Source organism: Lissotriton helveticus, chromosome 6 (genome assembly GCF_964261635.1).
Source record: "Lissotriton helveticus chromosome 6, aLisHel1.1, whole genome shotgun sequence".
Taxonomy (NCBI): Eukaryota; Metazoa; Chordata; class Amphibia; order Caudata; family Salamandridae; genus Lissotriton; species Lissotriton helveticus.
The window spans coordinates 348,913,034-348,985,122 of NC_136067.1; positions in this window are offsets into that span (position 1 = coordinate 348,913,034).

Sequence of the window (72,089 nt, forward strand, 5' to 3'; positions counted from 1 at the left end):
CCGCCGGGATATGCCTCCAGGATGTTAGCTAGTTCAGGCATACCGGGTGCTGCAGCTGACTGGCCAGAATCTCGCCTCCGCCTTCCGCCACTCCCACCACCCCGACCCACACGAACACGGCCTGCACTTGTGGGCACATCCAATTGACGGGCCCCCCGAGTGCTGCCAGGGTGGAGGTCGTCAGCAACCTCAGGGGCGCCCGACAAAGGGTGTCCCTCATTTTCAGACTGGCTCTCTTGTGGATCATGGGCAGGGCTGTGACCTGTCTGCTGGGATGAGTGGGAATGGGTCCGGTGGTTGGCTGAGATGTAGCTGGTACAGTTGGTGCAGGGGTTTGGGATCCAGAGGAGCCAGGTTGGTTGGGGTCATCCACAGTGCGTTGAGTGGCGTCGCTGTCGGTGGGGTCTGGGTCCTGCTGAGCCTGGGACTGGGATCCTTCTCCCCCCTGGTTGGGGGGGGCGCCACACGTTCCCCTGTGTGTGCGAGAGACAGACACTGTTAAGGCACTATCCAGTGAAATCATTTTTAGTTATCCATTATGAGCATCACAGTTCCACAAGCTTTACATTGTTGACATTGTTCTGTTGTGTATGTAGTGGTAGTAAATTGACATGTACTCTGGGGTATTTTCATTCTTCCATTCTCTTGACAATGACTGACACAGCCATTGCTGTGTCTTGTATTGCCGGCACAACACATGTAAAGCATTGGTCATGTTCACGCAACATCCAGGATACGGTGTAAATCCTTATGTCTGCGTCAAGCATGCACAGAGTTTAGATACAGCATGTTGATGTAAGAGACAGAGCATCATTATTTGCATGACACATGTCCATGTTGGTACTTCAGTGCATCCACAACGTTCATGAGATGGGGCACGTGCATTGTTTGAGCGGCACAATGGACTTGAGCATCTGCAATGTGCATGTATGAGTAGTATGCGTATTCATATGAGTGAGTGTTTTGTTGTGGTACAGGACAATTGGGACAGTGTTGCACTCCAAAGCCTGTCCCCAGGGGATGAGTTTCTGTAAGGCGGGTGTATGATAGGCCATGCTAGTAGTTTGTGTGTGATTTGCAAGTGTCCATCGTTCATGATTTGGCTGCCCCCTGATGTAGCATGCTGGCATAATTGTGGTTTTGTGTTCATGCACAGGATGTGTGACCTTGTCCTGGTGTTTGTGTTTGCAGTGATCACAGGAGGGACTTGTGCTGCCTACACCTGTGCCCATTGTGTACTACAGAGCTTTCCGATATGTGTGTCCTGACACAGTACAGTGTTGCCTGGAAATGGTGTGTGTGTTGCAGGCACTTAGTAGATGACTGCTGGTAATTAGGAGACATCCCTAAACATTCTGCTCTATGGTGTTTGTAAGGCCTGTGCAGTGCTTGGGTGCAACTGTGTGTGTGCCCAGGGAGATGCGGTGAGGTGACAGAGGGAGGGAGGGCGACAGAGAGAGGGAGGGCGACAGAGGGAGAGGGCGACAGAGGGAAGGAGGGCGACAGAGGGAGAGGGCGACAGAGGGAGAGGGCGACAGAGGGAAGGAGGGCAACAGAGGGAGAGGGCGACAGAGGGAGAGGGCGACAGAGGGAGAGGGCGACAGAGGGAGAGGGCGACAGAGGGAAGGAGGGCAACAGAGGGAGAGGGAGACAGTGGGAGAGGGCGACAGAGGGAGAGGGCGACAGAGGAAAGGAGGGCGACAGAGGGAGAGGGCGACAGTGGGAGAGGGCGACAGAGGGAGAGGGCGACAGAGGGAAGGACGGCGACAGAGGGAGAGGGCGACAGTGGGAGAGGGCGACAGAGGGAGAGGGTGACAGAGGGAGAGGGCGACAGAGGGAGAGGGCGACAGTGGGAGAGGGCGACAGAGGGAGAGGGCGACAGAGGGAAGGAGGGCGACAGAGGGAGAGGGCGACAGTGGGAGAGGGAGACAGAGGGAGAGAGCGACAGAGGGAAGGAGGGCGACAGAGGGAGAGGGCGACAGAGGGAAGGAGGGCGACAGAGGGAAAGGTCGACAGTGGGAGAGGGCGACAGAGGGAGAGGGCGACAGTGGGAGAGGGCGACAGAGGGAGAGGGCGACAGAGGGAAGGAGGGCGACAGAGGGAGAGGGCGACAGTGGGAGAGGGCGACAGATGGAGAGGGCGACAGAGGGAAGGAGGGTGACAGAGGGAGAGGGCGACAGTGGGAGAGGGCGACAGAGGGAGAGGGCGACAGAAGGAGAGGGCGACAGAGGGAGAGTGCGACAGTGGGAGAGGGCGACAGTGGGAGAGGACGACAGAGGGAGGGAGGGCGACAGAGGGAGAGGGCGACAGAGGGAGAGGGCGACAGTGGGAGAGGGTGACAGAGGGAGAGGGCGACAGAGGGAGAGGGCGACAGAGGTAGAGGGCGACAGTGGGAGAGGGCGACAGTGGGAGAGGGCAACAGAGGGAGAGGGCGACAGAGGGAAGGAGGGCGACAGAGGGAGAGGGCGACAGTAAGAGAGGGCGACAGAGGGAGAGGGCGACAGAGGGAGAGGGCGACAGAGGGAGAGGGTGACAGTGGGAGAGGGCAACAGAGGGAGGGAGGGCGACAGAGGGAGAGTGCGACAGTGGGAGAGGGCGACAGTGGGAGATGGCGACATAGGGAGGGGGAGACAGGGATGGAGACAGGTTGTTTGTGCTTGCTCACTTGCTACACTGCCTTACTGTGTCACAAAATATTGTATCTCTGGAAGGTGTGTCCGCAACATGAAATTGTTTACGAGCTGTGGTCTACTGTCTTGTGTGATATTTCCCTATCCCTGTACATTGGGCATGGTGCCTGGATGAGGCCCTGCGGCATATGGGATGAGAGCAGCCTCCTACCCTCCACCTTCCACCCTTTGTGGCTCCCACTTGCAACAAACCACTTTTAGTTGGCCACCCACCCCATGCTGCTGGGCACTGTTGTAAGTCCACCCATGTAACATGTATTTTTTGTACACTCACCAGACTCAACGGCTCCTTCTATTCCATGTACTCCCACCGGTGGCAGCAGGGCCATGGCTCTCTCCTCCCAGGGATGGTATACAGGAGGTCTGCGGGACCACCACCTCCAGTGTAGTGTGCAGAGGCGTAGTCCTGGTCCATTTTCTTCTTGACCATCCTCCGCAGATCATACCACCTTGACTGGCATTCCCCCCTGGTGCGCCTGATGGGTGCAACAGCATTGACCCGGTCTAGGATCCTCTCCCACAGACGTGTTTTTCTGCCATGCTGGCCTGTCTGACCAATGCGCCAAACAGCTGTGGCTCGACTCTGATGACTTCATCTGAGAGGATCTCCATCTCCGGGTTAGTGAACTTTGGATTCTTGGGTGTGGTCATGGTGTGGGGTGTATGTGATTGAGGGGGTGCTGGTGTGTATGGATGAGGGTGTGTGGTTGTGATTGTGAAGGGGTGGTGTGGGTGTAGATGTGATAGGGTGTATGTGTGAAGGTTTGTGGCTGCAATTGTTGGTGTGCTCTCTGTTTCTTTGCAAGAATGGGTATGTTGCAAAGGATGATGGGTTGTATGTGTGACCCTTTTATTGGTCAAATAGTGGGTGTGGCTTAATTTGAATTGGTTGTGTGTGTGTTATATGGGGTGGGTGTTAGTGTTGACCTCTGTTTGGCTGTGACCAGGACATTGATTCTGTATGGTGTGTACACAGGAGACATGTTCAGTGTTGTTGTGCGACTTGTTTGCAAAGTCCTTGTGCTGGTTTAAGTGTTGGCGTTATGTGTGCGTGTCGTACTTGTGCGTGCGATTGACTGGTACGGGCCGTTGGCGCGTGGGGGTGTTCGTGTAGGGGGATGTGCGTGTCGTACTTGTGCGTGCGATTGACTGGTACGGGCCGTTGGCGGGTGGGGGTGTTTGCGTGGGCTTGTTGGTGGGGTGTGCGTGTCGTACTTGTGCGTGCGATTGACTGGTACGGGCTGTTGGCGGGTGGGGGTGTTCGCGTAGGGGGGTGTGCATGTCATACTTGAGCGTGCGATTGACTGGTACGAGCTGTTGGCGGGTGGGGGTGTTAGCGTGGGCTTGTTGGTGGGGTGTGCGTGTCGTACTTGTGCGTGCGATTGACTGGTACGGGCCGTTGGCGGGTGGGGGTGTTCGCGTAGGGGGGTGTGCGTGTCGTACTTGTGCGTGAGCGAGGGGTACGCGTGTGGTATGTGTTGACGCTGCTTGATGCGAGCCGAATATTGCCGTACGAATCATTATTCAAGTGCGATAACTTTGTTCCGTACGAATCGCTGTCAGGCTTCTCGTACAGGATCGTACTTGTGTGTTTGTACGGGCTGGTTACGAATCGTACGGTAGGATTCCCGATGCATGTTTGTAAGGATCATCGACTGTGATTCGGACGGTTCGATGATATTCGTACGGAAATCGACGGGAACGGATCGGAATTTGCAGGTCGGACGTAAAGTTCCCATTCGTACGGATTCAGATACGAATGCGATTCGTACGGCGGAATATTTTACCGGATCAGAATCGATGCCTATATGTAAGAGCCTTAAATGTAATGGCATTATATATGAAAGAACTCCTTCCAGGAAAGAAACAAGTATAATATGTAATATATATACATGAGTTCCAAGGTAAAATATAATCGAGTTGTTTATTACATAGAAATATAAGATATGTACTTCTTAGCATTGATTCAGATCTATGTCAAAACAGTAATATGAGGGATATTGGTGTCTCTAGATGAATGCAGACTTAGGGGTCGATTACAATGTCGTTCGGAAAGCTTTCCGACCGAATTGGTCTCGGAATGGTTTCCGATCGGATATGGGGGGTCCGACCGACTGATTACAGCGGTTCCAGATACCATTCGGTCAAACTCCCATTGACTCCAATGAGAGCCTGTGTTCTGATGGAATACACAGGCTCCCATTGAAGAAAGGGGAGGCTGGGGAAAGTCGTGCACCGTGCGACGGGCACCCTTTGGTGCCTGCGCACTTTGCATGGTCAGTAAGGGGGGTCCCTTGGGTACCGCCACGGCCCCATTCAGAAGGCTCTGGGTAAAGGGGGGCCTGCTACGGGCTGCCAAGTCAGATTTTGACAGCTGATCCATGTCGTAACCACCAAATCGGAAAGGCTATCCTAATCCGACATCGTAATCGCTTGGTTGGAAGCGTGGTCCGCAGACCTGTAGGAGTCAGCTCCGAATGCTCCGAATGCCATCCGGAACTGACTCGGACAGTCAAAACGATTTCCAAACTTCGTAATCAGTTGTTCCCAAACCTTTCCGAATTGGTCAGAAAGGCGGGTTCCAAATCGGATTTGGCAGACCCAAATCCAATTCAGAGCCTTTCTAAACCACAACGTAATCAGCCCCTAAGTTGCCCAGTTCATCAGAATGTTAATATTGTCTGTAATCATATGTTTTTATTTGAGCCCTAAATAACTGACATCACCGTGATACACAGCAAGTACACGTGGTCATTTTACGTAGATTAAATTGTACACTCTACTTGTAAGATGAGAAACAGTAAATACAGATCGCTTCATTCAATGTAGAATTTCCATGTTATAGGACGAATGTACACAAGTATTTTGCTCAAAATTTGTGATATATGATAAACATTATTCACCACAAGATAATTCCATATATATTATTTCAACTAAAACAATGTATGTTGGTTGCTAATATTTTTTCCCATGAAAAACCTGGCAATACTGCCGATATTGCTCCCATACCTGCATACTGTTTGACTGAAAACCAGTAATGTTTGCTTCCCGAAGTAAACCACTTTTTTACCAAATACATGTCCTGAGCAGGAGATTACATACTACGGCAAAAAAACTGCCAATACCATAAAAATAGAGTATTGAATATCACATACATTACAGTTTGCAATTTAAACCACAGTTCATTACGCATTGTGTGTATAGAAGGATAATTCATAGATAATTCAAAGAGGTGGCAGACTATGCCTATTACCATAGACCATAGAATAAGATAGACACATTAAAACAACATATAAAAGTGGGACAAAAATGATATGTTTATACGACAGATAGGAAAAGTTGACTTTATAGTAGAAGAAAGGCAAAATTAAACAGGGACTATCTTAGGTCATAATGCTGTTTAAAAGTTTCATGGAAGAAAATGTCCTGATGGGTACACTATCAAAACAGTGAGTGTTAGAACTGGGAATTCTGATTGGCTAAGGCTTGCGCCAAAGCCAGGCAGAAACCACCACTCTAGTCAGGGCAAGGGAGTTACACGCCAAAGATAACCCCTGCTCACGCCCTTGGTAGCTTGGCACGAGCAGACAGGCTTATCCCGGTGGCAATGTGTAAAGCATTAGCGCACGCACACAGCAAATACATCTCAGGCACACTACAAAAGGAACTTCACACAAGGTTATATAAAAATAGTTTTTGTATTCTTAAAACACATCAGATTGTAATCACACAATATACATTGTGCCAACTGGCACGGGCAATATTCACAAGGGATTATTTACACAGGACAGGGCCACGTGGGCCACTGTCAGGATCAACACTTAGTAGAAATAGCACTTAGAGTAACTGTAACACCAAATAACAATTATAGACCACAACCAGTAACCACTGGTAAAAGGTAGGTACACACTACGCAATACTAATCACCATAGGCATAAATCACGCAGGGACACATCAACTCACTAGTATAAACTATACTAGGCAAAACAACCTCCTAAGCATGAAAACACATTTAGGGATATCACAGGCATAACGGCATTGCACTTTACGCATAAATCACATTAGGCCTAACCAGTATAAATACAGTAGGCAATCTCCTCTCTAGTCTAAACACATTAGACCCTAAGTATAACTCACATTTAGGGGCGTAAATCACAGTGAAGTACAATCTCACTAAAACAAACCTCCATAGGTAAAACCATCTCTAGAGGTATCAACACAGGGTGCGTAAAACATACTAGATGCATTTAATTTCCTAGCAACACATTTAAAGCACATATCACATTTAGCACATAAATCACATTAGGGCCTTGCGCCCTATACATCTCCCAGCCCCCTGGCCAACTGGCCATCTCAAGAAGGGGCTCAAATGCCCTGTGTCCAGAATGTCAGGGCGCACTGCCAACACAGCGCCAATCAGGGGTGCGCCACCGGTGCAAACCTAAACGTTGCAGTTGCCCACTACTTGCTGGGCAGCTGAGGACAAGCACAGGGCCTAGACGCTGCAGCTGGCACTAAGTGCTGCACAGCTGTGAAAGGCCAAGGTAGGGGCGAAGGAGTGCATCCCACTCCTCAGTCCAAAAGCGCATGTCCCCTGAAATAAATGCCTAAACGGTGCAGCTGCCCACTACTTGCTGGGCAGCTGGGAAATAGACTGCGGCATGGGCCCTCACTGGCCCTAGGAACAAAACTGCCACACATGGGAGCATTCTAGGCTCTGAGATCAACTGTCCCCGGGGGGCACACTGGCTCCTAAAACAACGAGCATGGGCCCCTCTGGGCACAAGAATCATTAGGCCAGTGGTGGAGCTATCTATCTCTTAAAATAAACATGCCCATCCTTGGAGCCCGCAGGCTCTACAAATAACTATGGCCCCCAGGCAGCACACTGGCTCTCAAAACAACGAGCGTGGACCCCTCTTGGCACAGGAAAACTGGTATGGCCCGACGTTGGAGCCCGCAGGCTCAAACAAAACATGCCCCATGCGCGGGAGCCCTCTGGCTCTTAAAATTTTTGCCAGCACTGTTGGAGTGGCCCGCTGCCAAGTGAGGCCGCTCTAGGAACCAACACCCCCGAGCCCTCTCCTTACCGGGCCCCGGCACGGGGGACTCTCCTCCCGATGCGTAGAGTGGCACAGGCGGTGGTCATTGCGGGGCTCTCTCACCTCATGAGAGCCCCGTCCTCTCTGCCCGCCAATCTTCACCCGGTCCCCCATCTCGGGACTGACGCTTCATGTGGGGGGAGCCAGCGAGGCTCCAGACTGCTACCTCCTTGCTCCTCTTCATTCATGGCGGGGGCCTCGGGCCCCCTTCCGTCACAGTCACCACACTTGCGGGGCTCTCCCAGCTCACGGGAGGCCCGCACCTCCACCCCTTCATTCCCGGGCAACTTCCCCAGGCGGTGGTGGCGTGTGTGGGACTTCCCTCACAAAACCGGAAGTCCTGCCCGCCGCCAGGCACAGTATTGCCTGACTTCTGCCCTATTCCTGACTCGGGCCGCCATGGTGATTTTAATTGCGGCGAAACCCGGGGTGGGCACCCGTATTTTAAATTAAATAAACACAGTGGCCATGCGGGGTGGGCTCCATAATTTACATGAAAATAAGCGGGGTGGGCACCCGTGCAGGAAATAAATAAGCAGGCACAATGCAGGGTAGGCACCTGCTTTTAAACGCAAAAATAAGCGGGGTGGGCACCCGCTAGGATCTCAAAAATGACCAAGATAGGAGGCCATGACAGGGGAAATCCCCCAACAGCAGCCCAGGGCTGCAAAGGCACAAAACAGAAGAGCTCTCCAAGCGCTAGGGAAAAGTTATCAGCCTTCTCCCCAAAAAGCGCTCCCAAGCCTGGGCAAAGGCAAAGAAAAGGTCCCAGAAGTCTGTAAGCAGGGAAGCACAGGCAAAGGTTTTCAGGGAAAGTGCATCAGGCATCCAGGGGCTGGGCAGGGCCCAGGGAGGCAAGCCTTCCCCTGGGCCCCAGCAGCAGCACGCCCCTGGCAGATGCAAGTCAGGAAACAAGAACACTTTCATGGGTTCACAGCCCCTATTTTATACACAAAAATACTTTGTTTACCTAAGTGCAGGCCATGGGAGAACCAGCTACAGCTGGTTCAGGGGCACTCCCTTTCACTGGCCGGGCTAGGGACATCAGACGCACCACAGGGGATGGAGCCAGCATTGAGTAGGGAAAGCAAAGCCCTATTCAGGTCACAGGTATACTCCTCCCTGCCATCAACATGCAGATCTCTCCATTCACCACCGGGGAAGACTCATCCTGACTCCTGGAGCCAGGCACACCAGCCAGCTCCAGCCAATCACAAGTCAGACAGTCAATTCACATTCACTGCACAGACATGCCAACTTCTAGAAGTGGCACTTCCACCCTAGACACAATAAATCCGAGCACATCATCGCGCAACATTTAATCTCACAAGTTCGCACATACCAAACTCGACCCTGCACTCCCCACACATCAGGAACTACCATGGTCACACATATTCCCCATGCATTCCTATGCAAGGGCAGGCACTCTCACCACACATACACAGAGAGCACTCGCACTTTACACCTGGACCACAGGGAAAAGTGCACAGAGGCCTAAAATCACCAACACTAGGTTACTGAAACAGGCTAGGCAAATGCAAAAAGTTTCGGGGTGAATCTGCCAAAAGGGCCAAGTCCAACAGTGAGTTTTGAATATTGTCCAGCAGAAACACTGTAGCCAGAATAGAGTACTAAAATTTATAAAATGTTAGTATATGGAGATAGGAATACATTTTCTATACTTACTTCATATATGTACATTGATGGTAGTACGAATAGTGAATATGTATTTACTTGCTAACATACTCCTTCACCTTATCTTGGTAGATGATATTCTGGATACAATATTGTAGAACATAAGGACATTTCCGGAAGTGTGTCTCTAATTTTTGAATGATGGGGTTTTCAAAAACAGAGAGTATAATCTCCGAAGTTAGAATTAGCTTCCTGAAAAAGTTAGTCTCTGGCCTTTATTACTGAGGAAGTGTAGTGCCTTATGAATGAAACAGGCTAACATGTAGACATGTATGCTTCATTGGCTGGCCAGTTCAGAATGATTAGCCATGGAGAGATAGGGTCAAATTTCCTTCAGCAAGAGGTACACCTAGCTCTGCAGGTAATATGTTTTTGAGGGGGGGCTTGATGAAGCTTAGGAATGTCTATTAGAAAAGTTTCCATAGTTCAGCTTGGCCAAATGAAAGGCTCAAATATTTTGTTTAATTTAATTTTCCTACATGAGAGGTGTCATACCTTCGATGATTCTCCAGCTAGCATTAGAAAACAGAAATGTCTTCAGAATTTAGGATTGCCAAAAATGTTATATTCAACACCAAGTCACAATTTATGGATTGTTAATTTTGTAGTCTAAAGTTACCTATCAGAAAACTCTGTCAGTATTTTGCAATCCTGACCTTTACATTCACTATATTCAAGTATAATTTTACAACATGATTACTTAGGATGTACTCTATAGCAACTTGTTCAGGCACTTAATTCAATGTGTCTACTTTATTTTTTAATTTACCCCCTTTAATTATTAGAGACAATATGACCAATGCATCCATTGTAAGTAGGGGAGCTTCAGTCATATCTTTAGTGCACCTCAGGTAATGTTATGGCATATTGGCAACCATTTTAAGACAGTTAATTTATATTGTATGTGCTATACTATCTGCAGGCTCTATTACCAAAATTCTGGTGGCATTCTATGTTGATACAGCATTGTATTTTATTTTCCACACTGTACTCCCCAGAACGAAATCAAAATTCAATTCTATGTGTAATGACACTTATAACTACAAAACTACCCATGAAAGCTTTGAAAATGGAATAGAAAATATGCTATTTTGTGGTGTCTGCTGACCTTTTTTCATTGTATCTTGTACGTTAAGGCCTACAGGTAACACTCTTTTCAGGTTTTTTTTCTGTCAATGCCATTTTAAAAACCAAATGGTCTTGGACACTACGACTATGTCCCTTGTTAGAAAATGCCCCATTGTGCATGGTAAATTCCATTTTTGATGACTGGAATTACTGGTTTGTGAACTGTGCACACTGAGGCTCTGCTAATTTGGTTTGGAATATACAAAATATTCCATTCAACCACGGCTTTAATATTTATTACTAACCAATTGATTGGGGAAGTTGGTTTCGTGATAAATATGCAGAAAAAGTAATTTTAAGAAAGTTATGGGCATAATATCAGGCAGGGTGTTAAAATTATCGCAGTTTTCACACCAGAACATGGGTTTCTATTGGAATTCACAGGGCCATATTATCAAGCCCATTATCGCCGCTTTAGCGGATGTTTTCTGCCGCTAAAACAGCGATAATATTTAACGCCCTGCTTGATAATATGCCCCTTAGACTTTTCCTGCCTGAACCTCCAGTGGGCTAATTCTTGTTACCCTGCTATCAACTGCCCCATCAGTTCTTTCCCATTGATAATGTGTGAAAATTACGCCCAGAGAAGAGACAATGACTTGGCCTTTTGGTAGGAAGACCTGGGTGTGAAGTATATGACTTACTTCAGTCATATACTGAGGAAGGGCAGTTGTGGATGGTTCAGGAACTTCATAATCTTGAAAGAGACCAGGGTGATGCCTGCATTTCCATTCTTTTTTTAAACTTATTTTTATTGGGCAGAGGAAATAAATACATTGATTAGTTACTTGAAATAAAACAAAAAATTATATAGATGGTATATATAAAACAGATAATACCAATATGATCTTGATCATTAGTGTAATATGTATAAAAAATAGACATTATCAATTTTAAACTATTCAAAGTGCAACAGATATTTCTGATGCTATAAATAGGTTCTTAAATGCCTGACACTTCCCACATCATTTGATTAGAAAAGTAAGCTAGTGAATTTGCAGTGAAAGGTAACGTGTAGTATATTCAATTAACACTGATTTAGAGCATCTGTTCAGAAGCAAAGCGCTATCCAATCTTTGCAAAAGTCATGATTCATTATCGAAAACATGAGCAAAAAGCAATTAAAGTGCGACAGTGATACTTAGAAATATTATAAATTACTAAACACATTCTCAAAACAATGCACTATCCTAAAGAATGAAAGTGCTTAAGTGCATGAAAAGTACTACAAATATTGAGACGCGGCAATATTACTCAAACGTATTTTGTATTCCCAAATACCTTCTCCATAGAGTACATTATCCTAAACGGAATGTGTCTTAGTGCATATGTGTATTAAAGGTGCACCTCGGACTGCAGAGCAAAGAAAGAAATCTGAATCGGGACATTTTCTAGCAAAGTCTACCCTCAATTTCCATAAGCTCTTACTGAGTGGATGTTCATTTATAGTCTACACCAGGAACCAAATTTGCTGTATTTGAGAAGGGTACTGCTGGACTGTTCCTTCATGGTACGGTAGAGAGCTTTAAAATAACCTTCCACCTTATTTCAAGTATTGCCTAATGGCATTAAACCTTTTGAGACACCCTACATGCTTTGCATATGCCTCTATAAACTTCACAGTACGAAACATTTTATTCTTCCAACCCTGGACTGTCAGAATCTTAGCAGTCCTCCAATTCTGGAGGATGAATGAGCGTGCAACCGTCAAAGATATGGATATAGAGTATTGATGGCCTTTCACTAGTTGCAGGCTTATTTGTGAGACACCAAATAGTACGAGGGTGGCATCTAGAACTACTGTTAACTCCATAGCCCAACCAATTGCCTCAAACAGCTTCTGCCAAAAATTAGAAAGATGCAGGCATGAATAAAATGTGTGGTGCCATCCTACTTCGCCTTGTTGTTGACAGCAAAAATAACTATTTAATAGCACTAGATGCTTTTTGTGTAGAGTTTCTGGGATATAGTATGCCTTCCATCTGGACAAGTACAACATTCATATAACATTTGTAGGCCGAAGAGATTTATTTCCTATCTCTGCAATACATTGCCAATGTCTCTCTGGTATATAAAATTGTGTTTATTCTTCTAACCTGGAAAGAAAACAAGTGAGATCAAACTGGAAAGAGAGATCCTTCAGCGACCTGTACCAGTTTCCTATTTGTAACAATCTGCTCTTAACCAAAGCACTACTAATTGAATTGTGCTCATGAGTTGCGCTTTTTATTGTAGCCTGCAGAAAATGCTTGATCTGGCTGAAGCTTAAAAATGTTGCTTACATTGTGTACCACTCCTAGCTTTTAGTTCTGCCCAGGAGATAGATTTACCTCGTATAATAAAGTTGCCATGGACTTCCAGAATTTCACTTTAGCATCCGCTAAACGGAGCCCCAGGTACCAAACATCCTGCAGCAGCAAAACTTAACCATCAAAAGGTGTCTTAAAAAGTTTGCTTAGAGCACTCATCCACTCAAAAGCATCTCATAGAAACATATATCTAATTTTTTGATAGTTTAGCTGTTTTAATAAACACCGGTAGACTGGTTTCTGATTCCTGAATCATCTTATTGATGAAAAAAGTATACAAAGCTCAGCACCCATTTAAATACCTAGAGAGAATATCCAACAAGGCAGCGTGATAATAGCTTTGCATAAGGAGCAACACCAGTCCTCCTGTCGATTTATGGAGTTGAAGAACCCCAATCTTCCCCATGTCTAGTTCCTGAAAAAAAAGTTTGAGGTTTTTATTGGGATCCCGGAAAAAAGAAATATCATCAGTGGTAGCACCAACATTTTAGTCGTGGAAATGCACCCTATGCTTGTCACGGGGAGCAGTGACTACCTATCAAGCATTCCCATTATCTTTCTTAGTATTCTTTCTTAGTTCAGATGGAACAGACTAGAGAAATTATTTGTTACTTATACTCCCAGGTATTTTATTGCAGACTGTGTCCTTGCTTGAGTCTGTAATGAGATCCAAGGTCTGCAACTGTTACATTAAAAGTAATAGTTCTGTTTTGCTGTGGTTTATCTTATGTCCTCCTATTTTGGTAAAAATCTGTGATCATCTGCATAACTCAGCTGTTGTTAACCTGATCAGGCTGAAGTTATGAGATAATATCATCTACAAATAAATTAAGCCTAGTCATCTCTTCTATGGGTATCCTTATAATGCCTCTGCGTAGTTGTTTGCAAGGGGTTAAATAAAAAATGGAAGTGAGATGGGGGAAAGGGGACATCCCTGCCGCATACCGCTTTTGATCGCTACTGAGCCAGTCATCTTAGAATTGGCCATCACCTTATCCTGCACCCCATTATATAGATTTGAAAGCATTCCAAAGAACTGGGACGGAAAACCACATTTTTGAAGACCATAAAACAAGGCAACCCAATTTCACCTGATGGAATGCCCTTTCGGCATTGATCATCAAAATTACGGCTTATGTATTATTCGCAGAGAAGTAATCTATTGCCTGAATTAAAAACTGGGTGTTAGCCGACATTAACCAACCTGCCACAAAGTTACTTTAAGCTTTATGTATTAACTGGTGTGCTGCTGGCGTTATAAGGATCGCCCACATTTTCAGCAATAGTTTATAGTCTGAATTAAGTAGACTGATTTGTCTATATGAATGGAATGATTTTTGGTTCTTATCCTTCTTTAAAAATGAGACTATTGTTGATTCTTGGAAGGTTGTAGGGGTCACTCCCCCTTCTTTAATATAGTTAAAAAGAGCCACTAGAAATGGCACAAGTTCCTTGGAGAAAATCTAAAAGATTTCTGTGGGTAACCCATCATTTGCACATGTTTTGGCATTTGGCATTGTATTAAGCACTTCCTGAATTTCAGTGTATGTTGTACGCTTCGATAATGACTTGGAAAGAGAGTTAGATAGACTAGGAAGTTGAATGTTTTCATAGTACTGTTCAATACTAGTCATTAACACAATATATTGTGCCTGATAAATGTCACAATAATGTTGCAAAATCGCTTTAGCGACCTCATCCTTGTCTGTTACCAATTGCCCTATAGTAGGATTCTCGAAAACATTTATCGTCGCCTTTTCACTTGTAGCTCTAGTGCACCATGGCAAAATGTTGCCAATCTGATTTCTTCATGTATTTTTTGTTCATGGGTGTGATATTTTAATCTCTTCCAACATAAAAGAATCTCTAAAATTTTGTTTTGCTGTTGCAAATAAGCCTGCCACTGGCTCTTTTCCAGAATTCTGCGCCCCTATTCGTTACCTGCTGGGAGTGTTCCTTATTCTGGTTTGCTTTAAACGCAATAATCCTTCCTCCTAATGTTTCCTTAAAAGCCTCCCAGATGGTGAACAGAGAGGCTGTTGCACTATTGATGGCAAAGAACTCTGGCATCAACTGCCTCCTTGCCGTGACCCATTGAAAATTTGAAAACAAGCTGCCATCTGGGTCTGTCCCTTTTATTTAAACCTACAGTGACCAATGCATGGTCTGAAAAAGCAGTGGACCAAATATCAGAGTGCCCTCTGCTCAATGATTTTGAAGCTAAAAAGAAATACATTTGTGAGGCCATTTTAAATCTCTGTGAGAAGCGTGTATTGTTTGACATTTGGGTGGTCTTCTCTCTAAGGATCTAGCAATTGATAACTGGACTTCAAATCTTCTAGTATTCTTTTCGTCTTTGGTTTTAACTATTTTGCTTTCCTATTTAATGTATCTTGGACCAAATCTTGAATAAAATTTAAATCCCCTCCAAAAACCTAAGGACTACTGCCCCCAGAGCCATTTCATAAAGTTGGGTAAGAGAGTTGATATCATCATTTATAGGGCCATAATAATTGATTAAATATAGACTCCATTCCTGATTGCTCCTATTACCCAAATCAACCTGCCATGAGGATTCCTGGCCACTTTCCGGATCTCCCAATCAATACATTTACAGAGTACTATTGTGACACCCCTTACCTGAGGCCTCTGCTGATGAAAAGAATGTATAGGAGTACCTGCGAGGAACTGACAGCTTTGGGGTACTACTCGTTAGATGGGTTTCTTGTAAAAAGATGACCTCTGGTGAAAAGGAAGTTATCCACCTTAGCAAACTGCTGTATTTTCCTTTGTTAGTTAGCCCATTAACAGTACCCAAAAGTATCTGAACCTTGTGTTTCACAGGACATGACATCATGAGGTACTTTCTAGAATACCTCTTTGCACCTGACACCAACCATTTACTGTCCAATTATAACATTGTAATACTAATTTCTATTTTTCATAACTCTGCTCTTTTTTCTTTTTTCAAAAGTGTTTCCTTACCCTTGATTCGAAAGCCTCCAAAGTTTGCGAGACATGCACGTGGATATTTTGCGTTAGTCTATTGATGAAATGGGACTCAATGAGCACTCATGATCTAATGCTAGTCTTTAAGGGGCCCCTCCCCTGGGAAGACATATTTCTGAATAAGGTCAGAGATAAATTGAATGGGGTCTTGACCCGCTTACTGCCCTTCCATGATGCCCACATTTCGTAAAGTTAACCACCTGGATCGATTCTCAAACTCATCAAGCTTGATCCAGGTGTCTTCCAGCTCCTGGCTATACTTTGTTTGAAATTACTCTTGATTTTTCTGAGCATCTTCGAGATCGGACATGCGCTGCTCTGCAAGAGTTAGTCTTTGATTTAATTGTAAGATGCAGTCATTGATAATGTTGAGCTGGCATTTTACTTTCTGTGGGCCTTTTCTTAGGAGTTTTTTAGCTCCCTAATTTCCCTCAAAATCACTTGCAATATATCTCCCCAGATGTCTGATCCTGGCTCAGGTCGAATGACAACATCGCTACTGTGGAAGAGGTGTGGTGCAGCGGCCAGGGCAACTGACTCCGGAATCTGGGGGCTCACAGTTCGATCCCCGGTGCCAGCAGCAGATCAGCCCAGCACTATGTGACTCTGGGCAATAGCTCGCTTAATCTTCCCGAGGGCCCCCAGCGCCTTGACACCTTTGGGTAATTGTTGGCGCTTTACAAATACTGGACATTTACATTTACTGGTTTAGAGACGGGATTAATATCTTCCAAGGAAGCAGGAATCTCTGGTGTCAATTGCCCCTCATATCTCAAATCTGATCTCTTCTCTGAAGGACACTAGGGAGTCTATTACGATGCCCGCCATCGTTTCGGCAAATAGGACCGCCCGATATGTGTGCGGCGGTCCCGCAAATCCAATTAGGATGCTCCTGCCACAATGGCGGGCACATCCTGCATTTTTAACATTACGGCGTGCAGTGCTTTCAGCAGCACCCGCCACAATGTTAAAAAGGCATTTGTGCATTTGCATGCACAACGTGGCAGGCACCGCGCAGTGCCTGCCACGTTGTGCATGCAAATGCAGGGGGTTACCATAGGGGGTGCACCCCCAACACCCTGGGGGCCCGCAACGGGCCCCCACATGCAGACTTTGCATGCCTTTTTATGGCGACAATGCCGCATGGAAAGGCACATGACCGCCTGTATCTTGATATGGATGGCAGTGTCTTGCAGACACCGCCACCATATCAATCCCCTTTACCGCTCGGTCTCCTGTTTGACCGGCGGAAAACTGGCAGACGGTCTTTCAGTCCGGCGGGGTCCCCCCCACCATCCCTAAATGGGGGGGAATGGGAAGCAGGAGGTGAATAATGGCGGTCGGATTGCCACCGCATTCGGGCGGTGGCGATCCACCCGCCGTTATAATAGACCCCTAGGTATCTTCCACTGTTGTCATTTGATTTGATTTGGTTTGATTTGTAGTTTTATAAAGCGCACATATGCCCATGGGCGTCTTAGCGCTAATCAGAGGACACGTGAGCAGTGCTAATAGAGCAGGAATTATTATAGATTAAAAAGCCAGGTTTTTGTTAATTTCCGGAAAGATAGCAAGGAGTTGCAGCTCTTAATCATCTGGGGGAGTTGATTCCAATTCTTAGCAGCATGCAGTAAGTAGCTTCTGCCACCCCATCTCACTTGTTTGGAGCGGGGGACCTGAATTAGCTTGGCTTGGGATGAACGCAATTCTCTTATTGGAATACACGGTTTCAGGTGTGTTCTGAGAAAGGGAGATCCAGAGCCTTGTAGCGCCTTATATGTTAGGCACAATGCTCCTTTGGGCCCAAACAGTGGGTGTGGGGTTTTTAGCCCAGGGCAATTACCTTTTAGTGCTCCTGGCATGTCATCTTGTAGTTTGTTTAGATTGCAATATTGTCTCAATTCTGGCTTTATAGAGGGGAGGTCACCATGATCAGCTGGATTTTTTTTCTTCTTCTGTGGGAGTGGCAATTTAGTTCATTTGGGAGTTTCAGTTGCCTCTCCTGAAAAAGAGCTTCTCTCCAAATCTCGTGAACCATCTTGGGTCGCACTTAAATTTATGTCTCTTGAATTCCTAGGCCACTCTGCCCAGCCTGATTTTTATGAGCTCTAGGCACTTTAGCAGCTTTAAAGACCTTCGCCGGATTGCAGGACTTTACTGCCCCAGCTCTTGCAGTGAGACGCTTCATCTTTTTCAACCTTTTTTAAGGTAGCGTACTTTCTCCTAAATGCTATCAGTTTGAGGACATTCTCCGTTTTTAATGTGCTTTGCCGTGTGGAGGGGAACAGGACAGAACAGGCCAGGCAGCGCAAGCCAAACCCTACACCTGGCAGTGCGGCTTCAGCTTGAACACGGCACCTCTCGCAAGGGCTGCCTAATGCTTTTCTTACGATTCACTCCCTTTTTCCCCTTGATCCCCTATGCCTCTCCTACCATCTACTCTGGCGTAGGCTCAGTAGCTTGATTAATCATTCAGCTGTTTTTAATGTTCCTCCAATAGCTTCAGGCATCTCTCGGGGTGTCTCTCTCACCCGCAGCTGTCTCTGCCCACAAGTTCATCACAGCTTGAACCTAGAAGCTGAAAAGCCACAATAGGTAGATGGCAGCAACTGTACCCTCCCTTGCTGAAAAAATATCAGCGTACGCTGTGGACAGAGTCCCCGTTCCTGTGCTACAACCAGGAGTGGGACTATAAGGAACTTCTGTCCATTGCACAGCACAGCAAACTGAAACCGAAACCGGACGTGACCTCTTAGTCGAGGAGCTTGGCAGGACCTACCTCCACTGCACTTAGGGGTCGATTACGATTGCGGACGGAAGGACGACCGCCGGCCTGGAGTAGGCGGAAAATGCCTTTTACAGTCCGCAAGCCGCGGATAGTCCGCCTGCCATATCAGGATGGGAAGCACTGTAAAATTTACGTACGCCGCGGAAGAATGTGAACCGCCAAGTAAATACACCCGACCCCGCGGCGGACGTAACCAATCCAGAGACACCGCTATACGGAATGACGTCTCAACCATCTCGACCGTCCTCAATATCACGATGGTGGAAACCACACAGCAAATCGCTGTGAAAAAAACACCAGCCTGAACATGGCGGAACTACCTCAGCTGAGAGGCAAAATATTGCAGAGAAACCCACCACAGTCAGACCACCGTCATGGACCCAGCTCTACACGCATTCCTGCTACTTTTAGTGCTCCACCACCAGCAAGTCATGAACCATCGCCGATGACGATGCAGGTATGCAAACACACCAGCCGCGGTCGGTAGGGGAGTACCTGCTTGGGCGGTGACGAGGGGAGGGGGAGGGGCAGGGTGGGGGTTAGTAATGTATGAATAATGGATGTTTACAGGTAAGTAAACAGTGCTGGGCAATGGTAATGTGAAAGTGGCAGACACAACATGTAGGACAGCAGCAATATATCATCAAATCAAGGAGACAACCAGGAATGACACAGATACACCAGAACACAGGAGTAACTTGCTTTATTGCACATCATAGAGGTTGACATTGTGAGTAGCCAGGAGCATGCCCACTGGATAGAACAGAGCAGGTACATCTGAGGCAGCACATGAGAGGGGCAAAGTGCATCAACAGTCCATGGTACAAAGCAGGTACATCTGAGGCAGCACATGAGAGGGGCAAAGAGCATCACCAGTACATGGTACAGAGCAGGTACATCTGAGGCAGCACATGAGAGGGCACAATGCAGCAACATAACAGCAACAGGGCAGTGTGCACAACAGAGCAGGTACATCTGAGGCAGCACATGAGAGGGGCAAAGTGCATCAACAGTCCATAGTACAGAGCAGGTACATCTGCGGCAGCACATGAGAGGGGCAAAGAGCATCACCGGTCCATGGTACGAAGCAGGTACATCTGAGGCAGCACATGAGAGGGGCAAAGAACATCACCAGTCCATGGTACAGAGCAGGTACATCTGAGGCAGCACATGAGAGGGGCAAAGTGCATCAACAGTCCATGGTACAGAGCAGGTACATCTGAGGCAGCACACGAGAGGGGCAAAGAGCATCACCAGTCCATGGTACAGAGCAGGTACATCTAAGGCAGCACATGAGAGGGCACAATGCAGCAACATAACAGCAACAGGGCAGTGTGCACAACAGAGCAGGTACATCTGAGGCAGCACATGAGAGGGGCAAAGTGCATCAACAGTCCATGGTACAGAGCAGGTACATCTGAGGCAGCGCATGAGCGGGCACAATGCAGCAACATAACAGCAACAGGGCAGTGTGCACGACAGAGCAGGTACATCTGAGGCAGCACATGAGAGGGCACAATGCAGCAACATAACAGCAACAGGGCAGTGTGCACAACAGAGGAGGTACATCTGAGGCAGCACATGAGAGGGGCAAAGTGCATCAACAGTCCATGGTACAGAGCAGGTACATCTGAGTTAGCGCATGAGAGCGCACAATGCATCAACATAACAGCAACAGGGCAGTGTGCACAACAGAGCAGGTACATCTGAGGCAGCACATGAAAGGGGCAAAGTGCATCAACAGTCCATGGTACTGAGCAGGTACATCTGAGGCAGTGCATGCTAGGGCACAATGCAGCAACATAACAGCAACAGGGCAGTGTGCACAACAGAGCAGGTACATCTGAGGCAGCACATGAGAGGGCACAATGCAGCAACATAACAGCAACAGGGCAGTGTGCACAACAGAGCTGGTACATCAGAGGCAGCACATGAGAGGGGCAAAGTGCATCAACAGTCCATGGTACAGAGCAGGTACATCTGAGGCAGCACATGAGAGGGGAAAAGAGCATCACCAGTCCATGGTACAGAGCAGGTACATCTGAGGCAGCACATGAGAGGGGCAAAGTGCATCACCAGTTCATGGTACAGAGCAGGTACATCTGAGGCAGCACATGAGAGGGCACAATGCAGCAACATAACAGCAACAGGGCAGTGTGCACAAAAGAGCAGGTACATCTGAGGCAGCACATGAGAGGGGCAAAGTGCATCAACAGTCCATAGTACAGAGCAGGTACATCTGCGGCAGCACATGAGAGGGGCAAAGAGCATCACCGGTCCATGGTACGAAGCAGGTACTTCTGAGGCAGCACATGAGAGGGGCAAAGAACATCACCAGTCCATGGTACAGAGCAGGTACATCTGAAGCAGCACATGAGAGGGGCAAAGTGCATCAACAGTCCATGGTACAGAGCAGGTACATCTGCGGCAGCACATGAGAGGGGCAAAGAGCATCACCAGCCCATGGTACGAAGCAGGTACATCTGAGGCAGCACATGAGAGGGGCAAAGTGCATCAACAGTCCATGGTACAAAGCAGGGACATCTGAGGCAGCACATGAGAGGGCAGAATGCAGCAACATAACAGCAACAGGGCAGTGTGCACAACAGAGCAGGTACATCTGAGGCAGCACATGAGAGGGGCAAAGAGCATCACCTTTCCATGGTACAGATCACGTACATCTGAGGCAGCACATGAGAGGGGCTAAGAGCATCACCAGTCCATGGTACAGAGCAGGTACATCTGAGGCAGCACATGAGAGGGCACAATGCAGCAACAAACAGCAACAGGGCAGTGTGCACAACAGAGCAGGTAAATCTGAGGCAGCACATGAGAGGGGCAAAGAGCATCACCAGTCCATGGTACTGAGCAGGTACATCTGAGGCAGCACCTGAGAGGGCACAATGCAGCAACATAACAGCAACAGGGCAGTGTGCACAACAGAGCAGGTACATCTGAGGCAGCACATTAAAGGGGCAAAGAGCATCACCAGTCCATGGTACAAAGCAGGTACATCTGAGGAGGCACATGAGAGGGGCAAAGTGCATCACCAGTCCATGGTACAAAGCAGGTACATATGAGGCAGAACATGAGAGGGGCAAAGAGCATCACCAGTCCATGGTACAGAGCAGGTACATCTGAGGCAGCACATTAGAGGGCACAATGCAGCAACATAACAGCAACAGGGCAGTGTGCACAACAGAGCAGGTACATCTGAGGCAGCATATGAGAGGGGCTAAGTGCATCAACAGTCCATGGTACAGAGCAGGTACATATGAGGCAGCACATGAGAGGGGAAAAGAGCATCACCAGTCCATGGTACAGAGCAGGTACATCTGAGGCAGCACATGAGAGGGGCAAAGTGCATCACCAGTTCATGGTACAGAGCAGGTACATCTGAGGCAGCACATGAGATGGCAATCAGAGGGCACAATGCAGCAATATAACAGCAACAGGGTTGTGCGCACAACAGAGCAGGTACATCTGAGGCAGCACATGAGAGGGGCAAAGTGCATTAACAGTCCATGGTACAGAGCAGGTAGATCTGAGGCAGCACATGAGAGGGGCAAAGAGCATCACCAGTCCATGGTACAGAGCAGGTACATCTGAAGCAGCACATGAGAGGGGCAAAGTGCATCAACAGTCCATGGTACAGAGCAGGTACATCTGCGGCAGCACATGAGAGGGGCAAAGAGCATCACCAATCCATGGTACGAAGCAGGTACATCTGAGGCAGCACATGAGAGGGGCAAAGTGCATCAACAGTCCATGGTACAAAGCAGGTACATCTGAGGCAGCACATGACAGGGGCAAAGAGCATCATCAGTCCATGGTACAGAGCAGGTACATCTGAGGCAGCACATGAGAGGGGTAAAGAGCATCACCAGTCCATGGTACAGAGCAGGTACATCTGAGGCAGCACATTAGAGGGCACAATGCAGCAACATAACAGCAACAGGGCAGTGTGCACAACAGAACACGTACATCTGAGGCAGCATATGAGAGGGGCTAAGTGCATCAACAGTCCATGGTACAGAGCAGGTACATATGAGGCAGGGCATGAGAGGGCACAATGCAGCAACATAACAGCAACAGGGCAGTGTGCACAACAGAGCAGGTACTTCCGAGGCAGCACATGAGAGGGGCAAAGTGCTCGCTTAGTTGGGCAAGATGGCCGCTGGCAGGCCGTAGAGGGAAGACGTGTTCTCTCCTCACTCCCGAGGTGGTGGTCTGAGCTGAATATAGAGCACCTCTCTCTTCAATTAATGGAGAAGTTAACGGAGCAGTAAAATCCCCCCCCCCCCCGTGAGAGACTCGTGGAAAAAACTCCTCGATGAAACCTAAGTGCCCTTTTGATCTTAGATATCAAGAAAATCTATCTACGGTGAGCTACCTACCGAGCGATTTGGACTCTCCTGCGGAGATATTAAAACCACCCCTGATTTTAAAGGGAAGTGTAAAAGGGACCCTGAGTCGTGCTCATGAAATACTTGAGAGAATTTTTGTCAAGAGCCATTACTGTTTGCTTCGATTGAGGAGGTATATTATGGCTCCAAAACAAAGAACTACAAAGGAGGACAAAGAGAAAACGATTTGCAGTGATCCTGACGTTCCAGCGGCGAATTTACGAACGAAAACAAGCACACGGAAAATGGACGCCTTAGAAACAAACAAAGCGACTGGTAGCAATGCAGCAAATGCTGCTAACGCAGCTGTAATTCAAAAGGAAAAAGAGAAAAAGGAGAGACTAAAAGATAAAAATGCTGTAACTAGAAGGAATAATAACGGTACAAAGACACTTGAAAATACAGGATTGAGACAGTCTACAGTTTTGGAGGCGTTTTCTCCTGCAGCGGCTACAGCACGACTGAACGCAAAGGCAATGACGGGTGCTAAAAATAACGAAATGGCAGATAAAGTGACTGCACTTATCCCGCTTTTAACGATACATGAACTGCAGCCCGCGGAGAGTTGTCGGGAGGAGAGTGGGACACTTACCAGTAGTGCCGGCGGTGCTAGCGGTATCGTGGAGCAGATCGGCGCGATGGCTGCAGGAGCAACGGAAGTGCAGGGGGCGGAGTTGCAGACGGACCAGCAGGCAGGGCCGGCCTCGCAGACCTCGCAGATTGAGCGGACGAGGCATTCAGAGTCACCGGAACAGAGAGCGGTTCAGACGTCCCATACTGTGAAGGAGTTTGAGCTGGGCGATTTACCAAGCAAGGGGCAATGCGAAATTCAGGAGCTAGGGAGTGTTTTTGCTATCACTCAGACCCCGGCCAGCACAGAGTCGCAAAATCAGACTTTGCAGGTAATACAGGATGGAGGGGAGGAAGGGGAGGTACTCCCTAACGATGAAATACTAGCAAAATGCATAGAGGAGTCAGGAGGCACAATACAGGATGCAATCTGTACAGAAGATACTAAAGGAATAGAGGAGCAAGATATAATGTCTATATCAATAGGGTTACAGATTGATAAAAATGTATTGGATATGGATTCTAACACTATGAGTGCTTCTGTACATTCTGTACACTCTCCTCTAAATCCAGGTTCACCGAGTGACGATTGTTTTTTTTCATTGAATGAGGGTGGTGACGAGGAGGAGAATGGTGCCGTGGGAGGGACTGAACCTGGCTCAAGCTCAGAGTCAAGTAATGTATCAAAAGAGTCTGACACTGATATTGAAGAGAAAAAGGAGATACTTCCAACTGGATTAGACTCAGAGATCACAGATAGCTCGGAATTGAGGGAAGATACAACCCATAAACTCCCCTATAGACGTAAATCAAAGTCCCTAGGGAAAAAGAGACGAAACAGAACAAAAAGTGCTATAGGTCCTCTACAAGGACAGGCTGTAAAAAGACTGGATTGGGATTACTCTGCGACATCGCAAATGTATCAAGAGTCAGCGGGTTCTGCACTAACCCAAGATAGATCACAGAGGCAGAATACAGGTCAAGGTCAAGACCCGCTTGGATTTGAAACAATGTACTCTATGTTGAAACAGATTCAAGTGGAGGCTAGAGTGGAGAGTCGTAGAGCGAGACAGGAGAGTAAGAAAATACAGGGTTCTCTCAGGAAAGTTAATAAACTATATACAGATCTTGTGGGAAGGGCTTCCGAAGTCGAGGAGAGAACCGGTACTCTGGAAGATGAGGTTAATAAGTGGCAAGAATTCAAACAGGACCAAGAAAAAACTACATCAGATGTTCTATGGAAACTCGAGGACTTTGAGAATAGACAGCGAAGAAATAACATACGTTTACTAGGTGTGGCGGAGGGGAAGGAGGGGCAGGACATGAGGGCATATGTAATCGAATTGCTCAGGGGCGCATTGTCGGATGTTACAGGTTGGAACTGGGAAAATGAAATACAGCGTGCACATAGATTCCCGTTTGTACAGAGTAAGGGCAACATGTCTGCAAAACCTAGGGCAATACTTATATATGTCGGAAACTACCTATTAAGGGAAGAAATCATGGCGAAGGCAAGACCCCAGGCTAAGTGTAGATATAAAGATGTTGAATTTTTTGCTAGGCACGATTTTTGCCACACAACAGTGGAGAGGAGGTGGAGGATGAGGGAGTTAATAACCCCATTTCAAAAGCTAGGATGTGAGGCATATTTGATGTTCCCTAGCAGACTAAAGGTAGTTAATAATGGGCAATTCAAGGTTTTCTACTCAGAGATCAAGGCCCAAGAATATTTGGTGTGGCTAAAGGAAAATAGATCTCAGGGTGGTACAATGGCTCTGACCACACACGGAAATCAGAAAACTTAAATAATCAAGGTTTGAAAAGAGGATTACGAGAATGCTATATTTAAGAAATCGTTGGGTTTGATATAGAATACCAGAGAGGAAGACAGCGTAGGAGGGTAAAAGGGGGGGGTGGGGGCAGGGTAGCAGAAAGATAAGGGGAGAGTGGAGTGCTTCTTATATTTTTTTTCCCTTTCCTTCTTTTGGGAGGGATAGGGGTAAGGGAGGTGAGTGGGAGAGGGCGTCACCCTTGGGTTCACAGTCGCCACATATAGGTCCCATGGACCTATTTGCCAGTAGGGAGGGTGGGACAGTCGGGGAGGGGTTTCAGGGGAGGGGGTGGGAACCGTTTGGGGGCAAGGGGCACAACATGGAACGACTGTATATTAAAATGCAAACAATTCAAAGGAAAATAAATTATAACGAAATATTGAGGATACATCTGCTGAAACAAGTATTTGAGTTGGAATGGTTAAAAAGGGGTGGACATGTGTTTGATATTCATTAATGAGTGTCCGAATAATGACATGGAATATTTGTGGTTTAAATGATAGGCAGAAGAGGCAGAAGGTATCACTTTCAATAAAAAATACTAGAATCAATTTCTTACTTTTACAAGAAACACACATTATGGCATCTGAAATATATCTCTTAGAGCAAATGGGGTTTGCAATCTTAGCTTTTTCAAGACAGGCATCCAGAAATAGAGGGGTGGCAATACTATCAAGACGTAGGGATATTATTACAAGGAAGAAAGCAGAGGATGCTTGGGGGAGATGGGCGTTGGTAGAGTGTATGATTGGGGGAGACTGGATCACTTTAGGTTCAATTTATGGTTCCACAGGGGATGACCCTGAAATTTTTGAGCACCTGGATGTAGAGCTGGCTACATGGGCACCCTGTATTATTCTTGGAGGTGACTTTAATATCAATGGTGCAGGGGGATTAGGATTAACGGCAGGATCACATATAACGTATAAAGGTAGGAAGAGAAGAGTTTACAGAGCAATTTCCTCTATTGCTAGGAATAATGCACTAATAGATTTATGGGATAAATTAAAACCACAAGAGAAGGGGTATACATATTATTCCGCCCCGCACAAGTTGAGTGTAAGATTAGATTATTTTTTTGTAACAAATAACTGTTCAACTAAAGTTCAGATTGAGAGGTTGCCTCGCTTATTGTCTGATCATAATGCGTTAATTTTAAATTATACCGCCACATTAAGCTATAGGGAGAGTACAAGGTGGACATTTGAAAGGGTACTCCTGCAGGATGAGATTTATATTCAACATATGTCGCAATGGATTGAGGAGTACTTGACAATAAATAGAGGTACTGCAGCAGATGGCATTGTATGGGATAGCTTCAAGGCGGGGGTAAGGGGGGAGACCATCAGCTTTAGTGTGAATAAACGTAATCAGGAGCGATTTAGAATCCAAACAGTTAAATCACAGTTGCTCTTAGCCGAAGAGGAGCTAAATGAATGTATAGTGAAGGGTAACTCACCGGAGTCCGCTTTTGTTAAATTAACAAAGATAAGGATGGAGGAAGAGGAACATATAGCAACTAAGGTGGCAAAAATGTACGCGGCAAATAGAGAGAAGTGCTATGAAGCTAGTGAAACGGTCGGACGAACATTGGCAATACGAGCAAGGCAAAAAAGTGCATTGGGAGAAATAAGGGCGATTAAAGACAGTTTAGGGAATGTGGTAACTGATACGCAGGAGATCAAGGAAGTGTTTAGACAGTTTTATATGAAATTATACGAAGAGCAGCAAGAAAAAGACCCTGCGGAAATTGCACTTTATTTAGAGAATATTGAAAAGGTGATGTTAGAAGAGGAAGAACGACAGAGATTAGATTTATCTTTGGACTCTCAGGAGATTGTAGCCGCCCTTATGAGCTTACCGTCAGGAAAGGAAGCAGGGCCTGATCAAATACCGTTAGAATTTTTTAAGGTATTTTGGAAAGCATTAGGAAAAGATATGGTGAAAACATTGCAACAAGCACAATCTGGGGTATCTGTACCTGGTTCATGGTCAGGTGCAGAAATTGTGGTAATTTTGAAGAAGGGGAAATCATCTGAGGAAGCGGCCTCTTATAGACCCCTCACACTTATGAATGCTGATACAAAGGTGTATTCTAAGGCATTGGCAGTAAGGTTTGCTAATGTGATATCACCATTGGTTTCTATTAATCAGCATGGATGTATACCAGGGCGGGGAACGACTCACCATACTAGGAAACTAATCACCTTGCTGGACACCATGGAAGTCTCAGGGGGCCCGATGGCGGTGATGTTATTAGATGCCGAGAAGGCGTTTGATCGGGTCTCCTGGGAATATCTATGGTGTGTCCTAGGGAGAGTGGGATTCGGGGAGGGATTTGTGAATGCAATAAAAATACTCTATAAGAATCCGGTAGCTGCTGTAAGAGTGAATTCGGGGTTGACTAGGGAGATTCAAATTAAGAGGGGAACAAGACAGGGATGCCCGTGCTCCCCTCTGTTGTTTGCTATGTACTTGGACCCCTTGATACGGAGCATGGAAAGAAATGAAGATATACCAACATTGATTACGCATAGGGGGGAATGTAAAATACTCGCCTATGCCGATGATGTGGCAGTTCTTACATCATCACCCACGGAGGCTATACAAAAAGTGGAAATAGAGGCAAGAAAGGTTGGAAAGGTTTCAGGTTATTCTCTGAATACTAACAAAACGCAAATTATTAAGAATAAAAACGTAGTATGTCATGATCATAGGGTTGTACAAACAGGTGTCTATCTTTGTATTGCAATTACCTCAGAAATGGATAAGGTGGTGGAATTGAATATATCCCCTATCATAGCAAAAGTTCGAAAGGATTTAGATAGATTGCATAACCTCCACCTCTGTTATGTTATGTTATGTTATGTTAATTTATTTCTTCTATAGCGCTCAGCTACTCCAAGGAGCATCCCGGCGCTGAGCATCCTCTCATTAGTTGGTAGAACAAATATTATCAAGATGTTAGTGTTACCAAAGTTTTTATACATATTTAGGGCAATCCCATTGATGTTTGATAATTTTTGGTTTAAAAAGATAGAAGTCATGATTAATAGGTTTATATGGTCTAAAGGAAAGACCAGAAGAGCATTACGTTTTATGGCACTCCCAAGACAACGAGGTGGATGGGCACTACCTGATTTGAAACTATACTATTGGGCTGCTGCCCTGCAAAATATGGTGGGGCTAATTGGTGGGGCAGAAATGGAAGGGAATGATGAATTAGGAACCCTGGCAATATATGGTCTTCTGCTAGGAGAAGATGTCAACAATGTATTCCTTAGACATGTCGATTTTGCATATTATAAGAGAACACGCTTTAAGACGCTCATGGCAGCATATAATATCTGGAAAACCTTCAGCAAGAGATATGGATTAGGTAAAAATAATAGATATACTAGAATGAAGAATAATTCAAACTTTCCTAGTGAAATCTTTTCAGATTTAGCATTTACGGTGTGGGTAAAAAAAGGAATTATAACAATTGGTGATTTGATGGGATCTGTGGGTCTCATGCAGTTTTCAGAAATCTAAGCAAAATATGGGATAGAAACAAGGAATTTTTTTAAGTATCTCCAAGTAAGAAGTTTTCTGTTGAATAAAAGAGGGGGAAGTGCTGGATTTGAGAAAAACAATATTCTGGAATTGGTACAGGAAGGAGTTGATTGTACTATAAAAGGTTCTATTATGAATTAATAGAATCAAAAGAAGATGATTTGGAGAAATGGGGGAAAGTTGGGCAACTAAATTAGATGCTGAGATAGATTGCTTTAAGATGTCATTAGAATTGGGTCAGAATGTTTTGTGCTCTGCAGCGCTGCAGGCGCAACATTATAAGACACTATATCGGGTATATTATACTCCGGCAAGAATTGCACAATGGGGAGCGACAACTGGTATTAATTGTGCAAGATGTGGAAGTTTGCAAGCAGATATTATACATGTATTTGCAACATGCCCAACACTATGTACAACTTTGAATGCAATAGAGACTTTTATGCAAAGGGCATTGAGAATAACATTTAAATTAACCCCCATGTTAATCCTGTTGGGTGTATATCCAGATGGTGTACAGGGGGAGGAGCAATATTTTATTTTTGTGGCTATGGCAATATTAAGGTTATGTATAGCTTCAGCTTGGCTTGACCCAACACCACCGACATATCAACAATGGTTGGCAAAGATTTTGAATATATATAATCTGGAAAAAGCAATCTATGCTAGAAGGGGGAAGAAAGGGAGGAAACTAGGATTGAAAATATGGGAACCAATTTCTAGATGGAAAGCTGAGATTTAGGATAACTGATTGTATATAGTGATGTATTGATGAATGTGGTTATTAATTAATGAGATAAGCTGTAGTTATGTTGTGTTTATCTTATTGTTTTTTGACTTCCCATTAATCCTTGGTTTTCATTTGCATACCTCTGGGATCTATGAATTCATTCTTCATTTGTGTATGTATAACGTAAAATCTCCTTTCTTTTTCTTTTTCTGTATGTTGTGCTTCTGGCCCTCGGTTTAGGGGGTTAAATTGTATAAAAATCTCAATAAAAAAAAAAAAAGAGAGGGGCAAAGTGCATCAACAGTCCATGGTACTGAGCAGGTACATCTGAGGCAGTGCATGAGAGGGCACAATGCAGCAACATAACAACAACAGGGCAGTGTGTACAACAGAGCAGGTACATCTGAGGCAGCACATGAGAGGGGCAAAGTGCTCAACAGTCCATGGTACAGAGCAGGTTCATCTGAGGCAGTGCATGAGAGGGCAAATGCAGCAACATAACAGCAAAAGGGCAGTGTGCACATAAGAGCAGGTACATCTGAGGCAGCAGATGAGAGGGCACAATGCAGCAACATAACAGCAACAGGGCATTGTGCACAACAGAGCAGGTACATCTGAGGCAGCACATCAGAGGGGCAGAGTGCATCAGCAGTCCATGGTACAGAGCAGGTACATCTGAGGCAGCACATGAGAGGGGCAAAGTGCATCACTAGTCCATGGTACAGAGCAGGTAAATCTGAGGCAGCACATGAGAGGGCACAATGCAGCAACATAACAGCAACAGGGCAGTGTGCACAACAGAGCAGGTACATCTGAGGCAGCACATGAGAGGGGCAAAGTGCATCAACAGTCCATGGTACAGAGCAGGTAGATCTGAGGCAGCACATGAGAGGGGCAAAGAGCAATAGAAGTCCATGGTACAGAGCAGGTACATCTGAGGCAGCACATGAGAGGGGCAAAGTGCATCAACAGTCCATAGTACAGAGCAGGTACATCTGCGGCAGCACATGAGAGGGGCAAAGAGCATCACCAGTCCATGGTACGAAGCAGGTACATCTGAGGCAGCACATGAGAGGGGCAAAGTGCATCAACAGTCCATGGTACAAAGCAGGTACATCTGAGGCAGCACATGAGAGGGGCAAATAGCATCACCAGTCCATGGTACAGAGCAGGTACATCTGAGGCAGCACATGAGAGGGGCAAAGTGCATCAACAGTCCATGGTACAGAGCAGGTACATCTGAGGCAGCACACAAGAGGGGCAAAGTGCATCACCAGTTCATGGTACAGAGCAGGTACATCTGAGGCAGCACATGAGAGGGCAATCAGAGGGCACAATGCAGCAATATAACAGCAACAGGGCAGTGCGCACAACAGAGCAGGTACATCTGAGGCAGCACATGAGAGGGGCAAAGTGCATCAACAGTCCATGGTACAGAGCAGGTACATCTGAGGCAGCACACGAGAGGGGCAAAGTGCATCACCAGTTCATGGTACAGAGCAGGTACATCTGAGGCAGCACATGAGAGGGCAATCAGAGGGCACAATGCAGCAATATAACAGCAACAGGGCAGTGCGCACAACAGAGCAGGTACATCTGAGGCAGCACATGAGAGGGGCAAATAGCATCACCAGTCCATGGTACAGAGCAGGTACATCTGAGGCAGCACATGAGAGGGGCAAAGTGCATCAACAGTCCATGGTACAGAGCAGGTACATCTGAGGCAGCACACGAGAGGGGCAAAGTGCATCACCAGTTCATGGTACAGAGCAGGTACATCTGAGGCAGCACATGAGAGGGCAATCAGAGGGCACAATGCAGCAATATAACAGCAACAGGGCAGTGTGCACAACAGAGCAGGTACATCTGAGGCAGCACATGAGAGGGGCAAAGTGCATCAACAGTCCATGGTACAGAGCAGGTACATCTGAGGCAGCGCATGAGAGGAGACAATGCAGCAACATAACAGCAACAGGGCAGTGTGCACAACAGAGCAGGTACATCTGAGGCAGCACATGAGAGGGCACAATGCAGCAACATAACAGCAACAGGGCAGTGTGCACAACAGAGGAGATACATCTGAGGCAGCACATGAGAGGGGCAAAGTGCATCAGCAGTCCATGGTACAGAGCAGGTACATCTGAGTTAGCGCATGAGAGCGCACAATGCAGCAACATAACAGCAACAGGGCAGTGTGCACAACAGAGCAGGTACATCTGAGGCAGCACATGAAAGGGGCAAAGTGCATCAACAGTCCATGGTACAGAGCAGGTACATCTGAGGCAGCGCATGCTAGGGCACAATGCAGCAACATAACAGCAACAGGGCAGTGTGCACAACAGAGCAGGTACATCTGAGGCAGCACATGAGAGGGGCAAAGAGCAACACCAGTCCATGGTACAAAGCAGGTACATCTGAGGCAGCGCATGAGAGGGCACAATGCAGCAACATAACAGCAACAGGGCAGTGTGCACAACAGAGCAGGTACATCAGAGGCAGCACATGAGAGGGGCAAAGTGCATCAACAGTCCATGGTACAGAGCAGGTACATCTGAGGCAGCACATGAGAGGGGAAAAGAGCATCACCAGTCCATGGTACAGAGCAGGTACATCTGAGGCAGCACATGAGAGGGGCAAAGTGCATCACCAGTTCATGGTACAGAGCAGGTACATCTGAGGCAGCACATGAGAGGGCAATCAGAGGGCACAATGCAGCAATATAACAGCAACAGGGCAGTGCGCACAACAGAGAAGGTACATCTGAGGCAGCACATGAGAGGGGCAAAGTGCATCAACAGTCCATGGTACAGGGCAGGTAGATCTGAGGCAGCACATGAGAGGGGCAAAGTGCATCAACAGTCCATGGTACAGAGCAGGTACATCTGAAGCAGCACATGAGAGGGGCAAAGTGCATCAACAGTCCATGGTACAGAGCAGGTACATCTGCGGCAGCACATGAGAGGGGCAAAGAGCATCACCAATCCATGGTACGAAGCAGGTGTAGTGTAGTTCCTATTATCCCAATAGGCTCTGCGCATTGGAATAATACCTTCAATAGTAAAGACCTAGACCAGACGTTAACTAGGTCTACTACTGTCGATATTAGACTTAAAGTTTTGGGTTTGCCAGCTAGCTCAGAGTTCACTAGAAACTTTCTCGAATGTTCAGGAAGGAATTAACTTCCCTGATTAGACAAGAAGGGATTTGGTTTCTGACAACCATAGAACATGACAACTTTGCTCTCCCCTAATCAAGAGTGTATCTCGAGAGTCGTGTGAACAAAAGGCAATTTATTTTACTCAGTCAGTACGTGCATTCTTAGTCTCATCAGATTGTAGAGAAAAAGGAAGAGACGGGCGTGTTCAATAAAAAGGTGTTATTTATTGATCAGTCTCTTTTCTCATACAAGAGAAATGGATCGATATTATTGCAATACTTATAGCTAAGTAAAGTGCATACATTAAAAGCAGAAGTATAAAATAATACTGTAAAAACATTGATATGGTTTCTAAGCCATAAGATGTTTTAAAATGAATAAAATATATTACATACACATATACATTTGACTAAACGTACTCAACTGGTGTTTCTAAATACGCCTACCCCGTGTACCTGACCTAAGCCTAATACGTGGGCGGGAATAGAAAGTTACAGTTTAAGTTAAGTTTGTTTTTGCCAAGTGAATAACTAAAGAATTTCTCTGCGAGGGGTTATTCAGTTCTGTACCTGGAATTAAGGATGAATGAGGGATGGTATCTCTCTCTCTGGTCTCGATATTCCAGGCTGCCTGCGAGGGCTACCCGGAAGCGCCGGTGCTGGATTTCTCGGCAGGAGAAAGCAGCGCGTCTCGTTCTCAGCGCGTCAGGAAGGCGGGGCTGCGCCAGCGGGGTCTGCTCTGCTCTGGGCTTCGGCAAGTATGGCTGCTCCGTCTCGTCACCACCGCGTGTGTTTGCATAGGGCAATATCGGTAATATTTATACCTTTAAGGTGCCGAGATTGACGTAAGGATGGACATAGATACGTCAATAAGGATGTCATACGACTTGCTCGTTAGCACATTCTTTTGCTGAAGTTCTCGGTGAAATCAAAACAATGGCCGCAGGGTTTTGCCCAGGTTGTCATAGGTTTGATTTGTTATGAGAACTCCGTATGCCTTATCAGGGGCTGGAGGAATATCGCTTGTCTAATTAGATCGCAAGCGTTATGACCTAATCAGATAACACGTTCCTGTGCCGTAGTGTGACTGCGTCAGATAACGGTATCTGCATCATGGGGGTTTTCTGCCTCATGGGCTGACTGCTAGTTAACTTGTTGGTTTGTTTAACCAGAATAGGGTCAGGAATAGGGGGATCGATTCAGAACCTATAGGAATACATCACACCCACTCCACGCTAACTATGGACATATTTACTAATCTATGCATAGTAAAACATACTATAGAGTATAGTGTATACCTTACCACCCCAAAATACATAAATGTATCTTGAAATTTTTCAAATATACGGAAAAAATTGCAATCATATGTATTGTATGCACTCAAGCTGTAGAATAATGCCAAAGTAATCACGCATTTGTATACATTATTGCTATTTGGTATATGAGAATTTACACATGAAATGGCTCTTAATACAGAAAAAAAGTTCGAGACCATTCCATCACAGAATAAAATATTTATGAACATACCAGCGGGCAGCTAATGTCTATAAGCTATCTAAAATTTAGAAACCTTAGTTCTCTAAGAATAGTTCTTACTTTAAGCAGAAGATAGTGTCCCGAAAAATATGCAAAAATATTTTGGGGCTGCTGAAAAAATCGCTGTCCGTGAACTGGAGGGAAAATTGTTCATGTGACTTTATTTTTAAAGTTGAAGGCCGAATTCAGGGAACGCCGTGTGCGAGCTTGCTCAAAAGTCTCTATTTCTGCTCTGGTGAGAACATCATATCATTTAGGCTTTCGAAAAAGCTGTCAACAGCTTCCTGGGAAAGTTCCACTAACTCGGAAAAAGGTGTAACCATGCATTCGTGCACATGATTGTCTCCATTGACATTCTGAATTGGATTGCTGACAGAAGGTCGTACCTGATCGATGCTGCTTTCATATTGAACTTCACTACCCCTTAATCGTAGTGGTGAAGCTTCCACGAATGCCGTCATCAGGATTGGTAGCCTTTGAGGGCAGCACAAAGCGTGAACCTTGATCGGGCTCAACAATGTTTCTGCATCCATTGGCGCATCCGATTGTAGCGTCAGACAGGTGTCTAACACGCATTCTTCTCCGCATAGCCGACACCTTAATACAGGTAAAACACATCTTTGCCACATTGGTCGAAATGATAGAAACCAAGTCATGTTCAGGTCTCTAAGCTGGGAAAGTCCCAGGATTTTTGATATCCGGTCCCGGTATCCAATGGCTAGGATTGTTTCTTCCCTTGTCGCAAGAGTTTGGTCTGTGACATGGGTTGCCATAACGAAAAATAAGGACTAAGAATAGGATTCCTGCAATTAGTCCCAAGATCAGGGGAAGTCCGCCAAAAATCGAATGGACGAAATCTGGAAAAATACCCAGTATGGCTTTGAATCGTGTTAATGCCATCGAAAATACTGTCTTAAATACCTTTGAGACCCCATGGGTATCAGAAATATTTAAGATTTCATTCAGGATTTCTGCAAAATGTATGGGGGAATTAGTTGATAACAATGAATGTATCTCTGCAGTCGTCCTTGCGACTTGTAGATCATACGTTTCTTTTGATGACGTGAGCCTTGTAGGCGTCTGAAGAAGCACTGTTTTCATTCTGCTTAAAGTATCTATTCGAATAGAAGTAATTTTCAAGTTGGGCCATGCCCTTGCCTCCCTGTCTGGAAAGGAGCTGGGGAACAATGAGCGTCCACAGCACTTGACCTTCGCAGTCGTAGTTACGTGATAAGGAGTCCCGGGCATAAGACTACAACATCTGCGATCTACAATTAGAATGTAACTCCCATTATAGAGTCTTTGAAAGAATGGTTCTATCTCTGTTGCAGGTGCGCCTTGCTGGTGACATGAAAGGTTGTATGAATTCCCTTCACAGACTCCATGCAAACTAATTCCGTTACACAGAAGCGTGCCGCTTAGTGACATCGCACAATTATTGCCACTAAGAAACACTTTCTGTCCTTTATTACTGACACATGCATGTGAATAGGGCAGGTTCCATGTTGTTTTAATGTACCCCTTTCCCAATTTCTCGTACATGCCAGCCTGTATATATTTTTGGCAGTATTGAAACCTGAAGGTTGAGATTGGAATATTTATTATCCCATGTATTATCCATTCACTGACAGGTCGTTCTGACATTGTCACTGGTAATCTTTCGAGTTTTTCAATGCTCAAGATTGTATAATCAGCACCCTTTTGTGCCATACTGATTTGTCTATCAGTAAGGTTAAAGATTTGGAATAGTGACGTTGTGTTGATTAAACGCCAAGGCACATAGCCTGAACGTAGATTTTGTAACGTCCAGCCAAGCTGTACAATAGAACGCAATTGAGACTGACCGTGTTGTAATAACAGTAAGTCTTGCGATAATATGTCGATTGCTGAAGACACAATGCTGTCCAAAGAAAAAATTCTGGAGGACAGAGTCATTAACCCATTGTCCACTATAGAAAGTGATTTTTCCAAATTAATACGGTCAATTTCCCGTATTCTCTCTGCTGTTTCAATTTGAGTAACCTTCCAGGCCTCATTGTATGCTGCATATACAGAGGCTGCTATGAAACGTTTTTGACGCTGTTTGCGCGGTCCCATAATGAAATCGCGCAAGTCAGCACCATCAGTAAGTAAAGTTAGGTGTTGCTTAATTTCTGTCAGTGTGGAAGTTTGTAGCCACTGAAGGCATAATTTGCCCACACTGTAGGTGGTTATTATCCCTGGGTGATGTCTTTGAGGATATCTAGGGTCTGGCCTGGTCATTTTGAATCCCTGTGTTTTGTTCAGGAATCTGTCTTGACAGTTATTAGTATCTGTGGGCCAGATCAACCACTGTTTCCAATCTGGATGTGTTCTGTTTTGGTTTAATACATAATTTACGTCTATCTCCTCATCTGTAGAGGTATTGCTGTACATTGTTGGCTTTGGAATAGACGATTTATTTAAGTCTTTAATTTTGGCTAGGCCAAGACAGGTAGTTTGTTGAACAGTGTCATTTAAAAATATCATTTGTTCTGGGATCATGCAGGCTCTAAACAAAGATTCTATACCCTGCACTTGCCATTCTTTTGTACCCCAAACACTTTTCAATTCAACATTTTTGTCCCAATAATAAAAACCAAAAGTATTCATTTTTTCAAAGAATGAGTCTGAATATATCAATTTTGTGTTTGTTATCATGGCCTTAGTTCCTGTCTTGTTTGACAATTTGAAATAAAATGCTTCAGCATTACTTGTGTTAAAACCTGAAAAGTATGAATATTTGTCATAGAAGGTTCTTGAGCTTCCTTTTGGAGGGGTTGCACAATGTTCCCATTGATTATAATTTAAAACATTTCTAGGTTGTGCAGATCTATGTAGAAAATGGTTACCATAGTGGTTATAACAGTACATACTATCATAATTTGTAGAACCCTGCAATTAATCATGTTTGGTAAATTTAGCAGACATTACTAAGTCAGACATCATATTATTAATGCTTTCGAAGTCCCAATCATCAGCAAATGAGCTTGGTTTTGCAAAGTCACTCAATGAGATCTTAATTTGGTGTGGATATTTCAGGATTTCGACCGGACCATAAATTTCATAGTCAGTGTTGTCCCAGGCTACCCCACCCGGTATCGGATTGGCTGTGAAGTTGACTGTAGAAAGTTCTCTTTTCTCGACGTGTGAAGATGTGTGTGGTTTGAGGATCAAGTTGATTTTCTGACTTGCTGTGTCCATTTTAGCATATTTTCCCTCAATGAAGCGTCCCAAAGTAAGTACCATGATGAACCAAAGTTTGAGGATAAATGCACCAAAACCCACCCAAAATTCGATCCATGGAGAAATAAGATATGTTTCTTTCAGTTGTTTCAAAAGTTCTTTAGCTTTATCTTTAAAGGTTTTTGATGATGGCTGTGTCTTTGATTCACTGAAGCCTTCAGAGGAATCATCGAAGTTTATGAAGTAGCCGGATGCAGTTCTGTCAATTGTTCCAATTGGTTCAGGATTACTGTTTCTTGCATTTTCGCTTGGTACTTCATTATAGATTGGTGTGTCTCTGCTAAATGTTTTTATTTGGGTTTTCAGAGGTCTGAGTTCTATTGCATTGTTGCATAGTCCTTGTTGTTCTTCTGTAGGCGTTTCGAATGTGATGAGCCTCTTAGTTAGGACCTCTGTACTGGTAGCAAACCTTGGTGTTCGGCTACTTATTGGGAGTCCACTTGGCTTACTGTTTGTTATCGGCCACATGATTGTGGTTTTACCAGGTCGATTGATACAACTCGGTTCTCCTTTTTACCAGCAAGTGGCGGTAGTACAACTGATCTTGTCCCGTTGATAGACAAGACAGGAACTGCTTTTCTGTAAGAAGGCCCAAATTCCTTCTTTACCGCAATCTTTTCCCTGACTAGATCCCTGACTTTTGGAATCCAGACAGGTCTTGCTGGGACAGGTGGTGGTTCTTCAGTGGTTGTTGGCTGTTGTTTCAACCTTATGTTGCTCAGGTCTTTTCTTGTTTTGTTTAAGTCCTGCAAAATAGCCAAACGGTCTTTGATATCAAAGATTTTTTCTTTCACCACTGAAGTCTGACTATCAATGTCAGAGATCAACATCCTAGTTCCAAATAATAATTCGTACGCACTGAATCCCTTCAGAGAATTTCTTGGCAAGTTATTTAGACTACGTTGGACACTTATTAGATGTTTGACCCACCCAGCTCCCGAACCTAATATCCTTTCCGTTATAGATTGCTTTATGCCTTGGTTTTTTCTTTACACCATCCCATATCCCTCAGGAAGGAAGTGAGAAGATTCCCGCTGTGCTATGCTCATTTGGCCATGTTTCCCATTAGGCTGGAGGGCTAGAGTGAAAACAATGGTCAAACGTAGCATGCTCTTAGCGTATATGCCATTTAGACTCGCAAATCTTTGTATAACAGTCCAGACGTCAGCCGAGTGCTGGTGATCTACATTATAAGTGGAAACTAGCCTGTATATGTTAATCGCAAGCCTTCCTTTTTACTCTTGATTTTTTCTGGAGTAAAACGACGTGGTATTAAACTGTTTCTCTCCCCACTGCGATCTCTGTTGCAGTTTGGGCAGTTTTTTACAAACATGGTGTGACGCAGGCTCATGCCTGGCCACCAGTACCGTGATTGTAATTCTTCCAGAGAATCTTTTAGTTTGAGGTGTCTGAGACCCTCGCCCATATGTGCGTCTGCGATTAACAAGTTTCTCCTGTCCATGTTTGGAATCACTCTATCCCCCACTCCAGGGATTCGAGCAAAAGGGACGGAGTTTGCATCGATTATGTATGTATAATTGAGTGGATAGTTGATCGGTAGCGCTGAGCAGTCGCCTTTTGATGACGTTTTCACCGCCAGCACTGTTTCACCGTCAATGTATTTTAATGTACGCTTTTTTCGAACTACGGGAGCCGATTTAGTGGCTGCCGCTGTGGCTGTCTCAGCCAATGAATTCCCTGCAACGTGAACGCCATCACGCTGATGACTCAGTGAGTGTGTCACGTGAGTCTTTGGTAGCTCTTTTTGTAAAAGAGCTATTTGTTCCCAGAGCAGTTTCTGCTTTATTGGTGCATCTGTGTCATCTTTGTAACCGTTCTGAATCCATGTCTGCAAATCCTTATTATATGATTTGACGCAGTAATATGAATCTGACACTATAAGTGTCGGGAATTCGCGATCCGCATTATCTAGCGCCATTTTCAATGCCAGTATTTCAGTTTGTTGTTCTGAATTAGTTTCTACTGAGTGTGTTTTTGTTAATAGAGGTTTTAGTTTACCTCCGCGCCACACTTCTTTTGTAATCCCACATGTGGGGTTGTATGCCTGTTCTCCCCAAACGGGGGGTTGAGCATGTCCGTCTGTATAAATTACACAGGCGTAATGTCGTAAAGGCAGAATGTCGATTGGCAGAGGGAATGTTCGTTCATATTCTAAATTTTTCATTTCTTCTAGTTCTGGATCAAAGTAATAGTATACTTTGTCCGTTGTGATTGAATTCACCCATTGTATCCATTCCGGATTCAATGTTGTTGTTGGTAAATTACACGGTGTTGTTAGTGCCTCAAAGGCTTATTCTGCTGTTTTGACTGTGATATGTCTACCGTCAGCTTGATCATTTTCTCTAGCTATTGCGGTTTGAACTGCATGAACAATTTTTTCTTTGTTGCTGAATTTCTGTTCAGCTTCTGTGTACAAGTGTGATTTGAATGCAATTGGTACCTTTTCTCCCTCATTAGAGGTCAGGTATGTGAATCCGCATCTCCCTGGGATGACTCGAATCACAAGATTGCGTGTGTTATCACGTGTTTCTAATTTTGTTTTAATTAGCATGTCTGTTTGTAAGGATCTCAAAATTTCTGTGTGTATTTGAGTCCAATTGGATCTTTTAAAATCTGGTTTTATCAGATCATAAAGGGGTTTGACCCTTTCTGCGTAATTTGCAATGTATGTTCTTCCGAAATTTAGGAAGCCTAGAATCGACTGTAGGTTTTTTAGTGTTCTAGGTGCTTGGATTACGGCACATTTCTCTAGGAAATTGTCAGCCAGGCTTTTGCCTTCACTTGATAATTCATATCCTAAGAACAGGACTGTTAGATGGGCAATTCTGGATTTTTTAAAGTTGAATTTGTAACCCTCTGCTGCGAACCCAAGTATTATGGTGTTCACTCTCTTCAAGTGAGTCTCCAAGTCATCATCTGTTAAGTAAATGTCGTCGACATAAGATAATGCTTCATCATCATATATTTGTAGTAATTCTGTTACTCTCGCTGAGAATACTCCCGGGCTGTTCTTGTACCCCTGGGCTAACCGACAGAATTGTTTTTGAGTGCCATTTATTGAGAACGCAGACAAATATCTGCTCTCTGGTGCTATGTTTTGACAAAAGAATCCATTAGAGATGTCTAATGTTGTTTTGTATTTTTTGCGCACTATGTTATTCATTAGTGCCGCACTATGCGAATTTTGCACTGCAAACGTTTTGCAACATGTGTTAAGGTGTCGGTAATCCAAAACTAGACGATATGAATTGTCTGGTTTGGAGACCGGAAACAAAGGGTTGTTCATTTGTGAGGTGCAAGTTTCAATCACCCCCTGGTATTCTAGCTGATCTAGTATTTCTTTTACCTGTTTTTTTGCTTCTTGCTTAATTGGGTACTGCCTTTGTGCAGTAGGTTGTGATTTTAACTGGATTTTGTGAGGAGGAGAGTCCTCATCCCATCCTACGTGATTTTTATATAAAGCAGGAGCTAGAGCCACTGCCCACTTTCTAGCAAGTGTGTATTTTTTATGAATTGGGATATGATTTGAGAAGGCAGGCATAATTACTTCTTCGCCATGAGGGCAATCCCTGACAAACTCTGGTGGCCAGTCTTTTTCAGCTAGAAGGATATCATAGCCCTTGGAGAGATTATCCCAAAATAGTCCCCTTATTTTTCTAGTCTTATCTCCCTCTATACGTAATGTTATTTTGTATATTTTGTGAGGTTTGCTAACTCTGGTGTCCGCAGTTTCCACTTGAATATATTCATTCGTGTCCACTGTCTCCAGATGATTCATAAGGACTTTGCGAGCTATGCTCACTTCTGCTGCTCTGTCTAGCATTGTCTGAGCCCATTCCCCGTTTTTCAGTTGTGTCCTCAGAATTCTCGGCATTGTTAACTATTTTAATGCTGGCTGCCTTCTTCTTTGGAAATTGTAATTTCTTTTTTAGCTGAGCAGGTTCCTTGTCTTTGGACTTGGCGTGCTCTTCTCTTTGTTCTGATCGTCCTCTTCTTTCCGATTTCTGCGAGGAAGTCTGAAAAGATTGAGAGGGACGTGTATCAATGTCTTGATATCTATCAGGCTTTTTTATATTATCCCTATTTCTAAGGTTATATCTTTTCCCAGAGGGGTCACTCTGGGGTGACCTGTGTCTTTGGTTCGGAGATTTCTCTCTTCGCCTAGGAGACCTTCCTCTGGACTGGACTTTCTTTTCTTTGGGATTGGATTGTTTGTTTCCATCCCAGCTCTTTTTCTGTGATGTTGAATTATTATTAAAAAATATTTTTTCAGGACTTTCAATCAGTTGTGGTTTTACTGGTATTCCACCTAAACTATCTCTACCTAGTTCCTCATAGGATTTTTCTATGATTCTGGCAATTTCAGCTGGTTGGTCTGCTATATCTGTTTCCTTTAACCTCTGGCGGATCGCCACATTTGCTGCTTCTCCCTTTATGTTGGCTAATAATATAGCCGAGACCTGCTTGAAGTCTTTTAGTAATTTCATACCAAGAGTTAAAGCGGGTTCTGGACCGTATTCGTCTTGAATTTGTTTTAGCACATCTGGTATTACCGAAATGGATGGAACACCGTGCGTTTTTGTGTAGATGGAAGCAAAGACTGTACCCCAAGTGTCACAGTCCTCAATGTGTGGTGCGATTCCCATTGGAAGACAGATAGTCAGAATCCTGTGCTTTTCTAGCGGGGTGGTGTCTGGAAACACCGCCTCTATTTGGGTGATTTTCTGCGCTAGCCAGAATGGTATTTGTTCCCGTTTAGCCGGTACTTTACCTAGGCAGGACTGGATGTTCTGTGGAGTAATTTTATTTGTGTTCCCCTGGTGAGGGGTCAGCTGTGGGAGTTTAATCGCTGGCTGAATTGTTGAAGTCCGCATCACATACTGGACTAATTGTCTATGTATTTTTATTAATTGTTTTAGCTGTGTTAACAGGTTAGCTGCAGACATCCCGTCGATGTCTGGATGTGGTGTGTATCCGGCTAGGACCGGCCACGTTGCTCCTGGTCTACCTAACGGACCGAGCCTGGTGATGTGATTATTATGTTTTAGGGCGCCATCAAATAAGAGCAGGTGCTCTTGAAATTTGAGTGGTACTTCCACCTCCTCGAAAGGAGTGTACGTTTCAGGAGGTTCCTCTATTTTGTAATAGTGGAAGTACTTTGTTACAGCATTTGCTGCTGGAAAATTTATCCATGAATAGTATACCTCTGTCTGCCGATATTCGTGTGCCTCAATTACGAATATGACTGTACCACCTCTAGGTGTCAGTCCATTTTCTATAAGTTTTATGGTTATAGATTTTCTTTTAATGACCGGGATGAGTATTATATCCGGGTCAGCTTCCTGCATGGTAGCATCAGCTGCTGCGAGTTCAGTTGCTAATCTAACTGCCTCTCTTTCATCATCACTGTCTACCATTTTACCGACAGGATGGTTATTTCTTTTGTTTGCAGATCAGGTTTCTTATGGAAACAAAGATTAGATGCACAATATTTTGGAACAGTGTATCCTTCAACGTTGACTAAACCAAGTACCATACATAGGAGTTTCCTCCTGCGAGGTTTGGCGGATATTTACCTTTCACCCACTCCAGACGTCTTTGGAGTATTATGGGAGAAAGGGGTCTGAGTGAGAAAGCACGACTGAGTTACTTTAAATGTCTTACGTTAGTTTTATCGCCCTTTCCAAACGCGTTGGGCGCCATGTAGTGTAGTTCCTATTATCCCAATAGGCTCTGCGCATTGGAATAATACCTTCAATAGTAAAGGCCTAGACCAGACGTTAACTAGGTCTACTACTGTCGATATTAGACTTAAAGTTTTGGGTTTGCCAGCTAGCTCAGAGTTCACTAGAAACTTTCTCGAATGTTCAGGAAGGAATTAACTTCCCTGATTAGACAAGAAGGGATTTAGTTTCTGACAACCATAGAACATGACAACTTTGCTCTCCCCTAATCAAGAGTGTATCTCGAGAGTCGTGTGAACAAAAGGCAATTTATTTTACTCAATCAGTACGTGCATTCTTAGTCTCATCAGATTGTAGAGAAAAAGGAAGAGACGGGCGTGTTCAATAAAAAGGTGTTATTTATTGATCAGTCTCTTTTCTCATACAAGAGAAATGGATCGATATTATTGCAATACTTATAGCTAAGTAAAGTGCATACATTAAAAGCAGAAGTATAAAATAATACTGTAAAAACATTGATATGGTTTCTAAGCCATAAGATGTTTTAAAATGAATAAAATATATTACATACACATATACATTTGACTAAACGTACTCAACTGGTGTTTCTAAATACGCCTACCCCGTGTACCTGACCTAAGCCTAATACGTGGGCGGGAATAGAAAGTTACAGTTTAAGTTAAGTTTGTTTTTGCCAAGTGAATAACTAAAGAATTTCTCTGCGAGGGGTTATTCAGTTCTGTACCTGGAATTAAGGATGAATCAGGGATGGTATCTCTCTCTCTGGTCTCGATATTCCAGGCTGCCTGCGAGGGCTACCCGGAAGCGCCGGTGCTGGATTTCTCGGCAGGAGAAAGCAGCGCGTCTCGTTCTCAGCGCGTCAGGAAGGCGGGGCTGCGCCAGCGGGGTCTGCTCTGCTCTGGGCTTCGGCAAGTATGGCTGCTCCGTCTCGTCACCACCGCGTGTGTTTGCATAGGGCAATATCGGTAATATTTATACCTTTAAGGTGCCGAGATTGACGTAAGGATGGACATAGATACGTCAATAAGGATGTCATACGACTTGCTCGTTAGCACATTCTTTTGCTGAAGTTCTCGGTGAAATCAAAACAATGGCCGCAGGGTTTTGCCCAGGTTGTCATAGGTTTGATTTGTTATGAGAACTCCGTATGCCTTATCAGGGGCTGGAGGAATATCGCTTGTCTAATTAGATCGCAAGCGTTATGACCTAATCAGATAACACGTTCCTGTGCCGTAGTGTGACTGCGTCAGATAACGGAATCTGCATCATGGGGGTTTTCTGCCTCATGGGCTGACTGCTAGTTAACTTGTTGGTTTGTTTAACCAGAATAGGGTCAGGAATAGGGGCATCGATTCAGAACCTATAGGAATACATCACACAGGTACATCTGAGGCAGCACATGAGAGGGGCAAAGTGCATCAACAGTCCATGGTACAAAGCAGGTACATCTGAGGCAGCACATGACAGGGGCAAAGAGCATCATCAGTCCATGGTACAGAGCAGGTACATCTGAGGCAGCACATGAGAGGGGCAAAGTGCATATACAGTCCATGGTACAGAGCAGATACATCTGAGGCAGCACATGAGAGGGGCAAAGAGCATCACCAGTCCATGGTACAAAGCAGGTACATCTGAGGCAGCACATTAGGGGGCACAATGCAGCAACATAACAGCAACAGAGCAGTGTGCACAACAGAGCAGGTACATCTGAGGAAGCACATGACAGGGGCTAAGTGCATCAATAGTCCATGGTACAGAGCAGGTACATATGAGGCAGCGCATGAGAGGGCACAATGCAGCAACATAACAGCAACAGGGCAGTGTGCACAACAGAGCAGGTACATCTGAGGCAGCACATGAGACGGCACAATGCAGCAACATAACAGCAACAGGGCAGTGTGCACAACAGAGCAGGTACATCTGAGGCAGCACAAGAGAGGGGCAAAGTGCATCAACAGTCCATGGTACAGAGCAGGTACATCTGAGGCAGCACATGAGAGGGGCAAAGAGCATCACCAGTCCATGGTACAAAGCAGGTACATCTGAGGCAGCACATTAGGGGGCACAATGCAGCAACATAACAGCAACAGGGCAGTGTGCACAACAGAGCAGGTACATCTGAGGCAGCACATGAGACGGCACAATGCAGCAACATAACAGCAACAGGGCAGTGTGCACAACAGAGCAGGTACATCTGAGGCAGCACAAGAGAGGGGCAAAGTGCATCAACAGTCCATCGTACAGAGCAGGTACATCTGAGGCAGCACATGAGAGGGGCAAAGAGCATCACCAGTCCATGGTACAGAGCAGGTACATCTGCGGCAGCACATGAGAGGGGCAAAGAGCATCACCAGCCCATGGTACGAAGCAGGTACATCTGAGGCAGCACATGAGAGGGGCAAAGTGCATCAACAGTCCATGGTACAAAGCAGGGACATCTGAGGCAGCACATGAGAGGGCAGAATGCAGCAACATAACAGCAACAGGGCACTGTGCACAACAGAGCAGGTACATCTGAGGCAGCACATGAGAGGGGCAAAGAGCATCACCTTTCCATGGTACAGAGTACGTGCATCTGAGGCAGCACATGAGAGGGGCTAAGAGCATCACCAGTCCACGGTACAGAGCAGGTACATCTGAGGCAGCACATGAGAGGGCACAATGCAGCAACAAACAGCAACAGGGCAGTGTGCACAACAGAGCAGGTAAATCTGAGGCAGCACATGAGAGGGGCAAAGAGCATCACCAGTCCTTGGTACTGAGCAGGTACATCTGAGGCAGCACCTGAGAGGGCTCAATGCAGCAACATAACAGCAACAGGGCAGTATGCACAACAGAGCAGGTACATCTGAAGCAGCACATGAAAGGGGCAAAGAGCATCACCAGTCCATGGTACAAAGCAGGTACATATGAGGAGGCACATGAGAGGGGCAAAGTGCATCACCAGTCCATGGTACAAAGCAGGTACATCTGAGGCAGAACATAAGAGGGGCAAAGAGCATCACCAGTCCATGGTACAGAGCAGGTACATCTGAGGCAGCACATTAGAGGGCACAATGCAGCAACATAACAGCAACAGGGCAGTGTGCACAACAGAGCAGGTACATCTGAGGCAGCATATGAGAGGGGCTAAGTGCATCAACAGTCCATGGTACAGAGCAGGTACATATGAGGCAGCGCATGAGAGGGCACAATGCAGCAACATAACAGCAACAGGGCAGTGTGCACAACAGAGCAGGTACTTCTGAGGCAGCACATGAGAGGGGCAAAGTGCATCAACAGTCCATGGTACTGAGCAGGTGCATCTGAGGCAGTGCATGAGAGGGCACAATGCAGCAACATAACAACAACAGGGCAGTGTGTACAACAGAGCAGGTACATCTGAGGCAGCACATGAGAGGGGCAAAGTGCATCAACAGTCCATGGTACAGATCAGGTTCATCTGAGGCAGTGCACGAGAGGGCACAATGCAGCAACATAACAGCAACAGGGCAGTGTGCACATAAGAGCAGGTACATCTGAGGCAGCAGATGAGAGGGCACAATGCAGCAACATAACAGCAACAGGGCATTGTGGACAACAGAGCAGGTACATCTGAGGCAGTGCATGGAGAGGGCACAATGCAGCAACATAACAACAACAGGGCAGTGTGTACAACAGAGCAGGTACATCTGAGGCAGCACATAAGAGGGGCAAAGTGCGTCAACAGTCCATGGTACAGAGCAGGTTCATCTGAGGCAGTGCATGAGAGGGCACAATGCAGCAACATAACAGCAACAGGGCAGTGTGCACATAAGAGCAGGTACATCTGAGGCAGCAGATGAGAGGGCACAATGCAGCAACATAACAGCAACAGGGCATTGTGCACAACAGAGCAGGTACATCTGAGGCAGCACATGAGAGGGGCAGAGTGCATCAACAGTCCATGATACAGAGCAGGTACATCTGAGGCAGCACATGAGGGGGGCAAAGAGCATCACCAGTCCATGGTACAGAGCAGCTACATCTGAGGCAGCACATGAGAGGGGCAAAGTGCATCACCAGTCCATGGTACAGAGCAGGTAAATCTGAGGCAGCACATGAGAGGGCACAATGCAGCAAAATCACAGCAACAGGGCATGGTACAGAGCAGGTACATCTGAGGCAGCACATGAGAGGGCACAATGCAGCAACAAACAGCAACAGGGCAGTGTGCACAACAGAGCAGGTAAATCTGAGGCAGCACATGAGAGGGGCAAAGAGCATCACCAGTCCTTGGTACTGAGCAGGTACATCTGAGGCAGCACCTGAGAGGGCTCAATGCAGCAACATAACAGCAACAGGGCAGTATGCACAACAGAGCAGGTACATCTGAAGCAGCACATGAAAAGGGCAAAGAGCATCACCAGTCCATGGTACAAAGCAGGTACATATGAGGAGGCACATGAGAGGGGCAAAGTGCATCACCAGTCCATGGTACAAAGCAGGTACATCTGAGGCAGCACATGAGAGGGGCAAAGTGCATCAACAGTCCATGTTACAGATCAGGTTCATCTGAGGCAGTGCATGAGAGGGCACAATGCAGCAACATAACAGCAACAGGGCAGTGTGCACATAAGAGCAGGTACATCTGAGGCAGCAGATGAGAGGGCACAATGCAGCAACATAACAGCAACAGGGCATTGTGGACAACAGAGCAGGTACATCTGAGGCAGTGCATGGAGAGGGCACAATGCAGCAACATAACAACAACAGGGCAGTGTGTACAACAGAGCAGGTACATCTGAGGCAGCACATAAGAGGGGCAAAGTGCGTCAACAGTCCATGGTACAGAGCAGGTTCATCTGAGGCAGTGCATGAGAGGGCACAATGCAGCAACATAACAGCAACAGGGCAGTGTGCACATAAGAGCAGGTACATCTGAGGCAGCAGATGAGAGGGCACAATGCAGCAACATAACAGCAACAGGGCATTGTGCACAACAGAGCAGGTACATCTGAGGCAGCACATGAGAGGGGCAGAGTGCATCAACAGTCCATGATACAGAGCAGGTACATCTGAGGCAGCACATGAGGGGGGCAAAGAGCATCACCAGTCCATGGTACAGAGCAGGTACATCTGAGGCAGCACATGAGAGGGGCTAAGAGCAACACCAGTCCATGGTACAGAGCAGGTAGATCTGAGGCAGCACATGAGAGGAGCAAAGAGCAATAGAAGTCCATGGTACAGAGCAGGTACATCTGAGGCAGCACATGAGAGGGGCAAAGTGCATCAACAGTCCATAGTACAGAGCAGGTACATCTGCGGCAGCACATGAGAGGGGCAAAGTGCATCAACAGTCCATGGTACAAAGCAGGTACATCTGAGGCAGCACATGAGAGGGGCAAAGAGCATCACCAGTCCATGGTACAGAGCAGGTACATCTGAGGCAGCACATGAGAGGGTCAAAGTGCATCAACAGTCCATGGTACAGAGCAGGTACATCTGAGGCAGCACACGAGAGGGGCAAAGAGCATCACCAGTCCATGGTACAGAGCAGGTACATCTGAGGCAGCACATGAGAGGGCACAATGCAGCAACATAACAGCAACAGGGCAGTGTGCACAACAGAGCAGGTACATCTGAGGCAGCACATGAGAGGGGCAAAGTGCATCAACAGTCCATGGTACGGAGCAGGTACATCTGAGGCAGCCCATGAGAGGAGACAATGCAGCAACATAACAGCAACAGGGCAGTGTGCACAACAGAGGAGGTACATCTGAGGCAGCACATGAGAGGGGCAAAGTGCATCAACCGTCCATGGTACAGAGCAGGTACATCTGAGTTTGCGCATGAGAGCGCACAATGCAGCGACATAACAGCAACAGGGCAGTGTGCACAACAGAGCAGGTACATCTGAGGCAGCACATGAAAGGGGAAAAGTGCATCAACAGTCCATGGTACAGAGCAGGTACATCTGAGGCAGCGCATGCTAGGGCACAATGCAGCAACATAACAGCAACAGGGCAGTGTGCACAACAGAGCAGGTACATCTGAGGCAGCACATGAGAGGGCACAATGCAGCAACATAACAGCAACAAGGCATTGTGCACAACAGAGCAGGTACATCAGAGGCAGCACATGAGAGGGGCAAAGTGCATCAACAGTCCATGGTACAGTGCAGGTACATCTGAGGCAGCACATGAGAGGGGAAAAGAGCATCACCAGTCCATGGTACAGAGCAGGTACATCTGAGGCAGCACATGAGAGGGGCAAAGTGCATCACCAGTTCATGGTACAGAGCAGGTACATCTGAGGCAGCACATGAGAGGGCAATCAGAGGGCACAATGCAGCAATATAACAGCAACAGGGCAGTGCGCACAACAGAGCAGGTAGATCTGAGGCAGCACATGAGAGGGGCAAAGAGCATCACCAGTCCATGGTACAGAGCAGGTACATCTGAGGCAGCACACGAGAGGGGCAAAGTGCATCAACAGTCCATGGTACAGAGCAGGTACATCTGCGGCAGCACATGAGAGGGGCAAAGAGCATCACCAATCCATGGTACGAAGCAGGTACATCTGAGGCAGCACATGAGAGGGGCAAAGTGCATCAACAGTCCATGGTACAAAGCAGGTACATCTGAGGCAGCACATGACAGGGGCAAAGAGCATCATCAGTCCATGGTACAGAGCAGGTACATCTGAGGCAGCACATGAGAGGGGCAAAGTGCATATACAGTCCATGGTACAGAGTAGGTACATCTGAGGCAGCACATGAGAGGGGCAAAGAGCATCACCAGTCCATGGTACAAAGCAGGTACATCTGAGGCAGCACATTAGGGGGCACAATGCAGCAACATAACAGCAACAGAGCAGTGTGCACAACTGAGCAGGTACATCTGAGGCAGCACATGAGAGGGGCTAAGTGCATCAACAGTCCATGGTACAGAGCAGGTACATATGAGGCAGCGCATGAGAGGGCACAATGCAGCCACATAACAGCAACAGGGCAGTGTGCACAACAGAGCAGGTACATCTGAGGCAGCACATGAGACGGCACAATGCAGCAACATAACAGCAACAGGGCAGTGTGCACAACGGAGCAGGTTCCGCTGAGGCAGCACAAGAGAGGGGCAAAGTGCATCAACAGTCCATGGTACAGAGCAGGTACATCTGAGGCAGCACATGAGAGGGGCAAAGAGCATCACCAGTCCATGGTACAAAGCAGGTACATCTGAGGCAGCACATTAGGGGGCACAATGCAGAAACATAACAGCAACAGAGCAGTGTGCACAACAGAGCAGGTACATCTGAGGCAGCACATGAGAGGGGCTAAGTGCATCAACAGTCCATGGTACAGAGCAGGTACATATGAGGCAGCGCATGAGAGGGCACAATGCAGCAACATAACAGCAACAGGGCGGTGTGCACAACAGAGCATGTACATCTGAGGCAGCACATGAGACGGCACAATGCAGCAACATAACAGCAACAGGGTAGTGTGCACAACAGAGCAGGTACATCTGAGGCAGCACAAGAGAGGGGCAAAGTGCATCAACAGTCCATGGTACAGAGCAGGTACATCTGAGGCAGCACATGAGAGGGGAAAAGAGCATCACCAGTTCATGGTACAGAGCAGGTACATCTGAGGCAGCACATGAGAAGGGGAAAGTGCATCAACAGTCCATGGTACAGAGCAGGTACATCTGCGGCAGCACATGAGAGGGGCAAAGAGCATCACCAGCCCATGGTACGAAGCAGGTACATCTGAGGCAGCACATGAGAGGGGCAAAGTGCATCAACAGTCCATGGTACAAAGCAGGGACATCTGAGGCAGCACATGAGAGGGCAGTATGCAGCAACATAACAGCAACAGGGCAGTGTGCACAACAGAGCAGGTACATCTGAGGCAGCACATGAGAGGGGCAAAGTGCATCAACAGTCCATGGTACAGAGCAGGTTCATCTGAGGCAGTGCATGAGAGGGCACAATGCAGCAACATAACAGCAACAGGGCAGTGTGCACATAAGAGCAGGTACATCTGAGGCAGCAGATGAGAGGGCACAATGCAGCAACATAACAGCAACAGGGCATTGTGCACAACAGAGCAGGTACATCTGAGGCAGCACATGAGAGGGGCAAAGTGCATCAACAGTCCATGGTACAGAGCAGGTACATCTGAGGCAGCACATGAGAGGGGCAAAGTGCATCACCAGTCCATGGTACAGAGCAGGTACATCTGAGGCAGCACATGAGAGGGGCTAAGAGCATCACCAGTCCATGGTACAGAGCAGGTACATCTGAGGCAGCACATGAGAGGGCACAATGCAGCAACAAACAGCAACAGGGCAGTGTGCACAACAGAGCAGGTAAATCTGAGGCAGCACATGAGAGGGGCAAAGAGCATCACCAGTCCATGGTACTGAGCAGGTACATCTGAGGCAGCACCTGAGAGGGCACAATGCAGCAACATAACAGCAACAGGGCAGTGTGCACAACAGAGCAGGTACATCTGAGTCAGCACATGAAAGGGGCAAAGAGCATCACCAGTCCATGGTACAAAGCAGGTACATCTGAGGAGGCACATGAGAGGGGCAAAGTGCATCACCAGTCCATGGTACAAAGCAGGTACATCTGAGGCAGAACATAAGAGGGGCAAAGAGCATCACCAGTCCATGGTACAGAGCAGGTACATCTGAGGCAGCACATTACAGGGCACAATGCAGCAACATAACAGCAACAGGGCAGTGTGCACAACAGAGCAGGTACATCTGAGTCAGCATATGAGAGGGGCTAAGTGCATCAACAGTCCATGGTACAGAACAGGTACATATGAGGCAGCGCATGAGAGGGCACAATGCAGCAACATAACAGCGACAGGGCAGTGTGCACAACAGAGCAGGTACTTCTGAGGCAGCACATGAGAGGGGCAAAGTGCATCAACAGTCCATGGTACTGAGCAGGTACATCTGAGGCAGTGCATGAGAGGGCACAATGCAGCAACATAACAACAACAGGGCAGTGTGTACAACAGAGCAGGTAAATCTGAGGCAGCACATGAGAGGGGCAAAGTGCATCAACTGTCCATGGTACAGAGCAGGTTCATCTGAGGCAGTGCATGAGAGGGCACAATGCAGCAACAATACAGCAACAGGGCAGTGTGCACATAAGAGCAGGTACATCTGAGGCAGCAGATGAGAGGGCAAAATGCAGCAACATAACAGCAACAGGGACTGTGCACAACAGAGCAGGTACATCTGAGGCAGTGCATGAGAGGGCACAATGCAGCAACATAACAACAACAGGGCAGTGTGTACAACAGAGCAGGTACATCTGAGGCAGCACATGAGAGGGGCAAAGTGCATCAACAGTCCATGGTACAGAGCAGGTTCATCTGAGGCAGTGCATGAGAGGGCACAATGCAGCAACATAACAGCAACAGGGCAGTGTGCACATAAGAGCAGGTACATCTGAGGCAGCAGATGAGAGGGCACAATGCAGCAACATAACAGCAACAGGGCATTGTGCACAACAGAGCAGGTACATCTGAGGCAGCACATGAGAGGGGCAAAGTGCATCAACAGTCCATGGTACAGAGCAGGTACATCTGAGGCAGCACATGAGAGGGGCAAAGTGCATCACCAGTCCATGGTACAGAGCAGGTAAATCTGAGGCAGCACATGAGAGGGCACAATGCAGCAACATAACAGCAACAGGGCAGTGTGCACAACAGAGCAGGTACATCTGAGGCAGCACATGAGAGGGGCAAAGTGCATCAACAGTCCATGGTACAGAGCAGGTACATCTGAGGCAGCACATAAGAGGGGCAAAGAGCATCACCAGTCCATGGCACAGAGCAGGTACATCTGAGGCAGCACATGAGAGGGGTAAAGTGCCTCACCAGTCCATGGTACAAAGCAGGTACATCTGAGGCAGCACATGAGAGGGCACAATGCAGCAACATAACAGAAACAGGGCAGTGTGCACAACAGAGCAGGTACATCTGAGGCAGCACATGAGAGGGGCAAAGAGCATCACCAGTCCATGGTACAAAGCAGGTACATCTGAGGCAGCACATGAGAGGGGCAAAGTGTATCAACAGTCCATGGTACATAGCAGGTTAATCTGAGGCAGAACATGTGAGGGGCAAAGAGCATCACCAGTCCATGGTACCGAGCAGGTACATCTGAGGCAGCACATGAGAGGGCACAATGCAGCAACATAACAGCAACAGGGTAATGTGCACAACAGAGCAGGTACATCTGAGGCAGCACATGAGAGGGGTAAAGTGCATCAACAGTCCATGGTACAGAGCAGGTACATCTGAGGCAGCACATGAGAGGGGCAAAGAGCATCACCAGTCCATGGTACAGAGCAGGTACATCTGAGGCAGCACATTAGGGGGCACAATGCAGCAACATAAGAGCAACAGGGCAGTGTGCACAACAGAGCAGGTACATCTGAGGCAGCACATGAGGGTGGCTAAGTGCATCAACAGTCCATGGTACAGAGCAGGTACATATGAGGCAGCGCATGAGAGGGCAGAATACAGCAACATAACAGCAACAGGGCAGTGTGCACAACAGAGCAGGTACATCTGAGGCAGCACATGGGACGGCACAATGCAGCAACATAACAGCAACAGGGCAGTGTGCACAACAGAGCAGGTACATCTGAGGCAGCACATGAGAGGGGCAAAGTGCATCAACAGTCCATGGTACAGAGCAGGTACATCTGAGGCAGCACTTGAGAGGGGCAAAGAGCATCGCCAGTCCATGGTACAGAGCAGGTACATCTGAGGCAGCACATGAGAGGGGCAAAGTGCATCAACAGTCCATGGTACAGAGCAGGTACATCTGCGGCAGCACATGAGAGGGGCAAAGAGCATCACCAGCCCATGGTACGAAGCAGGTACATCTGAGGCAGCACATGAGAGGGGCAAAGTGCATCAACAGTCCATGGTACAAAGCAGGGACATCTGAGGCAGCACATGAGAGGGCAGAATGCAGCAACATAACAGCAACAGGGCAGTGTGCACAACAGAGCAGGTACATCTGAGGCAGCACATGAGAGGGGCAAAGTGCATCAACATTACATGGTACAGAGCAGGTTCATCTGAGGCAGTGCATGAGAGGGCACAATGCAGCAACATAACAGCAACAGGGCAGTGTGCACATAAGAGCAGGTACATCTGAGGCAGCAGATGAGAGGGCACAATGCAGCAACATAACAGCAACAGGGCATTGTGCACAACAGAGCAGGTACATCTGAGGCAGCACATGAGAGGGGCAAAGTGCATCAACAGTCCATGGTACAGAGCAGGTACATCTGAGGCAGCACATGAGAGGGGCAAAGTGCATCACCAGTCCATGGTACAGAGCAGGTACATCTGAGGCAGCACATGAGAGGGGCTAAGAGCATCACCAGTCCATGGTACAGAGCAGGTACATCTGAGGCAGCACATGAGAGGGCACAATGCAGCAACAAACAGCAACAGGGCAGTGTGCACAACAGAGCAGGTAAATCTGAGGCAGCACATGAGAGGGGCAAAGAGCATCACCAGTCCATGGTACTGAGCAGGTACATCTGAGGCAGCACCTGAGAGGGCACAATGCAGCAACATAACAGCAACAGGGCAGTGTGCACAACAGAGCAGGTACATCTGAGTCAGCACATGAAAGGGGCAAAGAGCATCACCAGTCCATGGTACAAAGCAGGTACATCTGAGGAGGCACATGAGAGGGGCAAAGTGCATCACCAGTCCATGGTACAAAGCAGGTACATCTGAGGCAGAACATAAGAGGGGCAAAGAGCATCACCAGTCCATGGTACAGAGCAGGTACATCTGAGGCACCACATTACAGGGCACAATGCAGCAACATAACAGCAACAGGGCAGTGTGCACAACAGAGCAGGTACATCTGAGGCAGCATATGAGAGGGGCTAAGTGCATCAACAGTCCATGGTACAGAACAGGTACATATGAGGCAGCGCATGAGAGGGCACAATGCAGCAACATAACAGCGACAGGGCAGTGTGCACAACAGAGCAGGTACTTCTGAGGCAGCACATGAGAGGGGCAAAGTGCATCAACAGTCCATGGTACTGAGCAGGTACATCTGAGACAGTGCATGAGAGGGCACAATGCAGCAACATAACAACAACAGGGCAGTGTGTACAACAGAGCAGGTAAATCTGAGGCAGCACATGAGAGGGGCAAAGTGCATCAACTGTCCATGGTACAGAGCAGGTACATCTGAGGCAGCACATGAGACGGCACAATGCAGCAACATAACAGCAACAGGGCAGTGTGCACAACAGAGCAGGTACATCTGAGGCAGCACATGAGAGGGGCAAAGAGCATCACCAGTCCATGGTACAAAGCAGGTACATCTGAGGCAGCACATGAGAGGGGCAAAGTGTATCAACAGTCCATGGTACAAAGCAGGTTAATCTGAGGCAGAACATGTGAGGGGCAAAGAGCATCACCAGTCCATGGTACAGAGCAGGTACATCTGCGGCAGCACATGAGAGGGCACAATGCAGCAACATAACAGCAACATGCACAACAGAGCAGGTACATCTGAGGCAGCACATGAGAGGGGCAAAGTGCATCAACAGTCCCTGGTACAGAGCAGGTACATCTGAGGCAGCACATGAGAGGGGCAAAGAGCATCACCAGTCCATGGTACAGAGCAGGTACATCTGAGGCAGCACATTAGAGGGCACAATGCAGCAACATAACAGCAACAGGGCAGTGTGCACAACAGAGCAGGTACATCTGAGGCAGCACATGAGAGGGGCTAAGTGCATCAACAGTCCATGGTACAGAGCAGGTACATATGAGGCAGCGCATGAGAGGGCAGAATACAGCAACATAACAGCAACAGGGCAGTGTGCACAACAGAGCAGGTACATCTGAGGCAGCACATGAGACGGCACAATGCAGCAACATAACAGCAACAGGGCAGTGTGCACAACAGAGCAGGTACATCTGAGGCAGCACATGAGAGGGGCAAAGTGCATCAACAGTCCATGGTACAGAGCAGGTACATCTGAGGCAGCACATGAGAGGGGCAAAGAGCATCACCAGTCCATGGTACAGAGCAGGTACATCTGAGGCAGCACATGAGAGGGGCAAAGTGCATCAACAGTCCATGGTACAGAGCAGGTACATCTGCGGCAGTACATGAGAGGGGCAAAGAGCATCACCAGCCCATGGTACAAAGCAGGTACATCTGAGGCAGCACATGAGAGGGGCAAAGAGCATCACCAGTCCATGGTACAGAACAGGTACGGTACAGAACAGGTACATCTGAGGCAGCACATGAGAGGGCAGAATGCAGCAACATAACAGCAACAGGGCAGTGTGCACAACAGAGCATGTATATCTGAGGCAGCACATGAGAGGGCACAATGCAGCAACATAACAGCAACAGGGCAGTGTGCACAACAGAGCAGGTACATCTGAGGCAGCACATGAGAGGGGCAAAGTGCATCAACAGTCCATGGTACAGAGCAGGTAGATCTGAGGCAGCACATGAGAGGGGCAAAGAGCAATAGAAGTCCATGGTACAGAGCAGGTACATCTGAGGCAGCACATGAGAGGGGCAAAGTGCATCAACAGTCCATAGTACAGAGCAGGTACATCTGCGGCAGCACATGAGAGGGGCAAAGTGCATCAACAGTCCATGGTACAAAGCAGGTACATCTGAGGCAGCACATGAGAGGGGCAAAGAGCATCACCAGTCCATGGTACAGAGCAGGTACATCTGAGGCAGCACATGAGAGGGTCAAAGTGCATCAACAGTCCATGGTGCAGAGCAGGTACATCTGAGGCAGCACACGAGAGGGGCAAAGAGCATAACCAGTCCATGGTACAGAGCAGGTACATCTGAGGCAGCACATGAGAGGGCACAATGCAGCAACATAACAGCAACAGGGCAGTGTGCACAACAGAGCAGGTACATCTGAGACAGCACATGAGAGGGGCAAAGTGCATCAACAGTCCATGGTACAGAGCAGGTACATCTGAGGCAGCCCATGAGAGGAGACAATGCAGCAACATAACAGCAACAGGGCAGTGTGCACAACAGAGGAGGTACATCTGAGGCAGCACACGAGAGGGGCAAAGTGCATCAACAGTCCATGGTACAGAGCAGGTACATCTGAGTTTGCGCATGAGAGCACACAATGCAGCGACATAACAGCAACAGGGCAGTGTGCACAACATAGCAGGTACTTCTGAGGCAGCACATGAGAGGGGCAAAGTGCATCAACAGTCCATGGTACTGAGCAGGTACATCTGAGGCAGTGCATGAGAGGGCACAATGCAGCAACATAACAACAACAGGGCAGTGTGTACAACAGAGCAGGTACATCTGAGGCAGCACATGAGAGGGGCAAAGTGCATCAACAGTCCATGGTACAGAGCAGGTTCATCTGAGGCAGTGCATGAGAGGGCACAATGCAGCAACATAACAGCAACAGGGCAGTGTGCACATAAGAGCAGGTACATCTGAGGCAGCAGATGAGAGGGCACAATCCAGCAACATAACAACAACAGGGCATTGTGCACAACAGAGCAGGTACATCTGAGGCAGCACATGAGAGGGGCAAAGTGCATCAACAGTCCATGGTACAGAGCAGGTACATCTGAGGCAGCACATGAGAGGGGCAAAGTGCATCACCAGTCCATGGTACAGAGCAGGTAAATCTGAGGCAGCACAAGAGAGGGCACAATGCAGCAACATAACAGCAACAGGGCAGTGTGCACAACAGAGCAGGTACATCTGAGGCAGCACATGAGAGGGGCAAAGTGCATCAACAGTCCATGGTACAGAGCAGGTACATCTGAGGCAGCACATTAGGGGGCACAATGCAGCAACATAACAGCAACAGGGCAGTGTGCACAACAGAGCAGGTACATCTGAGGCACCACATGAGAGGGGCTAAGTGCATCAACAGTCCATGCTCTGTACCATGGACAGGTACATCTGAGGCAGCACATGAGAGGGGTGAAGTGCCTCACCAGTCCATGGTACAAAGCAGGTACATCTGAGGCAGCACATTAGGGGGCACAATGCAGCAACATAACAGCAACAGGGCAGTGTGCACAACAGAGCAGGTACATCTGAGGCACCACATGAGAGGGGCTAAGTGCATCAACTGTCCATGGTACAGAGCAGGTTCATCTGAGGCACTGCATGAGAGGGCAGAATACAGCAACATAACAGCAACAGGGCAGTGTGCACATAAGAGCAGGTACATCTGAGGCAGCAGATGAGAGGGCAAAATGCAGCAACATAACAGCAACAGGGACTGTGCACAACAGAGCAGGTACATCTGAGGCAGTGCATGAGAGGGCACAATGCAGCAACATAACAACAACAGGGCAGTGTGTACAACAGAGCAGGTACATCTGAGGCAGCACATGAGAGGGGCAAAGTGCATCAACAGTCCATGGTACAGAGCAGGTTCATCTGAGGCAGTGCATGAGAGGGCACAATGCAGCAACATAACAGCAACAGGGCAGTGTGCACATAAGATCAGGTACATCTGAGGCAGCAGATGAGAGGGCACAATGCAGCAACATAACAGCAACAGGGCATTGTGCACAACAGAGCAGGTACATCTGAGGCAGCACATGAGAGGGGCAAAGTGCATCAACAGTCCATGGTACAGAGCAGGTACATCTGAGGCAGCACATGAGAGGGGCAAAGTGCATCACCAGTCCATGGTACAGAGCAGGTAAATCTGAGGCAGCACATGAGAGGGCACAATGCAGCAACATAACAGCAACAGGGCAGTGTGCACAACAGAGCAGGTACATCTGAGGCAGCACTTGAGAGGGGCAAAGTGCATCAACAGTCCATGGTACAGAGCAGGTACATCTGAGGCAGCACATAAGAGGGGCAAAGAGCATCACCAGTCCATGGCACAGAGCAGGTACATCTGAGGCAGCACATGAGAGGGGTAAAGTGCCTCACCAGTCCATGGTACAAAGAAGGTACATCTGAGGCAGCACATGAGAGGGCACAATGCAGCAACATAACAGAAACAGGGCAGTGTGCACAACAGAGCAGGTACATCTGAGGCAGCACATGAGAGGGGCAAAGAGCATCACCAGTCCATGGTACAAAGCAGGTACATCTGAGGCAGCACATGAGAGGGGCAAAGTGTATCAACAGTCCATGGTACAAAGCAGGTTAATCTGAGGCAGAACATGTGAGGGGCAAAGAGCATCACCAGTCCATGGTACCGAGCAGGTACATCTGAGGCAGCACATGAGAGCGCACAATGCAGCAACATAACAGCAACAGGGTAATGTGAACAACAGAGCAGGTACATCTGAGGCAGCACATGAGAGGGGCAAAGTGCATCAACAGTCCATGGTACAGAGCAGGTACATCTGAGGCAGCACATGAGAGGGGCAAAGAGCATCACCAGTCCATGGTACAGAGCAGGTACATCTGAGGCAGCACATTAGGGGGCACAATGCAGCAACATAAGAGCAACAGGGCAGTGTGCACAACAGAGCAGGTACATCTGAGGCAGCACATGAGAGGGGCTAAGTGCATCAACAGTCCATGGTACAGAGCAGGTACATATGAGGCAGCGCATGAGAGGGCAGAATACAGCAACATAACAGCAACAGGGCAGTGTGCACAACAGAGCAGGTACATCTGAGGCAGCACATGGGACGGCACAATGCAGCAACATAACAGCAACAGGGCAGTGTGCACAACAGAGCAGGTACATCTGAGGCAGCACATGAGAGGGGCAAAGTGCATCAACAGTCCATGGTACAGAGCAGGTACATCTGAGGCAGCACATGAGAGGGGCAAAGAGCATCGCCAGTCCATGGTACAGAGCAGGTACATCTGAGGCAGCACATGAGAGGGGCAAAGTGCATCAACAGTCCATGGTACAGAGCAGGTACATCTGCGGCAGCACATGAGAGGGGCAAAGAGCATCACCAGCCCATGGTACGAAGCAGGTACATCTGAGGCAGCACATAAGAGGGGCAAAGTGCATCAACAGTCCATGGTACAAAGCAGGTACATCTGAGGCAGCACATGAGAGGGGCAAAGAGCATCACAAGTCCATGGTACAGAACAGGTACATCTGAGGCAGCACATGAGAGGGCAGAATGCAGCAACATAACAGCAACAGGGCAGTGTGCACAACAGAGCATGTATATCTGAGGCAGCACATGAGAGGGCACAATGCAGCAACATAACAGCAACAGGGCAGTGTGCACAACAGAGCAGGTACATCTGAGGCAGCACATGAGAGGGGCAAAGTGCATCAACAGTCCATGGTACAGAGCAGGTACATCTGAGGCTTATTTACAACAAGGGGTGGTGATGGACAGAGTCTCTGAATTAAGCAGAGTACTCTCACCCAGTCAAGAGATCAGGGCTAGATCCAACACCGTTTTTTAGCTCATTGCACCATCCCAGTTTCAGAACCTGGCTGTATGCAAATTAGTCTGTCCCTGGCCCAGTGCATCATGGGAACAGGGCAGACCAGACTACAAAAGCCAATTCTTACACTGGGAAGGAAACAAGCTTCCGGGGACCGGTTTCTGGCATTACAGCCGTCTTCGGCCCGGCTTGCTTGAATCCTGATGGTGCAATGAGCAAGGGACTCACATCTGAGTATACCCTTCCACGCTTAGGGTGGACAAAATTATTTACAACAAGGGGTGGTGATGGACAGAGTCTCTGAATTGAGCAGAGTACTCTCACCCAGTCAAGAGATCAGGGCTAGATCCAACACCGTTTTTTAGCTCATTGCACCATCCCAGTTTCAGAACCTGGCTGTATGCAAATTAATCTGTCCCTGGCCCAGTGCATCATGGGAACAGGGCAGACCAGACTACAAAAGCCAATTCTTACACTGGGAAGGAAACAAGCTTCCGGGGACCGGTTTCTGGCATTACAGCCGTCTTCGGCCCGGCTTGCTTGAATCCTGATGGTGCAATGAGCAAGGGACTCACATCTGAGTATACCCTTCCACGCTTAGGGTGGACAAAATTATTTACAACAAGGGGTGGTGATGGACAGAGTCTCTGAATTAAGCAGAGTACTCTCACCCAGTCAAGAGATCAGGGCTAGATCCAACACCGTTTTTTAGCTCATTGCACCATCCCAGTTTCAGAACCTGGCTGTATGCAAATTAGTCTGTCCCTGGCCCAGTGCATCATGGGAACAGGGCAGACCAGACTACAAAAGCCAATTCTTACACTGGGAAGGAAACAAGCTTCCGGGCCGAAGAGGCTGAAATGCCAGAAACCGGTCCCCGGTAGCTTGTCTCCTTTCTGGTGAAGAATTGGCTTGGTAGTTTGGTCTGCCCTGTTCCCATGATGCACTGGGCCAGGGACAGACTAATTTGCATATAGCCAGGTTCTGAGCTGGGATGGGGCAGTGAGATAAATAACGGTGATGGATCAAGCCCTGATCTTTGGACTGGGTAAGAGTGGTCTGCTTAATTCAGACACTCTGTTCATCACCACCCCCTTTTCTGAATCGTTTTTGGCCACTATAGGTGTGGCAGGGTATACTCAGACATGAGTCCCTTTCTCACTGCTCCATCAGGATTCAAGCAAGCCGGGCCGAAGAGGCTGAAATGCCAGAAACCGGTCCCCGGTAGCTTGTCTCCTTTCTGGTGAAGAATTGGCTTGGTAGTTTGGTCTGCCCTGTTCCCATGATGCACTGGGCCAGGGACAGACTAATTTGCATATAGCCAGGTTCTGAGCTGGGATGGGGCAGTGAGATAAATAACGGTGATGGATCAAGCCCTGATCTTTGGACTGGGTAAGAGTGGTCTGCTTAATTCAGACACTCTGTTCATCACCACCCCCTTTTCTGAATCGTTTTTGGCCACTATAGGTGTGGCAGGGTATACTCAGACATGAGTCCCTTTCTCACTGCTCCATCAGGATTCAAGCAAGCCGGGCCGAAGAGGCTGAAATGCCAGAAACCGGTCCCCGGTAGCTTGTCTCCTTTCTGGTGAAGAATTGGCTTGGTAGTTTGGTCTGCCCTGTTCCCATGATGCACTGGGCCAGGGACAGACTAATTTGCATATAGCCAGGTTCTGAGCTGGGATGGGGCAGTGAGATAAATAACGGTGATGGATCAAGCCCTGATCTTTGGACTGGGTAAGAGTGGTCTGCTTAATTCAGACACTCTGTTCATCACCACCCCCTTTTCTGAATCGTTTTTGGCCACTATAGGTGTGGCAGGGTATACTCAGACATGAGTCCCTTTCTCACTGCTCCATCAGGATTCAAGCAAGCCGGGCCGAAGAGGCTGAAATGCCAGAAACCGGTCCCCGGTAGCTTGTCTCCTTTCTGGTGAAGAATTGGCTTGGTAGTTTGGTCTGCCCTGTTCCCATGATGCACTGGGCCAGGGACAGACTAATTTGCATATAGCCAGGTTCTGAGCTGGGATGGGGCAGTGAGATAAATAACGGTGATGGATCAAGCCCTGATCTTTGGACTGGGTAAGAGTGGTCTGCTTAATTCAGACACTCTGTTCATCACCACCCCCTTTTCTGAATCGTTTTTGGCCACTATAGGTGTGGCAGGGTATACTCAGACATGAGTCCCTTTCTCACTGCTCCATCAGGATTCAAGCAAGCCGGGCCGAAGAGGCTGAAATGCCAGAAACCGGTCCCCGGTAGCTTGTCTCCTTTCTGGTGAAGAATTGGCTTGGTAGTTTGGTCTGCCCTGTTCCCATGATGCACTGGGCCAGGGACAGACTAATTTGCATATAGCCAGGTTCTGAGCTGGGATGGGGCAGTGAGATAAATAACGGTGATGGATCAAGCCCTGATCTTTGGACTGGGTAAGAGTGGTCTGCTTAATTCAGACACTCTGTTCATCACCACCCCCTTTTCTGAATCGTTTTTGGCCACTATAGGTGTGGCAGGGTATACTCAGACATGAGTCCCTTTCTCACTGCTCCATCAGGATTCAAGCAAGCCGGGCCGAAGAGGCTGAAATGCCAGAAACCGGCCCCCGGTAGCTTGTCTCCTTTCTGGTGAAGAATTGGCTTGGTAGTTTGGTCTGCCCTGTTCCCATGATGCACTGGGCCAGGGACAGACTAATTTGCATATAGCCAGGTTCTGAGCTGGGATGGGGCAGTGAGATAAATAACGGTGATGGATCAAGCCCTGATCTTTGGACTGGGTAAGAGTGGTCTGCTTAATTCAGACACTCTGTTCATCACCACCCCCTTTTCTGAATCGTTTTTGGCCACTATAGGTGTGGCAGGGTATACTCAGACATGAGTCCCTTTCTCACTGCTCCATCAGGATTCAAGCAAGCCGGGCCGAAGAGGCTGAAATGCCAGAAACCGGTCCCCGGTAGCTTGTCTCCTTTCTGGTGAAGAATTGGCTTGGTAGTTTGGTCTGCCCTGTTCCCATGATGCACTGGGCCAGGGACAGACTAATTTGCATATAGCCAGGTTCTGAGCTGGGATGGGGCAGTGAGATAAATAACGGTGATGGATCAAGCCCTGATCTTTGGACTGGGTAAGAGTGGTCTGCTTAATTCAGACACTCTGTTCATCACCACCCCCTTTTCTGAATCGTTTTTGGCCACTATAGGTGTGGCAGGGTATACTCAGACATGAGTCCCTTTCTCACTGCTCCATCAGGATTCAAGCAAGCCGGGCCGAAGAGGCTGAAATGCCAGAAACCGGTCCCCGGTAGCTTGTCTCCTTTCTGGTGAAGAATTGGCTTGGTAGTTTGGTCTGCCCTGTTCCCATGATGCACTGGGCCAGGGACAGACTAATTTGCATATAGCCAGGTTCTGAGCTGGGATGGGGCAGTGAGATAAATAACGGTGATGGATCAAGCCCTGATCTTTGGACTGGGTAAGAGTGGTCTGCTTAATTCAGACACTCTGTTCATCACCACCCCCTTTTCTGAATCGTTTTTGGCCACTATAGGTGTGGCAGGGTATACTCAGACATGAGTCCCTTTCTCACTGCTCCATCAGGATTCAAGCAAGCCGGGCCGAAGAGGCTGAAATGCCAGAAACCGGCCCCCGGTAGCTTGTCTCCTTTCTGGTGAAGAATTGGCTTGGTAGTTTGGTCTGCCCTGTTCCCATGATGCACTGGGCCAGGGACAGACTAATTTGCATATAGCCAGGTTCTGAGCTGGGATGGGGCAGTGAGATAAATAACGGTGATGGATCAAGCCCTGATCTTTGGACTGGGTAAGAGTGGTCTGCTTAATTCAGACACTCTGTTCATCACCACCCCCTTTTCTGAATCGTTTTTGGCCACTATAGGTGTGGCAGGGTATACTCAGACATGAGTCCCTTTCTCACTGCTCCATCAGGATTCAAGCAAGCCGGGCCGAAGAGGCTGAAATGCCAGAAACCGGTCCCCGGTAGCTTGTCTCCTTTCTGGTGAAGAATTGGCTTGGTAGTTTGGTCTGCCCTGTTCCCATGATGCACTGGGCCAGGGACAGACTAATTTGCATATAGCCAGGTTCTGAGCTGGGATGGGGCAGTGAGATAAATAACGGTGATGGATCAAGCCCTGATCTTTGGACTGGGTAAGAGTGGTCTGCTTAATTCAGACACTCTGTTCATCACCACCCCCTTTTCTAGGTACATCTGAGGCAGCACATAAGAGGGGCAAAGAGCATCACCAGTCCATGGTACAGAGCAGGTACATCTGAGGCAGCACATGAGAGGGGTAAAGTGCCTCACCAGTCCATGGTACAAAGCAGGTACATCTGAGGCAGCACCTTAGGGGGCACAATGCAGCAACATAACAGCAACAGGGCAGTGTGCACAACAGAGCAGGTACATCTGAGGAACCACATGAGAGGGGCTAAGTGCATCAACAGTCCATGGTACAGAGCAGGTACATATGAGGTAGCGCATGAGAGAGCAGAATACAGCAACATAACAGCAACAGGGCAGTGTGCACAACAGAGCAGGTACATCTGAGGCAGCACATGAGACGGCACAATGCAGCAACATAACAGCAACAGGGCAGTGTGCACAACAGAGCAGGTACATCTGAGGCAGCACATGAGAGGGGCAAAGAGCATCACCAGTCCATGGTACAAAGCAGGTACATCTGAGGCAGCACATGAGAGGGGCAAAGTGTATCAACAGTCCATGGTACAAAGCAGGTTAATCTGAGGCAGAACATGTGAGGGGCAAAGAGCATCACCAGTCCATGGTACAGAGCAGGTACATCTGCGGCAGCACATGAGAGGGCACAATGCAGCAACATAACAGCAACAGGGCAGTGTGCACAACAGAGCAGGTACATCTGAGGCAGCACATGAGAGGGGCAAAGTGCATCAACAGTCCATGGTACAGAGCAGGTAGATCTGAGGCAGCACATGAGAGGGGCAAAGAGCAATAGAAGTCCATGGTACAGAGCAGGTACATCTGAGGCAGCACATGAGAGGGGCAAAGTGCATCAACAGTCCATAGTACAGAGCAGGTACATCTGCGGCAGCACATGAGAGGGGCAAAGTGCATCAACAGTCCATGGTACAAAGCAGGTACATCTGAGGCAGCACATGAGAGGGGCAAAGAGCATCACCAGTCCATGGTACAGAGCAGGTACATCTGAGGCAGCACATGAGAGGGTCAAAGTGCATCAACAGTCCATGGTGCAGAGCAGGTACATCTGAGGCAGCACACGAGAGGGGCAAAGAGCATAACCAGTCCATGGTACAGAGCAGGTACATCTGAGGCAGCACATGAGAGGGCACAATGCAGCAACATAACAGCAACCAGCATAACCAGTCCATGGTACGAAGCAGGTACATCTGAGGCAGCACATGAGAGGGGCAAAGAGCATCACCAGCCCATGGTACAAAGCAGGGACATCTGAGGCAGCACATGAGAGGGCAGAATGCAGCAACATAACAGCAACAGGGCAGAGTGCACAACAGAGCAGGTACATCTGAGGCAGCACATGAGAGGGGCACAGAGCATCACCTTTCCATGGTACAGAGCACGTACATCTGAGGCAGCACATGAGAGGGGCTAAGAGCATCACCAGTCCATGGTACAGAGCAGGTACATTTGAGGCAGCACATGAGAGGGCACAATGCAGCAACAAACAGCAACAGGGCAGTGTGCACAACAGAGCAGGTAAATCTGAGGCAGCACATGAGAGGGGCAAAGAGCATCACCAGTCCATGGTACTGAGCAGGTACATCTGAGGCAGCACCTGAGAGGGCACAATGCAGCAACATAACAGCAACAGGGCAGTGTGCACAACAGAGCAGTTACATCTGAGTCAGCACATGAAAGGGGCAAAGAGCATCACCAGTCCATGGTACAAAGCAGGTACATCTGAGGAGGCACATGAGAGGGGCAAAGTGCATCACCAGTCCATGGTACAAAGCAGGTACATCTGAGGCAGAACATAAGAGGGGCAAAGAGCATCACCAGTCCATGGTACAGAGCAGGTACATATGAGGCAGCACATTAGAGGGCACAATGCAGCAACATAACAGCAACAGGGCAGTGTGCACAACAGAGCAGGTACATCTGAGGCAGCATATGAGAGGGGCTAAGTGCATCAACAGTCCATGGTACAGAGCAGGTACATATGAGGCAGCGCATGCGAGGGCACAATGCAGCAACATAACAGCGACAGGGCAGTGTGCACAACAGAGCAGGTACTTCTGAGGCAGCACATGAGAGGGGCAAAGTGCATCAACAGTCCATGGTACTGAGCAGGTACATCTGAGGCAGTGCATGAGAGGGCACAATGCAGCAACATAACAACAACAGGGCAGTGTGTACAACAGAGCAGGTACATCTGAGGCAGCACATGAGAGGGGCAAAGTGCATCAACAGTCCATGGTACAGAGCAGGTTCATCTGAGGCAGTGCATGAGAGGGCACAATGCAGCAACATAACAGCAACAGGGCAGTGTGCACATAAGAGCAGGTACATCTGAGGCAGCAGATGAGAGGGCACAATGCAGCAACATAACAACAACAGGGCATTGTGCACAACAGAGCAGGTACATCTGAGGCAGCACATGAGAGGGGCAAAGTGCATCAACAGTCCATGGTACAGAGCAGGTACATCTGAGGCAGCACATGAGAGGGGCAAAGTGCATCACCAGTCCATGGTACAGAGCAGGTAAATCTGAGGCAGCACAAGAGAGGGCACAATGCAGCAACATAACAGCAACAGGGCAGTGTGCACAACAGAGCAGGTACATCTGAGGCAGCACATGAGAGGGGCAAAGTGCATCAACAGTCCATGGTACAGAGCAGGTACATCTGAGGCAGCACATTAGGGGGCACAATGCAGCAACATAACAGCAACAGGGCAGTGTGCACAACAGAGCAGGTACATCTGAGGCACCACATGAGAGGGGCTAAGTGCATCAACAGTCCATGCTCTGTACCATGGACAGGTACATCTGAGGCAGCACATGAGAGGGGTGAAGTGCCTCACCAGTCCATGGTACAAAGCAGGTACATCTGAGGCAGGACATTAGGGGGCACAATGCAGCAACATAACAGCAACAGGGCAGTGTGCACAACAGAGCAGGTACATCTGAGGCACCACATGAGAGGGGCTAAGTGCATCAACTGTCCATGGTACAGAGCAGGTTCATCTGAGGCAGTGCATGAGAGGGCAGAATACAGCAACATAACAGCAACAGGGCAGTGTGCACATAAGAGCAGGTACATCTGAGGCAGCAGATGAGAGGGCAAAATGCAGCAACATAACAGCAACAGGGACTGTGCACAACAGAGCAGGTACATCTGAGGCAGTGCATGAGAGGGCACAATGCAGCAACATAACAACAACAGGGCAGTGTGTACAACAGAGCAGGTACATCTGAGGCAGCACATGAGAGGGGCAAAGTGCATCAACAGTCCATGGTACAGAGCAGGTTCATCTGAGGCAGTGCATGAGAGGGCACAATGCAGCAACATAACAGCAACAGGGCAGTGTGCACATAAGAGCAGGTACATCTGAGGCAGCAGATGAGAGGGCACAATGCAGCAACATAACAGCAACAGGGCATTGTGCACAACAGAGCAGGTACATCTGAGGCAGCACATTAGAGGGGCAAAGTGCATCAACAGTCCATGGTACAGAGCAGGTACATCTGAGGCAGCACATGAGAGGGGCAAAGTGCATCACCAGTCCATGGTACAGAGCAGGTAAATCTGAGGCAGCACATGAGAGGGCACAATGCAGCAACATAACAGCAACAGGGCAGTGTGCACAACAGAGCAGGTACATCTGAGGCAGCACATGAGAAGGGCAAAGTGCATCAACAGTCCATGGTACAGAGCAGGTACATCTGAGGCAGCACATAAGAGGGGCAAAGAGCATCACCAGTCCATGGCACAGAGCAGGTACATCTGAGGCAGCACATGAGAGGGGTAAAGTGCCTCACCAGTCCATGGTACAAAGCAGGTACATCTGAGGCAGCACATTAGGGGGCACAATGCAGCAACATAACAGCAACAGGGCAGTGTGCACAACAGAGCAGGTACATCTGAGGCACCACATGAGAGGGGCTAAGTGCATCAACTGTCCATGGTACAGAGCAGGTTCATCTGAGGCAGTGCATGAGAGGGCAGAATACAGCAACATAACAGCAACAGGGCAGTGTGCACATAAGAGCAGGTACATCTGAGGCAGCAGATGAGAGGGCAAAATGCAGCAACATAACAGCAACAGGGACTGTGCACAACAGAGCAGGTACATCTGAGGCAGTGCATGAGAGGGCACAATGCAGCAACATAACAACAACAGGGCAGTGTGTACAACAGAGCAGGTACATCTGAGGCAGCACATGAGAGGGGCAAAGTGCATCAACAGTCCATGGTACAGAGCAGGTTCATCTGAGGCAGTGCATGAGAGGGCACAATGCAGCAACATAACAGCAACAGGGCAGTGTGCACATAAGAGCAGGTACATCTGAGGCAGCAGATGAGAGGGCACAATGCAGCAACATAACAGCAACAGGGCATTGTGCACAACAGAGCAGGTACATCTGAGGCAGCACATGAGAGGGGCAAAGTGCATCAACAGTCCATGGTACAGAGCAGGTACATCTGAGGCAGCACATGAGAGGGGCAAAGTGCATCACCAGTCCATGGTACAGAGCAGGTAAATCTGAGGCAGCACATGAGAGGGCACAATGCAGCAACATAACAGCAACAGGGCAGTGTGCACAACAGAGCAGGTACATCTGAGGCAGCACATGAGAAGGGCAAAGTGCATCAACAGTCCATGGTACAGAGCAGGTACATCTGAGGCAGCACATAAGAGGGGCAAAGAGCATCACCAGTCCATGGCACAGAGCAGGTACATCTGAGGCAGCACATGAGAGGGGTAAAGTGCCTCACCAGTCCATGGTACAAAGAAGGTACATCTGAGGCAGCACATGAGAGGGCACAATGCAGCAACATAACAGAAACAGGGCAGTGTGCACAACAGAGCAGGTACATCTGAGGCAGCACATGAGAGGGGCAAAGAGCATCACCAGTCCATGGTACAAAGCAGGTACATCTGAGGCAGCACATGAGAGGGGCAAAGTGTATCAACAGTCCATGGTACAAAGCAGGTTAATCTGAGGCAGAACATGTGAGGGGCAAAGAGCATCACCAGTCCATGGTACCGAGCAGGTACATCTGAGGCAGCACATGAGAGCGCACAATGCAGCAACATAACAGCAACAGGGTAATGTGAACAACAGAGCAGGTACATCTGAGGCAGCACATGAGAGGGGCAAAGTGCATCAACAGTCCATGGTACAGAGCAGGTACATCTGAGGCAGCACATGAGAGGGGCAAAGAGCATCACCAGTCCATGGTACAGAGCAGGTACATCTGAGGCAGCACATTAGGGGGCACAATGCAGCAACATAAGAGCAACAGGGCAGTGTGCACAACAGAGCAGGTACATCTGAGGCAGCACATGAGAGGGGCTAAGTGCATCAACAGTCCATGGTACAGAGCAGGTACATATGAGGCAGCGCATGAGAGGGCAGAATACAGCAACATAACAGCAACAGGGCAGTGTGCACAACAGAGCAGGGACATCTGAGGCAGCACATGGGACGGCACAATGCAGCAACATAACAGCAACAGGGCAGTGTGCACAACAGAGCAGGTACATCTGAGGCAGCACATGAGAGGGGCAAAGTGCATCAACAGTCCATGGTACAGAGCAGGTACATCTGAGGCAGCACATGAGAGGGGCAAAGTGCATCAACAGTCCATGGTACAGAGCAGGTACATCTGCGGCAGCACATGAGAGGGGCAAAGAGCATCACCAGCCCATGGTACGAAGCAGGTACATCTGAGGCAGCACATAAGAGGGGCAAAGTGCATCAACAGTCCATGGTACAAAGCAGGTACATCTGAGGCAGCACATGAGAGGGGCAAAGAGCATCACCAGTCCATGGTACAGAACAGGTACATCTGAGGCAGCACATGAGAGGGCAGAATGCAGCAACATAACAGCAACAGGGCAGTGTGCACAACAGAGCATGTATATCTGAGGCAGCACATGAGAGGGCACAATGCAGCAACATAACAGCAACAGGGCAGTGTGCACAACAGAGCAGGTACATCTGAGGCAGCACATGAGAGGGGCAAAGTGCATCAACAGTCCATGGTACAGAGCAGGTACATCTGAGGCAGCACATAAGAGGGGCAAAGAGCATCACCAGTCCATGGTACAGAGCAGGTACATCTGAGGCAGCACATGAGAGGGGTAAAGTGCCTCACCAGTCCATGGTACAAAGCAGGTACATCTGAGGCAGCACATTAGGGGGCACAATGCAGCAACATAACAGCAACAGGGCAGTGTGCACAACAGAGCAGGTACATCTGAGGAACCACATGAGAGGGGCTAAGTGCATCAACAGTCCATGGTACAGAGCAGGTACATATGAGGTAGCGCATGAGAGAGCAGAATACAGCAACATAACAGCAACAGGGCAGTGTGCACAACAGAGCAGGTACATCTGAGGCAGCACATGAGACGGCACAATGCAGCAACATAACAGCAACAGGGCAGTGTGCACAACAGAGCAGGTACATCTGAGGCAGCACATGAGAGGGGCAAAGAGCATCACCAGTCCATGGTACAAAGCAGGTACATCTGAGGCAGCACATGAGAGGGGCAAAGTGTATCAACAGTCCATGGTACAAAGCAGGTTAATCTGAGGCAGAACATGTGAGGGGCAAAGAGCATCACCAGTCCATGGTACAGAGCAGGTACATCTGCGGCAGCACATGAGAGGGCACAATGCAGCAACATAACAGCAACAGGGTAGTGTGCACAACAGAGCAGGTACATCTGATGCAGCACATGAGAGGGGCAAAGTGCATCAACAGTCCCTGGTACAGAGCAGGTACATCTGAGGCAGCACATGAGAGGGGCAAAGAGCATCACCAGTCCATGGTACAGAGCAGGTACATCTGAGGCAGCACATTAGAGGGCACAATGCAGCAACATAACAGCAACAGGGCAGTGTGCACAACAGAGCAGGTACATCTGAGGCAGCACATGAGAGGGGCTAAGTGCATCAACAGTCCATGGTACAGAGCAGGTACATATGAGGCAGCGCATGAGAGGGCAGAATACAG